Here is a 72,089-nt window from a genome sequence, read left to right as displayed (position 1 = left end):
AAGGAACATTTTCTCAGGACCATGTCAGGTGCTGTCATGTGTTGGGTAGCCAGCTCTCAAACCCAACACACCATTCATTATACACAAACTTTACACACAAACCCCTACTCTGCACTATCTGCCCTTTTCTGTCCAACTTTATCCCTACAAGGACCATTTTTAAGCTACCAAAGGTCCTATATATTGCATAAACTGCTACATCATAGCACCACACCAGCACCCACGTCTGTATCTCACTACACGTGGTGGATTGAGAGATCTATCCCCCCCTCCCTAACCTTAGTAAGTCTCTAGTCTATCATTGACATGGACATTCATGCTTTGACTAATCGCTCTATTTTTTTTTCCAATAGAAATCTCATTGTTACGGTGACTTGGAACCCATAAAGATAAAACCCTTGTTTCCCAAAGGTTTAATTCTCAAGGATTTATAGGTAATAATGCCCCAACCATAGCATCTATTCTAAAGTTCCACCCTAGTGCACTTTCAAGACCCACACACTAATAGGGTTCTTGGGTAATTTTTTTTTTTTAGCATCAAGGCATTTGTGGCTAGACACAACTAGTCTTTCAAGATAGCTAAAGACCATTAGCAAAAGAAAAAAAATCCCCACTCCCACAAAAATTCTTTAGATGGAACAAGATGAAATTGCTCTCAAATTTTGTATTATTTATGAGCAAATCACAAATCATAGAGGGCAGAGGTCAGTGAAGGGAGATGAAAGTGGGCTGTGGGAACACAAGCTCGGGTTATGGACAGTATGTACTGAGAACGCTCGTCTCTTTCTGACCCAGCATGTAAAGAGCTCTGTGATGTACCTCATTTAGCAGTGAGACCTGTCATGGTCTGCAGAGACTTCTGCCTCTGGAAGTAGGTGAAGTCCTTAAGGCTCAGTTATCTTTCAAAAGCAAATTGTAGGAGAAAACCTTGACTAAAGGTTAAAAGGAGTTCAATTAACTTTTGTTTTTGGTCTTGTTTTTTTGTTGTTGTTGTTATTGTTTTCTTTATTTGTTTGTTTTTTTGTTGTTTGTTTTTTGTTTTGTTTTTTTTTTTTTTGTGAAGAGGGAGCCATTTTCTGATATTAGGTCTTCCAAGGATTCATGAGTTCTAACGGTTAAGATCAGAGAACATCATCCTCTGTTCAGCTCACTTGAATTCTTGAATTTGACCACTGAATTTTTCTTTCAAACAGGGTTCGACTATTCATATATTCCCATATTCATATGGTCCCATATTCATATTCATTCTCTTTTTCTGACTGTCTCCCTCACTCACTCATTCCCCACTGTGGTGCTTCTTTTCCACTTTGCCTGGATACTTCAGAGTCTAAAATCCTAAAACCATAGAGAGCTCAAAGTAGGCTTTCTGCAGCTTCTTTGCTGATGCATACATGAAAATGGCTCTCTTGGTCATCCTCACGTATTTCTCTAACTTCTGTCTGTTTTGAGAAACCTCCCAACACCTTTTAGAATTGGGTTGGAAAAAGTACACAAGTCCATGGTGTGGCTGGGTCCAAGAAGGTGTACCTGGGCTTAAGCCCTCTCCCACCACCTCTCCATCCATTGCGTCCCACAACCCAGAGAACCTCAAGTGACTTCTCTAACCTTCTGAAGTCTTCCCATCTCTAAACTGGGCACAAAGTAACATTAAGCATTCTCTTTATCTACTTCAAATGCACTTGAGTTTTCCCCGACCAGAAGGTGTCTCTCTCTTGTCTTCCATCACACTTGATTAGATGTGTCCCTCATCTCGTCATCCTCGTTAAATTGGAGCTTATTTGAAGCATCTAATTCATCATATTCATGGTCATTCATCACAGTCACTGAGTGCCTGACAGCACCTAGCAGGATACCCTGCATGCTGGGACCTCTTAGGGGCAGGTCGCACAGCTGCCTTCTTCCTGGAACCTCTGCTCTACTGCACAGTGCTTGATAAAACCTCAGTGTGCTGTAAATATTGGTTGAATACAAAGTTGGAACGTCACTAACAGGTTAATATGTTTTATAAGAAGTGATGTGTTGATCACCACTGAACAGTAACTTTCAAGAACTCTGTCGCCAAGTTGAAAGCCTGGCTTTCAGTCTGTTTATGGTCAGAAGATGACCAGTAAGTCAATGACTGAATAAATCAATCGATCTGGTGGCCTAATGTAGTTCCCACTACTTTACAGAAAGCATCGTGCAATTCAGAATTGCTGTTCGCTGGGACTCAAGCAGCATCATGCTCATGGAAACAGTGACACAGATACCATGTAGAGGGTCCCTGAATTACTGACTCATAGACAGGACAAGTTTGCTCACTGGGGGGATATTTGGAGAAGCCTGGAGACATTGGAGGATTGCTACAAGCATCTAGTGGGTAGAGTCCAGGGACACTGCTAAACATCCTTGATAGGAATTGCAGTCTATCATACCTCAGACACTGAAAAAAAAAACCTGTTATCCACCATTAGCTATGAAAGATGTATTCTTTCATGGCAACATGCTAAAATGTGGTTCAGAGAGATGGAGACTTCTGTGTTGTGTTCGGTCCCATTGACATAATCACAGGTCAGGATAGAAGGAACACACTAGAGATCAAATCTGAACATTTTGTTCTATCTAATTTTGTTTTGCTTTAGTTTGATTTTTTTCACTGTTCAAGGTTTATTTGGTGTTTTTCTTGGCATGACACTTGAGTGGTTGGTTCCGTCATCCATATGCAGATCTTACATTTCACATAATATTGCAATGTACACTACAGACACATATAATACAGAAAATATCCTGTAGAACATTTATGCACAAGATATGCATGATGGACTTACACACTGGAGCCAGGTTATGACTAACTGGGAACTCATGGCCTAGGCATGTTTGGTGAGGGTGCGTAGCACAGCAATGCAGCAGGCTCACAGGGTAGTCAAAGCCTGCATGCAGTTGGCAGTGTGTCTTGGAGACAGTGGGACTGTCACACTAACCAGGTTACCACTACACAAGTACCACTTAGCAGGGTAGAGCTGTGGAACTGAGATTTTCCCCAGACCACCTCAACACAACTGGACTAACTACAGCTCAGATGAGAAGTGTGTGGTCTCCATAGAAACCCTGCTGCAGCCTGGACAGTGAAGGGCTAGGACACTGGGGAGACTTTAGAACTGCAGCTCCTTCTGGATTCCCCAGAGGGTATCTGCATTCTTCTTCAGGCGGGCCTCCTCCTCGGGAGTCAGTGTCACCTTTGCAACATCTGAGATTCCATTTTGTCCCAGGATACACAGGACACTGAGGAAGACGTCATCATTGATTCCATAGAGACCTTTAATCATGGTGGAAATGGGATGCACCTGCTTAAGGTTCTTCATTATGCTCTCGGCTAAGTCTGCCACGGAGAGGCCAATGGCCCAGGATGTGTAACCTTTCAGCTTGATCACTTCGTATGCACTGTCAACCAAGTGCTTGTGAACATCCTTCCACTGCTCCTTGTCTGCATCCGTGCCCAGCTGTGGGTTCAGAGACTTCAGGGAGATGCGGGCAACGTTCACACCACTCCACACGGGCACACTGGAGTCGCCGTGCTCTCCTAAGGACCCACCTGTGACAGCTCAGTGGGTGAACTCCCAGCCTTTCTGGTAACAGAACCGAGCTGAATCCAGATTGCAACCACTTCCAATAACTGTTTTTTGGGGAAGCTGCTGTTCTTCCAAGCCACATAGATCAAGATATCCACTGGATTTGAGACGATGAGCAGCTTGCACTGTGGACTGTATTTGACAATGTTCGGAATGATGAACTTGAAGATGTTCACGTTTCGCTGGACCAAATTGAGCCAGCTCTCTCCCTCTTGCTGACGGGCCCCCACAGTGATAATGACCAGCTTGGAATTCGCAGTCACACTATAGTCTTTGCTGGAGACAATTTTTGGTGTCTTAAGGAAAAGGCTGCCAGGCTGGAGATCCATCATCTCTCCCTTTAGCTTGTCTTCCATGACATCAACAAGGGCAAGCTCATCAGCCAAGTCCTTCATTAAGATATTGATGGCATAGAGCGCTTACCTAGCAAACGCAAGGCCCTGGGTTCGATCCCCAGCTCCAGAAAAGAAAAAGAAAAAAAAAGAATGATTTGGGGTTGGGGATTTAGCTCAGTGGTAGAGCGCTTGCCTAGCAAGCGCAAGGCCCTGGGTTCAGTCCCCAGCTCTGAAAAAAAAAGGAAAAAAAAGATAGCACCAACCCCAACAACAGGTTCTGGAGGACCTGTTCTTCCTTAAGAAGATTCACAATCAGCTGGTCCTTGAGGGCTGTCATCTTGGACTTTGAATCTTTTGGGACCACTTAGTGCACGATGGGGAGACAACGGGCAAGCAGCAGCAGTAGCGTGGCCCGAGATCAGCGATAGTGGCTCCAGCACGCCTAGTTTGATTTTTTTGAGACAGAGTGTGTCACTGACCTGAAACTCTATGTAGACCAAGCTGGCCTTGAACTCAGAGATTCGTCTGCCTGTACCTACCAAGTGTTAGAATTAACAGCATGCACCAGGGTGCCTGGCTTTGAACACTTAAGTCTGAAAAGGGACCAGGTCCTGGCAGGGAGGTGAATGGTTTAGGTCACATGGCTGGTGAATGTCAGGCCAGTATAAGAAGTCAAGCTCCCGATTCTCATGCCATTCACTCTTTCCCCGCCCCCTTCTCCAATGCCAGCCACCCTGTAGTCTCCCTGCTGGTTCAGGACAGCCCAAGGTTCTGCAGCCTGCTGCCCTTGGGTTCAGACTCTGTTGCCTAAATTCTATCATTCACATAGGACAGCAGTGAGACTCTTCCATATTCAAAAACCACCTCTATGACCTTTTGGCAATCAAACCTTTTATTGGTGCCATGGGGAAACTGATATCATTTTCCATAACTTCAAGGAAGCTAAAGCTGGCTGTTGCTAAGATTGCTTTTCAAGGGGAGACATAAATACCACCAACCCCTCCTTCGAAGGTCCCAACATCAAGCCAAGGCATGACTCCACCCAATTTCACTCTGAGGGACCTACGGATTTATTAGTCTTCCTGATAAGATATGGATAAGCGGGTACTCACAGGAGTGTGAGTAAAACCCTTTACCCAGCAGGGATGAGAGATTTCCCATAGCTGCTTAGATGGAGTCTCCTTGCCTAGTCTTTTTCCACCTATATTTTTCAACATTTATCTCCGAAGGCTGAAGACCACTTGCAGTTAAGACAGAAATGCATGCAGCTGGTTGGGAGAGGTGGATGGATACTCAGGGTAGGGTCCCATGTCCTTCCTTATCCCTTATATGAGAAGGAGGACACCAGACAGTCCCCAAACAGACCAGCCATGATGATCCTTCACAAGCAGACCTTTGGGGTCGGAGGATAGTCCTGTATGGCATTCACTGGCACAAAGCAAACCAAAATGCTGTCCAATGTTACTTTGACCATGCTGCCCCTTTAAGCTCTGACTCTCTCCTTGGGTTTTGTTTTAAAATGGAGGTGCAAATGTATAAAAGGCGTGTGAGATACACTGTTCTCTGATAGAAGCTTTCTGGGTTTGACCAATATACTATTTCCAATAGAGGGATACTCGGAGAAGAAACTTAAAGGAATTTCTTTTCTAGTCCAGTGTTTCCACTTTATTTATTGCTCAACCGACGCACCGCGTCAAGTCACCAGGCATTCTCCCAGTGGCACATGTATGTGTATTCATATGAGCAAGAGTGAGCAGAACAACTTCTGGTTGCATAGACACACACCTTGCTTTGGTCTCCCGAGCTAAAGGGACGTGGGCACCATGACCCTTCCTAAACCACATGCAATTAAGTGGGGGAAATTAACCAAAGAGTCATCCACGATGGCACAACTTTTCATGGGATACAACTCAGGTAAGAGAAGGGCAAAGCAGGAGAATTCTACAGCTCAGGAGACCCTTCTCTTATTAAAAAAAATGCTTTCCCCTTTAAGGGTAGATAGGATCATTATGCTATTCCACCTGTGACTATTATACTTTTCGGCCAGAGGGAGATTATCCTTTGAGCCTGAGGTACCCAATGGAGCATTTTAAAACCAGGCTACATTTCTCTGGTTGCTGGAAAGAAAGTCAGACGGATGCATAACTACCAACTAGCCCCGGATAGGAGTAAATATCAACGTTGTAAACTACCCTGGGAGCTACAGAGCAACACAGGCAGCCCTGGAAGCTGTAGCTCCTGGCCAGTAGCTACCAGGATAATGTGACGTCAGACCTTCAAATGCAAAGAAATGAATTTAGCCAATAGCCGGTAGTTTGGAAGAGGATTCTGAGTGAAGATTTGTGAGCCCCAGAAAACATGATGTAGCTTTGTGTTAAGCGGAAATGAACATAAGAGTATTCTATATAACAAGAGAGAAATTAATGAAGAGGAATAGAGGCGAATATGGCAAGTTCCTGGGTATCAGACAGCTCCCATTCTAGCCCTGAAGAAGTATAAGACTCACCTGTGGGAACTTTAGTTTCCATCAGAGCATATAAGCTTACATCTGCTAAAGTTATAAGAAAAATAGAAAAAAATATAGCTAAAGAGAGTTTTTTTTAAAAAAAAAAAATCAAGTAAATTTGTTTACGATTTCAAGCACCACCACCGGGCGTGCCAGGTTCTTACTTGGTCTTGTGCAGAAGTCCTAGGATGTGCAGGGTTTGAGTTCAGTCCACTCAACAGAGTAGGAAAGAGAAGGTACTATTAGCAGAGCCCACTTCAGACAGGTGCAGACACCAGCAGAGTTAGGACTTCACACACACACACACACCCTTTGATACTGTATCCAGTGTTAGGGCTGGGTAGGGTGGGAACACACAGAATCCCACTTACCGTATATCTATAGATGTATAATTTTACAATCAAGCCCAAAGCTTGTAAATAAAATCTTCTAGCCTCCTACACTGGTGAAAGGACTTTTCTTTCTTCCTTCCTTCCTTCCTTCCTTCCTTCCTTTCTTTCTTTCTTTCTTTCTTTCTTTCTTTCCTTCTTTCTTTTGTTAGTTTTAGTGTAGAATACAGTTTATTCAGGGCATGGGGAGGGGAGTTAAGAGGGTAGTAGGACACACAGAGAGAGAGAGAGAGAGAGAGAGAGAGAGAGAGAGAGAGAGAGAGAATAGAGGCCAGTCGAAAGAAGTGGGGAGGGGAATGGGGAGAGAAGGGACAAAGGAGAAGAGGGGAAAAGCGAGTGCAGGAGGGAGCAAGAGTGTGAATGGACTTCATATGGGCTTTGAAGGGATGCCACTGTTCCATAAAGGCTATTAAGGCCTCAGTCAAGACCCTACAGGTGTTAGCTTTTCCCTGTGTCCTATAGGAGTGTTCCCCAAGAACATTCCCAAGACAGCCAGTCTAGGACAGCCACCCTGTCACCTCTGATTCACCTGTGAAGTGTCCTGCAGGCGGCTCTTCTAATCTGCACCTTTAGCTCCTGATCCTCCCTCCTCAGCCTGCCACCTGCTGTTGCATACCTGCCAGCTTCCAAGCTAAATGTCCGGCCATGTTTTAGGAGAAAACTGTCACCATTACCTCCTCTTACCTGTCATCCTTAGGACCAAACTCAGGCCTGGAACATGCTAGGCAAACCTTCCAATCTCTGAGAAACATCCCCAGGCCCATCATCATCTACTTATTAAAACCCAGCAGTTGTATGTCTCTCTGGCAATTGTCCACATGAACAAACATTCCTATTGAGAGCACGAGCTCTGTTTGCAGGACTGCATTCAGCACATATACATGTATGCATGCATGAATGCATGCACATGTACATACATATATATGCATTTAATTATGTGCAATGAGGACATCCGTGTCATTTGCCGGCCAGGCTCATTGGGGACTTTCTTATCATGCATATTACTGTAGCCTATTATTTCTCAGCAGATTGGACACGTTTCAAGCTAATAAAAATGTTCTGGCAAATTGCTACTCTGAAAGTGATTGAAGGCAATGTCCCTCTCACAGCATATGTCTGACCTTTCCGGGGAGGAAATGTAGAAGAAGCTTATGGAAACCTCTCACTGTGCTAGTTCTCCTGACAGTTCTGAATTGCTTGGCCTGTGTTGAGTTGCTTTAAGCACCACTGAGACCAGCCTTGCTTCCCAAAGTCTTTCTCTCTCCACTTGGACTCATTACGTTAAATAATAATGAAAATAACCATAACTCAGTAAAAACCGTAACTCAGTAAAAAGCTGAGTTTTGGCTGTCATACCTAGCACACTGCCCTCAAGTGATTGCAATGTACTCACAGTGCACAACAGTCTTGCAATTCAATATTTCTAATTTGTAGGAAGTAGAAATCATTTTAGGAAACTAAGTAACTTACGCCAAATCAAAATGTTTCAGGAATGGAACCTGGATAAAAATGTAGGCTTGTCGTGCAAACTACCCCAAGACTATCTGTCATCAGCCATGGCTACAGGGGATAGTGGTAGCTTCCAAGAAGACCCTCTCCTGAGCTCCAGAAAGCTATCTGTCCCTGCAGAGCAGGCAGCAAGTTTGGAAGAATGCATAAGCGCACAAGGACGCTTTATTGGATGACTCATGAGAGCTTTTACAGATTCCAGCTCGCCCGGCAGTGGGATGAGAAGGGACCACCCTAAGGAAGCCTGTGCTTGCCACATTGCTTTCTGGTGCTAAGCTCCAGCCACCCACTATCCACGCCGGGCTAGTGATGTTCTCTTTTTGTCCACCTTCTCTTCCTTGAGTCACACCTCTACTTCCTAATTAATGCACTGTGCCCCTCTCCCCAATGAACTTGAATCACTGGCCACTCCTGGAATGATAAACAAATCTTCCTGGGAGCACTGGAGACCTGGGCTTTGGGGTGTGTGTGTGTGTGTGTGTGTGTGTGTGTGTGTGTGTGTGTGTGTGACAGTACTGAGCTAACTCAGGCTTTTCCTTTGGTGACATCAATGACTTTGGATAATCCTACCTGTTACATTGGTCCTAAATCTTGGTCAAAGCTCAACTAAACTTTTGCCAGTAAAATCCTCCTTGAGAAAAACCAAGAGTTTCAATGCCCTTTGGTCATAAATTTAAGACATCCAGAGATTTAAAGGAAACTCACACCAGTGCATTAGGTCTGATTGCTACTCCCACCCAACACACACCTAGACAATACACTAGTTGGTGCATGATCGTAGATCATAGAGGCAGTCTGTCCCCAACCGCCCTACTCTCTGACTTAAAAGCTTTGTTTCGTAAGACAAAATCCCTAATCTCTCAGTGACCTTTTAACCTCAGTAAAAAAAATTGCAGTGAGAACTTTTGTGTTGCGAGGTGATGGCAAGTAAAGTTTTATTTGTAGTGTTTGCACACTGGAGGTGTATTGTAAGTGTGTGGCAACGATTGTTTTTATCGCACCAAGTGTCATTGTTCTTACTGCTGTTGTCAATGTTAACTGTTGAGGAAGAGGTGGTGGGATAAGAGCTCAAAAACTATAAGGCATCACTTGTCTTGTGCTTTGATTTCTTCCTGCTTGACCCATTCTGCCATTTACAGGACCACCGTGGACTGAGTGACACTTTGTGGGAGAATCCAGATCTTCTGAAAAAGAGAGTGGAGGAATGTGCTGTCCTAGAACAACGCTTTCTCTTCAGAGGAAGATGCAAGACTGTGGCCCAACCAAGGCCCATCCTGCTGGGCTCTGTCTCCCCACCCAACTCCACAGAGGCTTTTCCAGCTTAGCACCCTGTCCACTCCACCTCCTACGCAGTACCTTCTAGCACCTCCCACTGAAGTCCTGTCTTTCCTGGCAATTCTACCCATGGAGGAGATTAGAGGTTTTATTTCTGTTCAAGGTCATTCATGCATTGAGCTTGACTTCTTTTCTATGGGATTCCTTGAGCCTTTGATATCTTGTTCTTTCCTGGATCATCACCCCTACTCAGAAATCCTTAGCTGTGTATCAAAAGATCTGTGCAGGGGTGTTTCCATTACTCACCAAAGATATAGAACCCTCTGTACCCCAGTTCTCATGTATGTAACCAATAACTCATTCTAAGGCATCAAGAAACGAAGCCTGTGAGAGAAGAGTCACCTCATGCTTTTACTTCTTGGCATTAAACTCTGAGATACATGTTAGAGCAGGGTTCAGCAACCTTTTGAAAAGAGGCAGATAATAAATACTTGAAGTCAGTCACAACTGTTCCCCTCTAGACAGCACATAAACAAATTAGCTTGGATGTATTCCAGTGTAATTTATGTACAAGCAAGGTGGGTGGTCCCTGTCCACTGTTCTAGAGTATCTCACAGGGTCCCCCATGATTGGTCCCAGTGGTCAAGATTCACTCATTAACATACATACTCTTGCTTTCCTTCTTCCTCGGCCTACCTGTAGCACTCTGTGACCATATTGTGTCCTGGTCTTAGCTCTGCTGTGAGAGAATTGAGACCAATAGGTTATAAAGATCAAGTGTAAATTATCATGAGGTCATGTGATGGAAAAATTAACTAGTCCAATGGTATCACGGGGAATGTTCCAAGCAGCGGAAATAGCACTTGTGTAAATCTGAGCAGAAATCACGGGTGCTTTGAGAAACTCAGAATTATATCTAAGGGGCTAGAGCATGGATGAAGGTAGCCATCGCAGAACAGAGCCACTCACCCACAGAGATGGGGTCAGATGCCACAAGGCCATATAGGCATGCTAAAATCTTAGCTCTAGATCTTGAAGCAGCAGGGAGTTGCTGACGCAGCCATATGGAATGACATGTGTATGTGGAAAGGCCCAAGGTGAGGGGTCACTTGGAGCTCTGTCTTCTGCCCCTAGCCTGTACTAGCGACCTGCTTCCCTTGCTCTATTCACGCCCACTTGACCAGAACCCCCAGCAAGAAATCAATAGCGTCACCCAAAACAGATCCGTCAGCAGTTAAGTGCCTTCTGCCAACAGGACACCAATAAAAATACACAGTGAAACAATAACAGAACAAACTAAGCCACAGCACTCGGGATTACTCCAGCTCACTGGATTACTCCTTAGATTTGAAGAAGGATTTGGGAATAATATCATTGGCTTCTACCAGTTCCTTGACAGTTATTACTACACGTCCCTTCTACCTTCCTCCTTTGTAGCACTGTTTTGAAGAACTCATGCTGTGAAATCTTCAAACGGGATGCTGAAAAAGTTGCTTCCTCTCTGTCACTCCTTACCCAGACAAGGAAGAGAGAACTGTCAGCCAGAGCGGTTACTGTGTCCACATGCTTTCCAGGACTTTCTTCGTTAATGGGTGGGTACACGGGAGCACAATATGCCTGCGGGGTGAGGAAACTGAACGTTTTCCTACCTCATAAGAATCAATGTGATTTGGGGGGAGGGGCTGAAGGGTGGAAAAAATGCACAGTGACAAAGGCAATCTTTTTGGGAGAGTCCTGCATGGTCACTAGGCTATTGGTAACAATTCATCCCAAGAGGTTTAACAGGGGAAGTTGGACACATCCCCATAAGAAGATCCAATCTGTGCCAGCAATGAATCCTGGAAGAAATAAGCCTTTCCTATGGCCGAAACCACCCAGTTAAAAGCTACTGGCTTCCTATGCATGCGCCAGCATCTTTCTGCCCTCTTGGCCTTCCCTGACAGGATGCCAGCATGAGCGTACTCTACGCATGTTGCTTGAGGTTTTTCAGGTTGTTTTGAGGAAGCAATATTGTCAATACAGGAGTGCCACAGCAATGCCATCTGTGAATTCCTACAGTCATACAAAGGTGAGACTTCCCTTTCTGAGGTTACATAGACCTTTATGGCTTGTTCTCCTACCACCCACCCCCATCCCCTACCCCCATCCTCCCATCTCCCACCCCCCACTCTCTGCTATTCTGTTTTGTTATTTTCTCATCTGCTTGGGTTGTGGTTTGGGTGTTGTGTTTGTAGTGTTTTTTTGTTTTGTTTTGTTTTTGTTTTATTTTAAAGGGTTTTGTTTTGCTTTATTTGAGATAGGCTGTCACCATGTAATTTGAGCTAACCTCACACGCACTGGTCCTCCTCCCTCAACTTTTATCCCACAGAGATCACAGGTGGGCAGCGCCAAGTCAGTCAGCTTTCAAGGTTCCCTTAGGACAATGGTGAAGTGCATTTCCAGGCCAAGTAGTCAGAGCAGCACAAATCCCACAAGGGCAGAAGGCACCTCTTTGCCTAAAGTTTCTCTTAGACTTTTTATTACAACCACCAGAAAATCCATCTCATACCTGCTTAAGCAAAAGGGAAATAATTGGACACACTCAGCTGAGACACCCAAGGCCAGGCAGCTAACCTGTGTGCCTTCTTCCTTTTTTAAAATGGAAAATGTGCTATTTCCAATTTTAAGCCACTAGGTTTTGAAAATGACGATTGTTTTATAAGAAAAAGAATTTACTAAAATGCATCACTTCCAATCAACGCTGTTGAAATGTTTTCCAGGGTCCCCAGTAGCAACTAAACTTCACTCCGATGTTACTCTTGTCCCTTGTCCATTTGGTCTGTTGCTGCTAACAGTGAGTTCAGTCTAGAGCTCATGAATAGTCATGCTTTCGTGCTGTTTAAGCTTTCTGACTGAACTTCTGAGCATTGGGGAAGAGGGAAATATTTTACAAGGAACTGTTTCTCTCCCCTCCTCTGCGTCACCCTTTAGCTCTTCATTGGAACAGATAGTGACCCCAAGTCCCCTCTGCTTTAATATTAGGGACCTAGTGTTCTCATTAAAATCCCCATCTTGTCTCCCTGGCTTTGACTACATCAGCACCATCACCAGGCCAACTACAGTGACCAAAAGAACTCTATCTGTGGCATGGCTTGAATGACAAGTGGCATCTGTGAGGGGACATAGTACTCTAAGAAAACACATGGGCTGAGGGTCTGGGAAAGATGAGGGTGTGCTCATTTTTGAAAGGATGAAGGGAAGAAAAGGTATCTTCTACATCATGAACGGAATAGACAGTTTTGCCAGTGGAGTGATTTCGTTAAATGTGCCCCCCCCAACTCACAAATTCCTGTCTTCTCTTTTAAAGATAAAACTTATGAATTCAATCTCTCCATGAGAAAGGAATCATTTATAGTATACTGTAAATGGCTGGTACAAAAATGTTCTGCCTTTCTCCATTTGAATTTCAAAATACCCCAAGTTGGTGGTCCAAAAACTATGTAAGTTTATTTTTGAGGTTCTAGGGGCTCCAAAGTCAAGGAGGGTTGCAAATTCAGTTTGGTGGAGTCTTGCTTCTCTACCAAGGGCCTCACTGTAACTTTGTATACCAAAAGAAGAAAGGAATCTCTCTGGGGTCTTTTTTAAGAGACCCCATCACCAAAAAAAAATCAACAACTTTGTTTCATAGTTCAAGAGCTAGAATTTGCACACACAGTTTTGGACTCAAACACAAAGATCAAAGACCAAAGTGGTTCCATTGCAGTATTTGTTCAATAGAGTGGAAAAGAGGCAGTGCAAAGAGAAATACAAAGAAGAAAAAGGAAAATATTCCTCTACCCATATTTTTCCTAAGACTAGCTAGCCTTGCTCCTGTGCACAGGAAAAGCCACCACATTTTAAGATAAGAGCAAAAGGGGCTTCTACAGGAAGCCCTGTGTGTCACGAGGAGTCGAAGGGAGAAATTGAAAATGTATTCATTTCCTCAGATGGATTACAGTTTAATTGAAACCCAAGTATATTGTTCATGACCTGTGCTGTATACACAAAATCTGTGTACTGTGGCATTATAATGATATCTTCAAGCAAGTCACCAGCTATCCTAAATAAACTCAGGGTAGGGGTCCCCAAGTTTCATTTATGGAGTTTTAACCTTTCAGGATTTTAGTCAGTATTGTGTTTGGGGCTTGAAAAACGTCAAGTGTGAAGGTTCTCTACTCCAGGTTGTCTTGCAGTCTTTAGTGTGTTCAGACCCACCACGGAACACAGAATGAAGCCCTTCCCAAATATGTTTAATGACAGAGCAGTGTGCATAAAGGAACAGGTACTCAGAAAAGCTGCTTCGCGCCAGACACCGCTCTTTTTTCCCCAGGCTTGCTTACATTCAACAAGTCATTATTGAGCACCAAATGTGTGCCTGGCCATCTTTTAAAGATACACAAGTTATCGCCAAGATTAGTCAAGTCTTAAACCTCTATTACTCATAAAAACTTATTGAGAGAGCAGCCAAAATTATATCGAAGGTTCTAGTCCAATCCAACAAATGCTCACATTTCAGAACAACATGAGCCAACATCAATTTGCGTATGTCCTTAGGTGGTGCCACCGAGGAAACTTGCAAAATCAAACAGCACGTGGGAAGAAGGCCACAGTTGGATGCTGGGGAGGCTTTAAGGAAAGCCTTTGTAGGGAAACACACACACACACACACACACACACACACACACACACACACACCTCTACTCCCGATTGACTCAAGTAACAATACCACCTAAATCTAACTTGGTGAATCAATTAATTTATTGGAGTTACTTAAAATAGCATTGAAGCATCGATCTTTGAAAGGCAGTGGATCCATAAAAGCCCACCCCAGCTCTAAAGGCAAGCTAGTTGGTGGCAGACATAAGGAAACTAGAAGTACCAAACAAACGTCTAGGGGCCAGAGAGAACCACTCTAGAAGACTCTTCAGGGGCTCCGTGGACCTTGCAAAGTCAAGCACACGAGGAGAAGCAGATGCCAGCAAGTTCCTCTTCGCACATCCCTGTCTGAGCATCTGGCGAGCCCTGTGTGGGCTGGAGGGCTTCAGATGCTCACAGGTCTTAGCCAAAGAACAATCGAGTCTCTGAGGTGTGTTTGCTGGCAACACAGATCATGCGTCCCACTTGAAGAGAGGCACCGGGACAGATGCCAAGCCACTGCAGGCCCCTCTGCTCCTCAACATGGCACTTACATGGGCTGTGGAAAATATAAACTGGATCATTCTCTCAAGACACAAGAGCAATCAGAACCATAAAAATTCTCATTCTGCTCAATTCAATCAGTTGTGACAAAGGGACTGGTCTGTGTCAGCTCTCTCCAAAGGCAATTTAAAAAAAAAATTATGCAAGGTAGATGGACAGATGGAAATATGGCACAGACATAGGCATGTTAACCACTCAATAAGCCATGCTAGTAGCATTGTACCAAAATAAAAAGACCACCACAGCCAGCACCGCAGAAGCACCTATGTACTAGAGTGTCTAGTCACCTTCCCAAGGAGAAACGCTACCCTCACTTCCAACAGTTTGGATTAGTTCAGTCACTTTATAGTCTACAAGAACAGATAAAGTATGTGAACTTTTGGGGTGCCTTCTTTTAATCACTGGGTTTCTGACAGCCATTCAGGTTGCTATGGGTGGGTTACAGAAGCTCATTTTCGGTGTGTAGCATCCTTTGGTGGGACTGTACCATTCTCACCTATACTGCTGTGGGTGGACATTTGAAGCCATTTTACCTGGGAGCTATTAGTGTAGGAGAATGCCAGGGCTGGGAGGTGGGAGGGAGTCGGTGGGTGGGGGAAGCACCCTCATGGAGGTGGGGGATGGGGGAATGAGATGGTGGGTTTTCTGAGAGGAAACTGGGAAAGGGGATACTATTTGAAATGTAAATAGAGAAATTATCCAATAAAAGAAAAGAAAAAATGTATTGCATGTAATTCTTAAAAAAAATCACTCTTCCTCCTTCCTTATCCTCCGGTGGTCTCACTCAGCTCTGCCAACAGCCAATAGGCTGTTTTTTCCCTGGAGCTGCTATCACAGATAACTCAATGGGCCCAGAAGTCCCACCTTTTTTCCTTTTGCCCAGCAGTTGACTCCCGCTCTTTTTTATTGACACAATTAAGAACCAATTAGGGAAATAACACTTGAAGTAAAGTTTTAAATGTGAAATCCATGAGTCGGGATGAATAGAGCAGAAGTTCAGCAACTGACTTTTGAGCTGGATCAAATGCAATGATTCGAAGAGATGAGATTTTTAAAAAAAAGTTTAACATCCTACCGCATAGGAGATGATTATTCCTAGAACTATAAACCTGGCCAAGAGCCAGTGGCTGGGCAGACCAAGGGCCCTAAAGAGGAAACATACTACCATTGCTTCGCTAAGTGGCCAGCCACATTGTCAAGCTGTCTTTAAATGCTTATGTTTCTACCCATAGGTTCGTGAGGCTCTCAGCCTTGGTCAAGGAAGCTTCCTTTGCCGGTAGGCAGCACTGACCAGTGTGATAAGGATAAGGACTGTGGAGAGTTCTGCTCTAAACACCCCCTTCAAGGATCAGAGAAGGTTTCAGAAGAGGAAGCTGAAAGAGCGTAAGGGCGGAACACAGGGAAGAACGCTGTGAAATGCTGCCTCCTGGATGGTGTGGCCACTCTACTCATCTCTGTCTGCAGTGTGGATCCCAGCACCAATCCCATACAAGGCTGAATCTGTCAATATTCCATCATGTGTGGGGAAGGGAGGAGCTCATGAGGCCTCAACCTTTCCTAAGGCACTATGGGCCTTCATGGTCGCTGGGGGCTTGTGGGGAGTGCTCTTTTCTTCAGTGTGGTAGCATCTCATAAGTTTCCTGTGCTTCAGTCAATAGGAAAGCTTTCACTGAGAGAGGAGAAAATGGGTGAGGGTGATGAGGGGTGGGAATGACAAAATGTATTTTAAAGATGTATGAAATTATCAAAGAATTAAAAACAACAACAAAACTGTGCCTGGGTGACTTCATAAACAGAATACAGTGTCTGGGTACCAGAGAGGAAAAAAGCAGAGATTAAGAATGGGGTAGAGATGTAACAAACAAATACTTATACTACTACTACTACTAATGATGACGATGATGATGATGATGATGGTATCTTTTATGAAAGAAAGGTATAAGAAATTCAGCTAACCTATTCAGGACACAAAGAAGCCACGAGACAATTCATATTCAGACTCCTGAACATTTAAAACGCAAACAATCTTGACACATCTAGAGTAAAATGACCCATTTCATAATGATATTTATTAACCAAATTTATACAAAAAGTGGTGACCAAAACACAACGGGACAGTACCTTCAGAGTGCTGAAATAAAACCACGGTCAATCCATAGCTTTCTGTCCAGCAAAGGGTATCCTTCCAAAACTGGCACAAAATAAATACGCTGTCATGTAAATGAGTGAGAATGTGCTGGAACAAATGTGCACTGTGGGAAAGAAACAATACGGGGAATTCTTCACACTGAAGGAACACGATCCGCACAGTAGCTCAGACCTACGAGGAGCACTGAACAGCGGGTGTGGGGTCAGTAACAAAAGGCAGTCCCCATCTCTTAATTTCATGGGGGCAGACAGAGAAGAGGGATGGGGCGAAGCCATATATAACAAAAGAAGATCAGATTCTAGCGTGTCACACATGACCGTATGACGGTGAAGAGGAAAGCCATTCCCTCATTCGCTGCTGAGTTCATGACGCGCATGCGCACATGCTTTCAAAATTAGGAGAATGCGCTTTCAGAACCTTAGCATGGCTTCCAGACAAGGAGAACTGCAGGTCAGAAGTCCCTGTGGTAGACATCAAGCACTACATAAGAGGCAAGACGTCAAATTCAGAACTATCTTGGCTGGACTCAAAATATTCGTCATTTCTGCTTATCTTTCTAAAATAAAGATCACAGGCGTTCATAGCACTCACGCTGTTTGATTGTCTCTGGTTTGGATATTCAGAGACAAGCTGGGCGGTAGTAACACAGTCCTTTAATCTCAGCATTCAGGTGGCAGAGACAGAGGCAGGCGGATCTTTGTGAGTTTGAGACCAGGCTGGTCTACATAGTGAGTTCCAAGATAGCCAGGGCTACACAGAGAAACTGTGACTTGGCAACAAAAACCTAAAGAAACAAGCAAATATTCAGATATAACCAATTTCCAGGACATTGATGATGTCAAGCACTGTAAGGCCTGCTGCTGGTTCTGTTAGTTTAGAGTCTCCAGAAAGCATGCGCTTCCAGTGCACATAGATGTTAATGTGTGCATGAAGTTTTCCAATACCGTAGAGTAGCAGAGTGTGCCCTGTCAGCTCTTGGGCTCTCCTCTGCTTAGTTTCCCATTCCTCCTGAACATGGCTACCAGTTTGTTTCCAGAAGCAACCTAGAGTGTCCCTATAATATAGATGGATTGCCATGATTTTACTTTGTCACTGGTCATACCTAGAAATAAACGTTTGAAAGCAGAATAAGGCAAAACAATATCAATGTGGTTCAGTTGGAAGGTACTGATTTTCAGGGGCTCTGAACCCATGCTGAAGGAGAAAGGTGTGTGGGGCAGGGTTTTCTCAAAGTTCAATTTAGTCCCACTAATTCTACTACTGAAATACTCTCCACTGGGCTCAAAACCCACATCCTCCTGTTCCTAGAAAAAAAAATATGGATGGAACTCCTTTGCCATTGACCATTTCTTCTGAAGAAGCTGCAAAGGGCCATGTATCGCCAGATTTTCTTGGACCCTCCAGCCATGGAATAAAGACACTGAGACTTCATTATTAATAAAAGCTTAGACATTATAGCAAGGCTACCTCCTAGCTAGCTCATACACATGAATAAACCCATTTATTCTAGTCCATGTCTGTCATGTGACCCATTACCCCTCTCTCATTCAGGCCTGTTCCCTCCAGTGTCACGTGGGTGAATCCCCTCACATCTGACTCTTCTCCAAGAGAAGAGACTTATCTCTGCCGGAAGTCTTGCCTTTCCTCTCCTGCTTAGCTATTGACCCATAGATCTTTACTAAACCAATTAGAGGTGAGGAAAGTGTATTTTTACAAAATACTGAGGCAGGTGATGACCCCTAAGAATAGCAATATCAAAGTCCAGACAGTACTCGGCTCTCTGCCTGGACAGAAATCAACATTAGAATAGTACCAAGACAACCTTCACACAGTCCACACAAAGATTACCCCAACAGCCATGATTATAATTTATTAGTAGGCTTTTATATTTACAATGTTTGGACTAAATACACAAATACATTTATTTAATAAATGAGTTATAAACTAGTGTTTGCTGTCATGTAAGTTCCTGCCTCTGTTCCAGTCTCCTTGAAGGGAGAGATATGGCAGCTCTTACCACCACAATGAACATTCATACTTGGATGCTATGGCATTCTTTTAAAAGATGACAACCTCCATGAAATGAAAAGGCACATTCTTGGCTACAACCTCAGATCTAATGCTTTTCTGAGCCAGAAATAAATACTGGAGGTGTGTTCAGAAGTCTGAAAGCTCTCCCAGACACGCTGCTGAGAACCTGGCTCCTTCTGAGGGAAGAGAAACATGGCACTCAGTGTGTTGGGGAAACCACCATGGTAAAATGATACTCATTTTATAAATGTTTATATTTTGTTTTAGGAATTTTGTGATTGTTTTGGGGGTGGGGGATACAAGGTCCTAACACATAGCCCAGGCCAGCCTTGAACTCACTGTACAGCTAGCTAGACTGGACTCATTCTCAGAAACCTTTTGGCTTGGACTTCCAAAATGTAGGATGACTAATGTATGCTTAACACTGCTTCAGAATTCTTATTGAAAAAGTTCAGACACACACACACACACACACACACACACACACACACACACACAGACATACACATGTACACCACAGAGACAGAGAGAGAGACAGAGACACAGAGAGAGACAGAGACCCACAGAGAGACAGAGGCATAGAGAGGGACAGAGACACAGAGACACACAGAGAGACAGAGACACAGAGACATAGAGAGAGACAGAGAGACAGAGACACACAGAGACACAGAGACACAGAGAGACACAGAGACACAGAGGGACAGAGACAGAGACACAGAGACACAGAGAGACAGAGGGACATAGAGACACAGAGAGACAGAGACACAGAGAGACACAGAGACACAGAGGGACAGAAACAGAGACTATGTTTTCCAATAGGACTGAGTCTGTGCCACTGGTCTCTTGAATTTTATAGCACAATTTTTGATTCTATTAGAAATCATTTTCCATCAGTGAAGTAAAGAAAATGTTTCAGGAAGTTAGAATTTAGGAAAACTTCAAAACTAGAATCGTAAAGTTATCAAAGTAATGATGTATTTCCTCCTAGTAAAAGAATACAGAGCTCGCTCGCTCCATTAATACTGAATGTTTTCCTTTCACTGACATGAATGGCTAATTGATTGCACTTTTGCTATCAGAAATAATAAGAAAACAAACAACATAAAAAGGGGCTTGTCAAAGCAGCTCGGTCCGTCAGGCAGCGTGCTTCCTCCTTTCATGGGGTCTCAGTCATCCATCAGATGTGTTAATATTTATGGAGTGTTTATGGAAGAAATCTGTTAGGATTAATAAATAATAAAGCTAATATCTTCCTTAAAAATAAATCAAGAGTCCCATCACAAACTCGCTTATAATTTACTGCAGCAGCACTAATAATAATAATAATAATAAAACTCCAAACAGGAAAACACTATGCGTCCCCGAATTCATTCTATTAGTCAGAATATTTACCTGCTTCTAAGTACCTTGTTGTGCTGTTGGTGTTATTGCTGCTGCTGTTCTGTTTGTCGCTGTTGAGTTTGTTCATTTCTGAACACTGAAATAAAAATGCTGTGGCAATTTTACCTTTCAGTAATCTTTCTCTTATCGATCCACGTAGGGCCAGAAGGATCAGACGTAGTTGGTAGTTCACTGATGTTTTATTTCCACCTGATTTGAACCTGAGGTGTTAAATTTGATAAATACAATAATATTAAGATTAAAGTCTCTCTATTCTAAACTGACTCCAAATTTATTATTGTGAGATGTTTTACCAAGTTCGTTTGTTAAGATTTCTAAAACCCTTGGAAATTTATTGAAAAAAGTTATTTCTAGTCCAAGGTAAGACATGGAATATTCACTGACTTTATTCAAGTGATGTGACTTTTTCTACTAGTTAGAATATTTTGGAAGAGGGACTGGAAATGTAATTTCAGGTTCTTTCATCATGAAAAAATAAATACAAATATATCAGATTTTCATTGGTTATATTTTCTGTGATGAAATAGTAAAGAAGGAAAGGAGAAAGAAAGAAAGAAAGAAAGAAAGAAAGAAAGAAAGAAAGAAAGAGAGAGAGAAAGAAAGAAAGAGAGGGGAAAGGAGGGAGGGAAGGAGTAAGGAAGGGAGGAGGGAGGAAGGAAGGAAGAGAGAGAGAAAGAAAGAGAGAGAGAGAGAGAAAGGAAGGAAGGAGGGAGGGAAGGGATGGAGGGAGGGAGGAAGAGAAAGAAAGAAAGAAAGAAGGAAAGAAAGAAAGAAAGAAGGAAGGAGCATTCTATTGAGAACTAGCAGACCACAGCTCCTCTGGACTTCAGGGTTTTTCCCCCTTCTCTGGTTTCAAATTATAATTTCATTTTCTCTAGATTACTGGTCTTGTCTCAGTGATGCCCAACTCCCTGGGAAGAAGGGAGTTAGCTTTCTATTCATGACTCAACATTTTCAAAGCTGTCTTAAGAGCTGTGATGTACCCACCGTGGAACTGGTGTGATTAAATGTATTTGAGCTTGGGAGTCACGGGGCAAAGAAAAGATCCTACTTGGAGCCAAAATAGTCACTTTGTGAGCATACATTAGCTGCAGAGTGTTGAGAAAGGACAGTCAGGTCATATTAGCCAACACTACTGTTGTTGCGGCTTTGCATCTTAGACTCTCATAAGCAACTAGTCTAATTATTTTCCAAAAGCTTTGGAGCAATTTTATTGTTTTGGGAAAAGTGTGAATTCTGAAGGTTTTTCCTATGGCCAAACTTCACCACCAGTCAACATTTGAGTTGTTTTGTTTTTTTATATATGCAGAATTTATTTTAAATCCATTTGTTAGTCTGTGTTTCGATGTGTATATTTGGAATGTTTTTATTTAAGGTAACTGCTGATAAAGCTGGGGTTATGTATCAGTCAGTTTCAGATGTATTACTGAGTATCATTTCGAGGCATTCATGTGAGACAAAGCATGAGCAGAGGCAGACTTCTGGCCAATGAGCAGAGGCAGACTTCTGACCAATGAGCAGAGGTGGACTTCTGACCAATGAGCAGAGGCGGACTTCTGACCAATGAGCAGAGGCGGACTTCTGACCAATCAGATAATACCTGAACACCATTGGCCTGAGTGTTAAATCTATGTCTACCACAGAAGAGCCTTCACTCCGCCATACCTTGCATTGTGGGATGCTTCGAGCAAGTTTTGGCTGGGGATGTAGCTCACTGAGAGAGCTCATGTCTAGGATGCTCAAGGCTCTAGACACAGCATGCTGTACTACCCAAAGCGACAACGTACCATTTCCACCACTCTGTCCATCACAGGGAACTTTGTAAATGCGTTTTCCACTGTACTCAGTCAACAGGATGATTCACAAATGAAAACTTAATTTAGCCTTCAGATGAAAGTTTACCTTTCCTAACTAGCCAAATTGCATGTTTTTAAATTTTTATTTTGTCCTTATGTGTATGTGTTCCCTACATGCGTTTGTATTCACCACATGACTCTGGGTAGCTGCAGAGGTCTGAGGGCATTGGGTCCACTTGAACTGCAGTTAAAAGCGATTATTACCTATCTGATGTGGGTGCTAGGAATCAAATGTGGGGCTTCTGAAAGAGCAGGAATGTGCTCTTAACTAATGAGCCATCTCTCTAGTGCCCAGAATAAATTTTTATGAACAAAAATATTTTGGAAATACTAATATTTCAATCTCTGCTTTTATCTTCAGTATATACAATGTCACCTTTTGGTCTTAAAATTATGAACTTGAACATTGATTTTCCAACCTATATGTTATTGTGGGTTTGTGTTTCCTATGTCAAAGATGCCATTAATATAAAGTTATTATTGTTGCTTTAAGCAGCCAGAAATTTTTCCCATACCACACTGTGCTGTTGATTTGACACACATTGTCGATTTGACACAATTGTAAGAAGAAAGGCCTAAAGGAAAAAGTGAGAATATCTCAAGAAAGATCCCAGATAATTTAGAGTTGCTTTTTCATGATAAATGGATCCCAGACATAATGCAGGTGTCCACCAGTTACTCTGGAGAGTAACTGTCTAGATCAGCTTCCTCTGTGGGCATGGATATGAGGGACTGTCTTGATTATTAACTGATGTTGGAGAACCCAACCAATGTGGGCAAGACAATTCTTGGGCTGAATAAAAAGTTAAGTATGAGTCAGTAGGGGATATAAAAAGCAGCATTTACTCATCCATGATTCCTATCTCCAAGTTCCTCTTCTGACTTAACTTGATAATGGATTGGGATTTGGAAGTGTGAGGCAAATATATCCTTTCCTCTATGGTTGCTTTCGGAAAGGATGATCTATCATAGCCACAGGAAAGAAAGAAACACACACACACACACACACACACACACACACACACACACACACACACCTCTTTAAGAGTCTTGTCCTTGCAACTGGAGATGTTTCCCTACAACCTGAGAGGTGGACACCTGCATTATGTCTGGGATCTATTTATCATGAAAAAGCAGCTCTAAATTATCTGGGATCTTTCTTGAGATATTCTCGCTTTTTTCTTTAGGCAAATTACTGAGCAAAGGTTTGCTAGATTATGTAAGTAATTATTTTACCACAAATTTTACCACAGTTGCACAGTTCTACATTCCAATCAGCCATGATGAGAGTTTCTATTACACTAACTGTTGTTAGTGTTTGACTATTTAACTTCAGCCACTCAGGTGAGTAAGCAGTGGTCTTGGTTTACATTTATTTTCCTAATAAGTAACAAAGTTGAACAATTTCTCATGTTTCCAACAGTCATTTCTGTGTATTTGATCTGATTTGTTTGTTTGTTCATTCGTTTGTTTGTTTTGAAGGGTGTGGGTCAAAATATTCTTGGCCATTTTAAAGGATTATCTTCTTACTATTGAATTCTAAGAGTTCTTTTATAAAGTCTGTTTCCAAGGCCGTTGATAGATGTACTGTTTGCTTCCTGTCTGTGGCTTATGCTTCTTTATTCATTCTGTCAGTTTCTGGAGAGAAATTTGTCACTCACCTTTGAAGGATTTTGCTAGGTGTCTAATGCTAAATTGCTTGATACTTCTTTCCTCTTGGTAAAAATAATTCTATTTCTTTTTAACTTCCGCAGCCTCTGTGGAGAACTGCAGCCATTCTTCATGCTGCTCTTTGAGGAATCAAGCTTTTCACTCTGCTTGCTGGTGAGATTTCTCCTTTGATCTTTCTTTGCTTTCAGTGGATAGACTACAATGTGCCTAAGTGTCCTTTCCCTTACCACCGCTCTCTTGTGGGGGACTGCAGGGCTTCTGTGGGTTGAGTTCAGACAATTCCAGGTCAGCAGTGACATCCTGATCACCATTTCTGTTGCATCATCCCTCTCCCTTCCTTCAGGCTTTCAATGATATTTAAATTAGACCATTCTTGCCCTGTCCCCACCCCACCCCCAGTGTAAGAGACGTTCCTGAGCTTTTCCTCGAGTTTACAAACCCCCTTTCAATCTCTATGCTGCTAGTCAGCTCACTTACTTAATTCCTACTTCCACACACTTCCTGTTATTTTATTCTAACAGTCCCATGGTCCTGTTTCAGCAGTATCCCAGTGGACAGTCTCTCTTTCCATCCATTTTCTTCCACCTCTCCAGTTTTGCCTTGACACATCTATTACTGCCATTTTAAGGTACTTACTTGGGTCAACTATGTGTCTGTGTCTACTGACTATTTTTGTTCCTGACTGTGGCTTTCATCAAACTACTCTCTGTGTATCAAACATGCGTCAGATGCAAGATACTCATACAAAAATAATCTAAGAGACTATAGTTAAAACTGAGGCCCACTCACCAATATCAGAGGTTGGTTGAAGGGATGACTGTCTGATCGAATATGAATTCAGGTTTGTCTGAGCTGGGACTAAGATAGCTTTAGCCAGCCTCTAGCTGGGAATGTCATGAATGTAGAGACCCTCACATGTCTTACATTAGCATTGGCCCCTTTGTGTCAGAATTACTATTTCTATGTGCTACAAGAGCATGAATGATTCATTTTCTATTCCCAGACTGGAGACCAGGTGCTGTCACAGCAAAAGTCCCTAGTAAGGAAAGTTGGTAGACAGAGAAAATGGACTCCCGAATCCAGTCCAGTTTTGCTAACTAGCTGTACTAGCATAATTATTCACATTAAATTGCCCAGTCCTTATCCACCATTATATCTGTATTTCCAAAGGCTCCAATTTATTTCCTATTCTGTTTGATTTCTTATCCGCATTCAATAACTTCAAATGAGTATCGGCTAAAACAAGACCTCAATACAAATAAATTCTCTGAAGTTGACACAAAGTTTTGCCCTAACTGTATCAGGCCAATGCTTGTCCTGGGTTTTCCTCAAGGTCTTCGGAATTTTCACAAAGTCACATTTTAAACATGTTTTTCAATCAGCTTTGGTTTTTCAAGATTAACATCAGGACCTCTAGTGTTGCAGGAACCAAGCATAATTTATTAGTAGACCCAACAGTAGATGGGCAGTTGCCGGCTACTGAATTGAACTCATTTTTTCTGGACCTGTTTCTTTAATGAGAAAAATGAAGGAAATAAAATGAGACATTTTTAAAACTAATAGAAATCTTTATTATAATAACTACTGACAAAAGCAATTAAAGAATCCTTTTAAATATTTTAATAGAAATAAATGGGAATGTTCAAATGACAGGCACCCGAAGAAAAGAGGAACATTTGTTAACTTTAACTGGCAAATTAATTTCACAAAGTTTTAAAATCACTATACAGAATCACAAGTTGATCAATGAATAGAGATGAATTAATGATTACATTAATAATCCTTGTGTTTTTCTAAAATATGTTATCATCATACGTAGACCCAGAATTTACTCTGAACCAAGTGTTTGTGTTTCTCATTTCAGAACATGAAGAAATGTTGAGAGTCGGGGAGAATGTTCTTTTTGCATAAAGATTTGTAAATAAGAAAATAGACTGGCAAAACTGCCAAGCAGACAATGAAAGCATCACTTTAAAGCCACAATTTTAGTCAGGGTAGTGGTCCGGCACACGCTAAGACCTTGTCTTAAAAACAAAACCGATAAAGAAGAAGAAGGAGAAGACGATTCTCCAAATCTTTGTGTCCAGAAGTCTTCTGAGCCCGCTATAATCTGCCTCTACTTAACACAGTCTTCAAAGATCAGATACCAGGAGGGCAAAACTGTCCCCAAAACCAGTGAAATTCTCATCAGGACACAGAGCATTGATCACTGGCTTCCAGAAACATCCAGCTATTCCCTACACAGCCGGAGGAAATTGTCAAAATAGGGGGAATTGAGGTTGGAAAGAGAGGTGTCTTGAAGAGGGTTTCATGTTCACTGACTCAATAACCCGGCAGGCAAGTGCACCGGAAGTAGTTTGTAGTTTCGTTCCTTGACCCTGCCGTTCTCAGCAGGGCTGGCGAGTCCTCCTCTGTGCAAATGATCCTCTCTTAGTTTAAGTTCTAAATAACAGCTTCGTTATCTGTTGAGTTTAACAAAAGAAGCATGCAAGGCAGCTCGGGAGGGCCCCAGCTGCCAGGGAGCCCGTCCCACAGGACCCAGCTACCAACTGTGCATTAACGCGATGATTGCAAAGGCTCGGAACTGGGGGCGCATACTCCTGCCTTAGTGCATGTTCCTGCGTTGCTTTAGTCGATGGAAAGTAAACACTCAGAGCAAATACGAAGATGAGAAACTTGGCGTACTTCAATCCTGGTTTTGGTGACCTCTCGGAGTTTGTATGTGTTGCTGGAATTAATGAAACAGTACAAATGGCTGGGTCTAATGTCTTTGTGTTCGGTCAGAGAAAAGTTCCGTGAAAGTATGAAATTTAATGGCTCTTTTAAGTTGCAACTTTATTCTTTTTAAGTTTTTTTATGCTTTGCTTTAAAGCTAAAGGAAAAATAATGGTTGCTTTTGATTCCATGTGAGTTGCTGGAAATACCTCTATTGTATTAAGAAAGTGGGAATATTTTTAAAACCCTGTTTCAAGCTTTAAGGACTCCAAATATACCACTAACTACAAAATCTCCACGTATAGCACGTGTATGTAGCTGCTTGCTATGAGTGTGTCACTGTGTGCTTTCTTGCATGTATTAAATCACCACATCCATGCATAAATTAGATACAATAAAAACTTTTGAAAAGGACCAGCAAGAAGGCTTGGTGGATAAAGACACTTGCGCTTGAACCCGATGATCTGAGTTTGTTTGATTCCCAGGATCTACACAGTGGAAGGAGAGAACCAACTCCTGAAGTTTGTCCTCTCTCCTTCAACTACACCACAGCACTCTCTCTCCCTCTCCCTCTCTCTCTCTCTCTCTCTCTCTCTCTCTCTCTCTCTCTCTCTCTCTCTTCTCCTCCCATGCACACACACACACATACACATACACACATGCACACACACACACTCTACTAGTGACACACATCGTCTCACTCACAGGATAACTTTGTGGCTGGAAGCTTTGCACTGCTGCCATCCTGGTTTTGCAGGTGAAGAAGACACTGATGCTTAAAGATTCCATGGAAGAAGATGAGCGGAGAACGCGGGTGGTCCCACTCCAGAAGCTGTGCCATTACCTGCAATGTCGTCCCGCCTCTCAGCAGCTCATCCAAAATGCGATCATCCCCAGCTGCTCCATCCTGAGCTTTGTCTCTTGTCCAGGGCTTTACACACATTGTCTCACAGAATCTGTCAATCATCACAAAAATCCTCTGGAGTATCAGTCACCACTCCTGTGGCACAGTTAGGAAATAGACTGAGAGACGTTCGGACACTCACCTGAGATCAAACAGCTATGAGGGCAGAAGACCTCCCACTACATGTGGCTTCAGATGGCTTTCCTCCCTGCTGCCATCACCTCCTCTGTGTGTTCTAGAAAACAATGAAAGATGTAGCCTTGTCAGGCACTAGGAGGTACTTGGGAAGCATGACACTCTCTGGAAAGCAGACTCAGTGTTGGTGTACTATCTACACGAGGCTTCCTTCCACACAACCATGGCAGGCACAGTAAGGGAAGACGGTACACCTCCTTGTGTGTGCGAGGAACTTGCAGGGACAGTGCTTGAAGCTAAGAGGCAATGTCAGAAGCAACTCAAACGTGTATATATATATATATATATATATATATATATATATATATATATATATATATATATGTTTACTCACAGTAGGGCAACGTGGCTCAGTCATCTAACGGACAGAGCAGCACTGAAGACTAAAACAGTGGCTTCAGATGGACCTAAAGCCAGGCAGTGCTGTCTGAACCGTCTCTCCGTCTGTTAGATACGGTCCTCCTGTAGTCACAGGACAACCTCGTGCGCTCTGGACTGGCACCCCACCATCTGCACAAGCCAGCAGAAAGAACACATGGGTTGGTTGGTTGATGAGCGAAGTCTCCACGGATGACCGGGAATGTTCCACCATGTGCTACGTATCCACCCTGAACATTGCATGAGTTGAGTCAGGGTAGATGTTGTACTGTTTTCAAAAGAAAAAGAAAAAAAAAAACAAGAGAAGCTTCAAAAGTTCAAAAATAATTCAAAAGCAGGCGTTCATCTCCATGGTCATCTTCACTAGGAACTGAAGTGATCATTTCTTAGCCCCCGGATCCTGCTGGGCACATCTGTGTGACTGACTTCTTACCCATAGCTTGATCTTTGGATCATATCAATCATGAGTGAACGATGCATGACCCATGAGTTTGTTAACCCCGTACTAGGAAAAAGCACACACAGGCAGATCTCTGGTGCTCACTGGCCAGGATGCTGAGCTCAGTTGGTGAACCCCAGGTCCCAGGGAGAGACCGTGCCTCATAAAAAGAATTGCATGTGTTAAATGGCCATGATTTTTACCTCTGGTCTCTACACGCATGTGCCCATGGACACATACAAAAAGGAAAACAAGGCAGGCACATGTCCCCACAGTGGTACCTCAAGGATTGTCTTGCAGGCCACACGGGTACCTGGTAACTCCAAAGCCTTTCCTTCCACACTGATTAGTCCAAGTCATCCATAGCCCACAGGCAGTACCACTGGGTTAGTCATAGCTATGATGTCATGCCCTCTCTTAAGGAAGCCCTCAGGAAGGCCACAATAAACAGCACGATTAGAGGGACGGCACCAAGTCTTTTCTGCTTTGTTTCAAATGATTTGAAAATTTCAATTCCTTGTCTTTTGGGTTTCAGGTTTCCTTATGTCTTAACACTATTTTTTATTATCTGAAAAATCCCATATATGTATACAGTCTATATTAATCATATCCTTCCAACTCCCCCTAGTGCCCCTCATGCCATCTTCTTCCTAGCCTCCTATCTTCCTTTAATTTTTTAGTTTTTGTTATTAAGAACCCTGGGGGTCTAATTAGTGCTAGCCACAGACACATGGGTGTGTGCTCACCCACTGGGGCAGGGGCGACCTGCCACTGGCCAGATGTGCAAAGGAGAGAGAGACATCAACTGCCAATAGCAGGGGTGGGGCCTCCGGAGCCTCTTCTCTATTCGTGCTAAAATTCTGATTGGTTTAATCATATACAGAGATGGTGTACACAGCCTGTGAAGGTAACCACGGCTGCTGTGAGTAAATGCATGCCGACAGCCATGCCATGTCCAGAAGTCAGCACTTCATAGCTCTTCCTCCCATCTCTTAAATTCTCTCCTCCTCCCCTTCAGTGAAGTTCCCTGAGCCTTTGGGTGCTTATATAAATGATCTGTCCACGCTCAGCACCCAGAGTTATTTATAGGGAGCACTTTGGCCAATAGTGAGTCTCTGCGTTCATCAGCCCCTCTGCAAAAAGAAGCTTCGCTAACCAAACCTATGGGTATAAACATCACTGTTTAGGGTACAGTGTGACAATGTGACCACTTAGCAAAACAACAGTAGATTTCCCATACACACCTTCTCCCCGGAGCCTACGAGCACTTTCCCCAGTCATGGGCTTCTGACTGGGTTTTGAGTACCAGGCTCAAAATCCTTCCTGTGGAACAGTCCTCACAACTGATCAAACAAGGGGGCAAGTTAGGCCCTAACCATCATGTTGCTATTGCGACAATGAGGCTATCTGCTAGCAGGTCAGTGTTGATGCATTCAAGGCTCAGGACTGAGTAAGACCATTGATGTGTCCTCCCTCACAGCACCCCTCAGAGCACCTACTGGTGTTATGTAAGCCGTCAAGCAGGGAGACAGTTTCCTGGTCAGTTTCCTGTTCTATATCCAAAGTGAGTGTTGTCTTTAACCATGGAGTCCTAATTATGATGGGTGACCAAGAGAAATGGTAATAGCCTGTGTTGTTTCAGAGACTCCAGGGTCTCCCTGGCCAATCTCAGTTCTTAATTATTAATCATTTCACACTTCAGCTTCCAAGCCTGTCACCACTCACAGAGATTTCCAAATAAATAAAGTCTCAAAATTACTTAGCCTTATGAAGACATCCATTGGATCATGAATTTGGGTTTCATTCTTAAGTGACTGCTTCCGGGGGTGTACACTGAGGTGAGCAGGTTATATAATGAGCAAGACTGGCGTAAGGCAATAGGAAGAAGTTATGGGGACTGACTGAGGGAACAGGGTGATATATGAAGAGTTAACCATCGCTCAGGGCTAGTGAATATTGCTGTGAATGGATGTAGGATCTATGGTCCCAAATTGTCTGATATTTTAAATTTTGTATACCAATTTCATAGATTTGCTTATTTGGGGGGTAAGACACTATGCACACAGAGCCATAAACATCTGCAGGCCATCTTTGCCACTTTTAAACCTTGGTCTTTCTGCCTAGCCCCTCACCAAGGCCAGTTACTCCAGGGAGTACACAAGTGCTGGGACTTCTTCACAGAGTATAAAGTTTCCCGGAGGCTGGAGCTCAGGGCAGCCAATGAGCAGGAAAGGGAACTATAACAAGGCTTGCTCACAGAGTCTGGGAGCTCCGCATTGCTGGCAGAGCTACACAGGCCACCACAGCAGTTGCTCCTAAGGATGTCAACTGAACTCAGAAAGACTTTAACTGAAGAGTTAACCAAAGTTTATGACTCTGGAGAAGGTGTTTTTCCAAGGCCCTCCTGGAAAATGTAACAAGCCTGGGAACTCTGATTCAAGACCCTTTTCCATTCATGTGACCCGACAGCCTCTCAGCCTCCTTCCCCTTCCTATAAGCTCTCGAATCTACACCAGAGAAAGTAGGGCCAGTCTGTGAAGGGCGAGTTCCAAGAGCATGTACAGGGTGCCTGAAACCAGGCAACGCTGTGCTCTATCTACCCCTGTATATGTACACTTCGAGGAAGTGCCATAGACTCAGCCCTCAGGAGGTCAAGAAAAGAGAGGGCTTGCAGCCTGGGCTCTCACACTGACATTCTATCTCTTAAAATAAAGAAGAGGGGAGATTAACCATAACAACTAGCGATAAAGAAAATCAATTATGATGACAAAATGCAATAAAAGCCACTTAAACAAATCGTTTATTTCTGGAATTTTCTATAATATTTTCAGAACAGTGGCAACCTCATAAACCACAGGAAGAAAAAAAACACAGGAAAAATTAAAGGGACAACTGTAGGCACCAATAAGATTGACATAGTTTTTGCAGATCTCTCAAGAGATCCTGTTACCGAGTGTCCCAGTCACAGGACAGAAAACTGGCAGTGTAACTCATACACACATTTGAGAAGGTAAGTGTATTCATCCAACTGCAGACAAAGCCGTAAGACATGGCACTAGGCAGGTTCTACCTCTGGAAGGGCCTAGGCGCTGGTTTCTTTCAGTGGCAAGGGTTTTAAATGTACATTGACCAAGTATTATTTGAGAAGCGCTTAAGTGGAAATGGAACGTGTAATCGATATTCAATTGATTAGCTTGAGTCAACACCTAACAGAACGAGAGACTGATAGGAACTCAAGTCTGAAGCGCAGGGGAGGCTGCTCTGTGCCCACCTGTGGCACTGGGGCAGAGGAATGGGTACAACTCTTCGGGGTGGTGGGGATGGCAAAATTAGTGTCACTGAGACCCCGTGACCCCTTGAATTTCAAGCAGCATCCTGGCCCTGCTTCTGCTTCAAGAAGGAACGAAGAGACCAGTGGAGAGAAGCTGGCGGCAAGGGGAAGGTGGTTCGAGTTCTGATTCTTTACAGAGTAGGGAAGGGCGCAAAGAAGGCCATGGGTGAGGACAGTGTGCTGGGGGTGGGAGGTGTGAGTATGTCTCAAAGGAAACTGGAAGAAGCTACTTCTTAGACTGTGACAACAGATGTCTCTCCCTTTTCTCAAACCCCTCCCACTTCTTCCCTCCCTTCCCCTCTCTCCTTCCTCCCTCCTCTCTCTCTCTCTCTCTCTCTCTCTCTCTCTCTCTCTCTCTCTCTCCCCCTCCCTCCCTCCCTCCCTCCCCCCTCAGTCTCTCTCTTGCCTTCCCCTTGCTGCCTTTCCGCCTTCCCTCCCCTTTTCCCTCTCTCTTCCTCCTTCTCTCCCTCCCCTCCCCCCTCCCTCCCTCTTTCCTTCCACCCTCCCTCTCTCCCTCTGACCTCCTCTCTTGTTGCTATGGTGTGCTCTGCACTTCATTTCCTCTGACTTGAGTGACAGCTCAAGTGTCACTAGATGTCTTCTTACCGATGAGTCGTTTGTCTCTGAGAAAATGAACGGCAACAATGGAACAGTTGAACTGGAAGGTTTTCGATGCTATTGATCCGATTCCCTTTTATAAATGTGGAAAGTGGTGCCCAGAGAAAAAAATGCAGCCTGCCCAAGTCCAAGGGTAATTATTTGCAGAGTTTCTAAATTTAGCCTTGCCCATGGGTGGCACCCGTTCTTGTTAAGCAGCCATGAACCTGCCTATGCTTGCCTTTGTACTTAGAGTACCCAGAACTGTCTTCTCCATGTTGGTCTAGCTAGCTAGCTCCTCAACTACAATAGGTAGACGGCACAAGTGGGGTCTAAGAAAGGTTATCTGGAGAACTTTGAGGTCATAGGAGTCCAAAGTAAATTATGAAAAGACAGGTAACAAAATCAACTCTGCGCCTTACGTAAGAACTGTCAAGAAGATCCGCCCTTGCACATTTTCTTCCGCTAATGCTGGTAAAACTCAGCCAAGTATGGATATGCAGTGGACTGGGATTAATGAAGAAGCCAAGATTACTTATAATTGACCTATTCATTGTCCCTATGCAGATGGTTCTGCTAAATATGTGAAAACAGTTTGTTCTCTTAAATAGGCTATATATTCCCTGCCCTCCATCCTGTTTACACTATTAATTTGCTTAGCAAACCTCTTTACCATATCTAGTACGAAGGTAAACTACAGCCCAGCCAGAGGGTCTGAATTATTCATATACTCTAAATTAGCACGGTCCAGATTAATGAGGTTTTAGTCGTCGTTTTATCTTCAACCACCTTCCCCTGAGGCACAGGGTCGTTGTTTCCCTCTGTCTCTGTCCCTATTATCATAAGCTATGTCCCCCAGGTGATATCCGGTTAAAGGGCACCTGGTTACAGTCTCTCCAGGACTACTCCGAGGGCACAAGGAGAAGAAAGAGAAGCAGTTCCAAAGCCTAGATCTCCCAACACCCGTCTCCATCCTCAGTTCAAATTCCATTCAGCAAGTTCTGGGAAGTTGACGGCTCAATTTCCTTCCTTTACATATGTGGTATTTGGTTTTGTTTTTTTTTTTTTCTTTAATCTTGGGTACCATGATGCTCTTACCAGGAGATACAGAAAGGGATAATAGTTGGGCAATGGGGGGTTCCAGGAAATGAACCTTCTGCGCTCTCTCTCCCCTCCTCACCCTTCTTTCTGTATTTGTGTGTGTTCACACTCTCCCTCCTCTCCTCCTTCCCCCAATCTCGTTCACTCTGTAAATGTCATCATTATGATGTGAAAATAACCATTTTGAGATTGTTACAATGTGCGAAAACAGAAAGCAAAGGGATTCTGTGTGTTTATCTAAGGTAAGTGCGTTAGCAGCAACTCTATGAGATCACAGACACCTCGGAGGGCTCGCCGAACACCCGTTGTCGTGTATGTTCATTTCTGCTTTTACTGCTTCATCCCCCCACCATGCCATCTGATCAGCTCTCGATGTCCCCTGTGCCTTCGCCTTAACAATCGAGCCTGCTAGGCCATTCTACACACTTGTGATTCTCCGCATGGAAAAAAAAATGCTTCCTGACATCTGCTCTGAATTTGTTTCTCTTTAATTTCCATTTATGCTCCCTTATCCTAACATCTGTGTCATTCTGAAAACAGTAACTCAGGCTGACGTTATCTGTGCCATTTAAAATTTTATATTCCCCAGCTAGAAGTTCCTCTTAACCGTGTCGTGGCCATGGAATGCTGGTGGGCTGTACTGGTGCTGCTCAGCCCATTGAGGGGGAGGCTCAGCTGCGACTTCAGATCTCTCTGCACACGTGTCAGAGCCGGAAATTTCCCCAATATACTTTCTGAAGAGGAGCAGAGATCAAAGCTGAACTAGCAGTCTTTCGACTGGAAAGCTCTCTGCTCACACACTTCCCTTGGCCCTTATGGACAAAGGGAGGGACAGTTAGCGGCTTGAGGCCTACACACTTACTTTTCTAAGTCATTTTCCAGCAAGACTTGGCAGGCCAGATGCTAAGAACCATGACCAGGAACCTTCTAACTAAAGAAAACGGGCAAAAGAAGGTGGCTTAGAAGAAGGAAAAGAAGGAAAGAAAGTTGCTGAATTCCTTCAAAGTCAAATGAAGACTGGCTCTAACATTCAAAACCATGGTCATCCCCTCTGAAATTCACATGCATGATCATTTGTTTTATTTGAAGGTTGAAAACATCTCTGCTACCTACACCCTAAAGCCTTGAGGTAAATCTCTCTACGGTGGACTTCACTGTCATTGACCTAGACTCTAATTATTGCTACAAAAGTCCTTCTGCAATGCCCCCATTTCTGTCTTGTGATTCCTTGCCATTTCTGCAACCCTAATTTTCATCTCTTCCTCTATACTTAAAATATGCCTACATTTAATATTTTCAACAAACATAATAGTTGCTCAGTCAAGATGGTGTGTCTGTGTGTATCTGTGTGTGTGTCTCTGTGTGTGTTTGTGTGTGTGTGTTTGTGTGTGTCTATGTGTGTGTCTGTGTGTGTGTCTGTGTGTATCTGTGTGTGTCTATGTGTGTGTGTGTCTGTGTGTGTGTGTTTGTGTGTGTTTGTGTGTGTTTGTGTGTGTTTGTGTGTATGTCTGTGTGTGTCTGTGTGTGTGTGTTTGTGTGTATGTGTCTGTGTGTATGTTTGTGTATGTGTGTGTCTATGTGTATGTCTGTGTGTGTCTGTGTGTGTGTGTTTGTGTGTATGTGTCTGTGTGTATGTTTGTGTATGTGTGTGTCTGTGTGTGTGTCTGTGTGTGTGTTTGTGTGTATGTGTCTGTGTGTATGTTTGTGTGTGTGTCTATGTGTGTGTGTCTGTGTGTGTGTTTGTGTGTATGTGTCTGTGTGTATGTTTGTGTGTGTGTCTATGTGTGTGTGTCTGTGTGTGTGTTTGTGTGTATGTGTCTGTGTGTTTGTGTGTGTGTTTGTGTGTGTATGTGTGTATTTGTGTGTGCATGCACATACACATACATGTGTGTATCTGTTACACACCCACTGCTTGCAAGGCAAGTCATACAGGGCACATACTCAGATTATGAAGAGGGAAAACAACATGGCTTGTCATCATAGGGCTTAAAGTGAGCATGACAAGAAAGGAATCAAATTATCTTCTAATTACACAGTGTGGTCATTGCTATGACGGGAGATACCATGTGCTATGACAATGGCTGTAGGGAAGGGCTCTTTAGATTGGGGAATCCAAAAGCAACACTAAATATAATCTCTAATAGAGAGGGAGCAAAGGTAAACCTGGACACCATGAGGGTTGTCCAGGTATAACCCACATGTTACTGGAGGAGAGATGGAGATGGCTGGGAAGTAAGGAGGCAAACACACACACACACACACACACACACACACACACACACACACACACGTGAGGGATTAATGGGACTTTTGAGTCCTGATTGTTGCTTGTCTTTCACTGTGGAATCATTTCTAAAACATTGCTCTTAAAGCTCCAAAAAGAGAATGCTTACAAAGACTGCTGAGACCAGGAGAAGCTTTTAAAAGAGAGAAAGATGTCACCCAGAGTTGCCAGGAACCAGGTCATTTCTCTTCCAGTTGAAGACCTAGCTATCTCTACCTTAACAAAAGCCTTAGCTGAGTGTTTGTGGTCCTTTGTGAATCCAGAATGGAATTCTAAAATGTAAATTTAGCATCATCCCCTCGTTGCTTAAACTCATCAGACATGCCCAGTTTAACAACATACTCCCAATGCCTAAGAAAATCAGCACACAAGGTGAGTGCCACAGGGCTCAAGGCAGTGGGTCTCAACTTTCCTAGTGCTGCAACCCTTTAATATGGTTCCTCAGCAACCATAAAATTATTTTTCTACATTACTGTAATTTTACTACTGTTATGAATCATAATGTAAATATCTTTGTCTTCCAATGATCTTTAGGTGACTCCTGTGATAGGATCCTTTGATCCCCAAAGGAGTCCCTACCCATAGGATGAGAGCAGTTGGCTGAACAGTCTCAGAAGCCATCCATGCCTACTGACCTAACCATGGCACTCAAGTCTCCGTCACCACCTTTCCTCAATAACAGTGTGCCCCATTTGTACCAACTTCCTTCAGTTCCATTGATAGGCTCTTTGAAGACATTTTCACTTGATTCTTCAGCTTCCCACTTGACTACGTCCAGCCTCAGAGGCAGGATATAAACCTAATTCCCTGGAAAGCTGCTCTGAGTCTCCTGGTCTAGGTTGGGAATATTTACCATGTGCTTTACCTAGTAGAGTCCCTGGATCATGGCCCTGACCATGCTATAACTACTTAATTGCATCGCGTAGATTCTAAGTTATGAGAAAGCGGAGCCCACATGAATCTTTGCCCCAACTGGTTCCCAAGAACTACTAGGGGCTCTTCTGAAAAGTGTTGAGTAAGTGACAGTGACCTTGTCATTGCTGAGGTAAATGTGTGGGCAGCGGTCTACTTCCCCCAAGAAGATGACACTGTATCTCAACCCTACCAGGAGATGGTCTCCACTTCGAGGCAAACATACCTCTCCACCAGAAAACACCCCATAATAGAAGTCCTAGAAGATGGAGCCGAAAGTTCTGCTTGCTATCTCCAGGAAGAAGTTAGGGAGGCAGAGTGCGGGGTGCTCCAGTATGTCTCCCCATGATGCTAGCCTTAATATCAGAATGTTCAAGAACCACACAGCTGTCTCTCTTCCCCTCCCCCTAAGTTATGAGCATGCAGCCTCAGGATTCCATTTTCCCCCTCCTGGAATTATTTATGGGGCCCTGGGCTTGAATAAAGAATCTATTCTTTTGGAGGAAACCATGATGTGTTCAAAAAATTTATTTTTTTTTTACGTTTGGTGTCCGGACCCTGTTTGGTAGCCGTGCCCCAGTGTGTGAGTAACAGGGACGTTGCCTTGTGCCTGCATCATGCTAAAGCTTATTCAGATGTTATAACATTTTTGCGGCTGTATCTTGGCAACATGATTTATTCTGCAAACGCTCAGTGTTACCATCTCACAAAGCTGTACCATCTGGGTTGAATTAATAGGCTACCCAGAGAAATAAATGAGAACGGTCTCCCATAATTAACATGTAGGTAAAGTATATTTAACAGATTATTATAATTAATATGTCAGTTACTGATTTCATGCTAAATAGAATTGTGAACACAAGATATTAAGATTAGTTACCCTCTCTCTGTGTGTCTCAAAAAAAAAAAAAAAGAAAAGAAAAGAAAAAAAGAGAGAAGAGAAGAAAAAAAAGCCGGAATGGAGAAAGAAATGAGGGCGGAAAGTTCAGTATCAATAAAATTGACCTTAACATTAAGAACATCAGATACCAAAACCGCTAAGCAAACAGTGACAATGTCGGGCGTCATAAGCTGGGGGCAGCAAATTACTGGTTTCATAAATTCAGAGCAGATACCAGAGATGTCCGGAATATCCCAGATGCGACCGGCAAAAGCACCAGAACGTGCTTAATTTATACGCAGCTGACTTCGTCTAGCTAAAGCAAGGAGTGGGGGAGGGGAGGAGTAAGACAAAGAAAAAACAGATTTTCGCCTAACGCCAGCCTGAGTTCCCCGCTGCTCAGCGCCCTGTGCAAAAATGCCAGCGCGCTCCAGAAAGGCTGTAGAGGGCTTAGAGGCCCAGGAATCCAGGGGTGTGGGCATCGAAGCTGGACCTTCAAGGGGCTGGGGAGGGTTTTGTCTGGCCATTCGGCGTGGGTAGCAATAGACTAGTGACTGAGAACCAAGCAACGGGGATTGGGAGACGGCTGAAGGCTCCCTGTCCTTGGATTCATATTTCCTCACATTGTCCCTGTCAAGTCTCTGGGAAAGGAGGCTTCTGCGGCGAGGCATGTGGATGGACTGTTAAGGTGCCCAGCCTTAGAAGCGTCAGCAGGAGCTATTATGGGCCATGGAACAGTGAATGAACAATCCAGTTTTAAATGTTTGCTTATGCGATTCAAGAAGGATAAATTCCTTTTTGTTTCTCTGGATTTTCTTAGTCACCAGCAAGCAGTGCTTTTCTGGATTATCTTCTGCCCTGCCCTGTTCACTACCCTGAATGAGAAACCTTTGCAAATTTCCTCACTGACTTTGAACTACTAAAAAAGGATTAAAAAAAATTACAATTCTGGGTGTAAGGGCATGGCCCCATGCATAGCGGGAGATAGATAGCCTCTACAAGGTGAGGTCACCTTCTAGGGAAGGTTCGACGGGGTGCCCACTGGGGGTTCTGTCTTTGTCCAGCAGAGAGCACTCAGGAGCTACTTGCCCAGTGTCTGCTTCCAAAGCCCCCTAATCTGATTGCTGAACAAATATATCCCAGGATCCTCCAAGCTGAGCCTTCCCCAGAGGGTCCCCAGGCCAGAGCATAGCCCATTTCCAAAACAATCAGGCCATCTGAGAAGTGACAGAGAGTCAAACAGAATATGTCTCCCAAGAATGGATGGTGTTTAGCCTTTGGGGACAGGATGACAAGAAGCATCTCTATTGCCTTTTTTTCTCAACCGTACAAAGGGGGATGGGGGCCATATTGCCTTAGCCAGAGAGATGGGGAGGGTTATTGGAAAGACGATGGGGTGGGGGGCTGGGAGATAAAGAGAAAGGTGGTGGGAGAAAGGGAAGCTGGGCTTTGTGGGAGTGGTCTCGGAAAGGCTCGGGGAAGCCATGCTTACAAACAGCTCTTGGAATCCCCACATGAAGGAAGAAGCTGTTTCCTTTGGGAGATCCAGGTTCTCTCCCCTACTCACATCTACTGCCTTTATTCTGTCTCTCTGCAATCTAAACTTGCCCGCTCCGTCTAACTATTCATAGAGGGCTGATCACGCATCCGCTATCCTAATTCTTCCTCAGTTAAGGCTGCCTTAAAGAGCCTTACTGAGTCCTGATCTACACTGCCAGCTCCACAAGATTGAATCTAATAGGCAGACCAGGAACCAGAGGTTTAATTCTGAGCCAATCACCTGTGCCTAGAGAAATGGGGTTTCTGGGCCTATTCAGCAAGGGAGGAAACTACAGCTCTACAAGGAAAACCAGAAAGGAAAGAGTAATTAGCAGGATGTGGTTGACATTTCTACCATGATAATACTGTTGGTGTCACCAGGGCTGTATGGAATGTTATTTGCTTCTCCCCCCCCCCCCCCAAGAGCTGGGGACCGAACCCAGGGCCTTGCGCTTCCTAGGCAAGCGCTCTACCACTGAGCTAAATCCTCAACCGTTCTTTGCTTCTTTAGAAGAAGGCAGTCTTGCCCAATGTAAGATGATCTTTCTAGTCTCTAATCCCCCCCCACACACACACACAGCTTTCATTAGAGTATTCCCAAGGCGTAAAACCAAAAGCAACATGGGCATGTCGACTGTGACGGCGTCAGTAGTGAACAGGGGTGTATTGACTGAACCTCTAACCCCAGTCACAGAGCTTGGCTCTTTGCAACTGTTCTGTAAATTGCTCTTAAAGGAATGAACCTATTAAGAAGGTATCATGACAGGTTTGAAGCCTTCTGCCTCATCTCAGGCCACCATTATGATGGATTCCCTGAAAGTCTTACCAGACACTGATTTCTGCCTTTGGCCTGAGGCACCACTGGGAGTGTACCAGTCACTGCCTGCTTGGGCAGCCGCTCCCTGGCCCCAGCTGATGTTCCACTGCAGGTGCACAGCGTGTGCTCAGAGGAGAGAGGCACACAGCCCATGAAGCTGGCTCCAAATCTGCCAACATAAGCCCCTGGGTGCTCAAGGGAAGACGGGCTCAGATGAGCTCCTGACTGTAAAAAAGAAAATTTCAGTGGGAGCGTGACAACCAGAGCAACCAAGAAGGCACGCTATGTCCCTGCACACGGAAAAGAGAAAGAGCCAAGCTCAGCAGGCTCTAGCACAATTCACTAGAATTCCTCGAACAATACCATAAGCGTCTCCTATGCCTTTACCATAGTCTAGAGAGGCAAGCCTACTTCTGCAATCCAAATATCCACTCACATAAGCATCTCTCTCTCTCTCTCTCTCTCTCTCTCTCTCTCTCTTTCTCTCTCTCTGTGTGTGTGTGTGTGTGTGTGTGTTTTGCAAGAGGATTTTAAATAATTTTAACATGTAAAAGCCATGGAAGTAAATGACAAAGAAATGCGCCCAGATCTGTGGAGTAAAAGTGGCTATCAAAAACACCACAGTAGATTGCATTAAGTACAACAGACATTAGCACCAACATACATGGTTCTGGATTGTCTATTTGCTTCTTAATAACTTCTGCCAGCTGTCTTAGTCGCTGATCTATTGGCATGAAGAAACGTCGTGACCAAGGCAAATTTTTTTGAAAGAAATAATTTAAATAGGGGGCTTGCTTACAGTTTCGGGGGTTTAGTTCAGGGGGAGCATGGCAGCATGCAAGAAAGTACTAGAGAAATAGCTAAGGGCTACATTTCCAACAGTAGGCAGGGATTGGGGAGAGACTGGGCTTGGCATGCACTTTTGGAACCTTAAAGTCCATCTCCAGTGATACACTTCTTCCCACAAGGCCACACTACCTAATCCTTCCAATCCTTTCAAACAGTTCCACACCCTGGTGACCAAGCACTCATATATATGAGCCTCTGGGGCCATTCCTATTCAAACAATCACATCAAGAATGGTGGCAAACATCTCTGATCCAAGTTTTACCCACTCACCGCTTTCTATTGGTGCATTAAGTTCTTACAGGCATTCTTTTTCTCTTTTTAATTCTCCACAATTTGGGCGGGGGGAAGGAAAATGGAAAAATGAATATATTAACCATGCTCCACGCAGAGAGAACAAGAATCTGGGATACTAAAGAACTCACTGAGTTTGGAATTGAGTCCAATCTAATCTCATATTCTCTCCAGGAAGAAACAGGCTTAGAGTGAGTCCCAGTGTACTGAGACAGGGTATGAGATGCCAAACATGGGCTGCTGACTGTTGTCACCCATTAGTGGGGTTGCTTTTTGCAGAGGGACAGGATGGATTTAGAACATGGCCTCTTCTGTCTCCTACGATGAAGTGTAAACGCCAAAAGACCTTGACCAAGCTAGATAACTTTTCAATTTTTTTGAACTATTTATTTGCAATTAAGATAATGATAACATCTACCCCAGAGGATCATTGTAAAAAAAATAATAATAATGCAATATCTATTAAGTACAGACCCTGACGTATGTGAAGTCCTTAGAAAATTTAACCAGCAAATATATGTCATTCACAAGGGGCCTTCTGAAATATAAAAGAGTAATTACCTTTGAAACCTTTAGTTTTGACCTGGGACATCCAGGGGGTTGTGGCTGAGTGTCTGCGATTCTGTGGCCCTCTCAGACTAACATGGACAACTTTTTGTGAAAGGGAATGTAGATTTTTTTCTAAGAGAAAAGGGTACAATCTACCCAGGTCCTTGCCTCCAAGGGTAAGGCCACCCAGTTGGAGACTACGTCTTCTGAGAGACAGAGTTCTAAATCTTCTTCCACCAAGACAGCATGGGTCCCAGCTGCCTAAAGCTCTTGGTGCTTCCTCTTAGCCTCCACACAAAACTTCTCTGGTCTGTCCTTAATAGCTAAGCTTTCCTTTAGATCCTACTCAGTTCTGGGCTGCCTTACCAGTCAGTCAATCTCAGTAAATTAGAGCGAGTCTAGCCTAAGCACCGATTGATAAACTCATCAACACATTTTGTCACCGAACTGAGCAGTTTGTCTGAATGGAGCATCTGGATGGTGTGAGAGAGGCAGGGCAACCTCGATTTTAAACGACAGACTGAGAACTCGCTCTAGATGAGGAAGACGGAAACGTGTCCATGGAAACAAGCCCAGGAGTGTTCCACCAGGTGCTTCCGCAAAGTCTCCGTATCTTGTTTCTGCTTTGTTGTGATTGGCCTCAATCTCAAACAGTCGGGTGGTCAACCGTGAAGCGCAGTAAGAATTCCTCTTTCCTAATAGATGCAGCAGTGTCCAAAATAGAGTCGTTATCCATCCTGGCCTGGCTCACCTGAAACGAAGTATCATAGCAAGGAAAGAAACAGACTCCGATTGGCTGGACCTGCTCTCACCTCGCGTAGGGTTACTCACATAGAGCTATGGAGACCGGCGCACTCTGGTAAGAAGCTTGGGAGCTCTTACTGAGAAGAGGAAGAATGGATTAGACTACATGACTGTTTGCTCACCTGTGACCACCCATTTTAAAGACATATTCTCTAAACAAGAGCAAGGATCCAATACACACAGGCAGACCCGGTCCTATCTCAGAAAGACATGGTGCCTCAAGTTCGGGTGAAAACCTTCCAGATAAAGTTACGGACCTCCGCAGCCTCTCCAGCAAACAAGCCACATCGAGAGCTTCTCCTGCTCCACATCCTCTCTGTCTCTAAGCAGTGTGGTTCTCAGGGCTCCTGTTAGCCTGTCAGAAGGCAAGGATTAGCATGAATTTTGATTTCTGTTGCAACCACCACGTTGTTTCAGAAATAAAGTTGGCATGGCAAGCATCTTGGTTGATTTAATCCCTGACATGGGAAGCTCATTTATAGCATCACAGCCTTCTGAATGTTTAAAAACTTAAGTGTTATAAGCCTGCTGTGCTTTTCCTGCGAAGGGCAGACCAGCGCTCAATGAATAATACCAACTGGCCCAGCAGCACCAGTGAGATCCGGCATCAAACACAGCTTCACTCTGCTCCCAGTGTGTGGACCTCCCTCTGCTGGGGCTGTAGCCATCTTGCAGGAATAGCCCCGTACCCAGGGATGCCTCTGTGTGTGTGTGTGTGTGTGTGTGTGTGTGTGTGTGTGTGTGTGTGTGTGTGTGTGTGTGTCTGTGTGTCTGTGTCTCTCTCTGTCTCTCTCTCCCCCTCCCTCCTCCCCCTCTCCCTCTCTCCCTCTCTGTCTCATCTCTATATCTATCTATCTTCCCCTCTTTCTCCCTCTCTCCCTCTCCCTCTCCTGGATGCAGAAATTCCAGATCAGCTGATTCATGCTGCCTCTTTTCCCAAAATAATCTTTCCCAAAGCAGCTCTCCTCCAGATGCACATCTAGGATGTGTTTGATCTTTAAACAACCTAGGGTACTCTTGTTTTCCCGAGACATGTGGGTTTTACACAGTGTACCCCCTCATCCTACCTCCCTACACACAAAACCCCACTCATGCTCAGGAAAACTACATGTCCATATGGGGTACTCTTGATATATAAGTCTATCTTCCCATTACAAGAGAAGTTTATTGTGCTCAAGTTCAGACTGGAGTTGATGAGGTGTACATAAAACAATCAGGCATTAGCTTCTTAGGGAGCAAGATAGCACATGACACCTTCGAGGTAAAGTTTTACATGAATTTATAGGAAAGTGTCAACAACACAATCCATATTCTTTATAAGCAGTGTGCTTTTCTGGGCCAAAAAAATATGTTTCTCTTCCTTCCTTCCTCCCTTCCTCCCTTCCTCCCTTCCTTCCTTCCTTCCTTTCTTTCTTTCTCTCACTCTCGGAGGTTAGGATTTTGACATTTAGACAGAAAACAGAATGCTTATAGTAAAGAAGCTGATACCAACTCTTTCTAGAATCTAGCTACAAAGAAACCCATATCCGGGATTTTCAAAAAGGAATGGGACACAGAACAGCTAAGACCTCTCTCTTACTTCTCATCACCAGTGGAATTAGGAGGTCCCTACCTAAAGAGGTTCTTAAAGATAAGCCAGGGACCTCCAGGAACAGCATGAATGTCTGAGGGCTCAGTCGTACTGGAAGGAGAGAGTTCTCCTTGGATGTAGACCCTACACCCATGCATACACTCCTAGCATTAAATGGACGGGGCTGTTTACAAAACAGCACATGAAGTTGAGAGCTAAGTTGAGATGGAAAGCTGGAGAGAAGGGAGTGTGGTGTGGATCTGATCAAGAGACATTATATTCATATATTATATGAGATTCTCAAACAATACTTGTTGAGAAGAAGGAGAAAGAGAAGGAGGAGGAGGAAGAGAACTCTTGTGTCGTCAAAGAACTCAAGCATCAGTTCTCCCATGTCTTCTCAATCTCCAGCCTCATGGCATGATCCCCCTGTGCCAAGGCTCCTACTGTATCCTGTTGTATCTTCAGTACACATCAGCTTTTTCCTCAAACATTGTTTTCAAAGTGACAAAGATTCCCTTCTTGATCAAATCTTGGCCAGTGGACTGACAGTCAGACTTTAGCAAACGTTTCTAAGTCAGTTCAGACACAACCCACTGCCCTAGCATGAGAGCACCTTCCAGATATCTGCTGAGATTCCTCGGTACCCACAATTCCTAGGAGCTGTGTGATGTGATCACCTTGGTCTACTAATCCACACAGCTGGGTTTCCCCTTGTAATATTTTACACAGCAATCATCCCACAGCCTACCAGAGTAGCCCCCCTTGAATAAGTCCTTCCATTTCCTTTAACATGCAAAACATTTGTATATTCCAGGGGTCCTGGGGTGCTATCCCAGCAATAGAGACCCTGACTAGTACAGCCACCTTCCTGAGCTCCTGAGCAGTACTTGGCAACCTCAGGAAATGTGCTGCTCTATTCTGTGACTCAATTTCTCTATCTGTAAGATGGAGAGAAAAATAACATTCTATTATGCGGATCTGAAGATTAATCTGGCTAATATTTCTATTCCAGATTACTTCTAGGAGATTTTTTTAAATAGAATTTATCTATCTATCTGCCTATCTATCTATCTATCTGTCTGTCTGTCTGTCTATCAATCTATCTATCATCTGTTTGTTTTTGTAGTGAAAGGGAGAGGCATGTGTGTGCGGTGGTGCACCTGTGAGAGTCAGTTCTCCCCACCCCCCTTCCATCACGTGAGTCTAAGCTGTCAGCTGACAGCAGGTCAAGTCCGACCCATCTCACCAGCCCCAGACAATCAAGTCTTTCCTCAGAGATTTTAGTTTTTAATGACTATTTGTTGTCTGTTTTGCAGGGGAAGGAGACACTGGACTGCATAGCTTTCTCTTTTCAATATGTAAATCCCGGCTTAGTACCTATGCCCACCGAGTCATCAGGTCTGCCTCTTGAGAATTGTAGAAGTATAAATGCATTGTCAAATGAGAAAATGTTGTCAACAAGTGGCTAGGTGACTCACTCAAGGTCACAAGGCTGGCGTACAGTTCTGGACCATCTGGGCACTGAGCTTGAGCACACTTTCACTTGTACGGCCTCTCAAGACATCTGCAAGTGACACACCGGTCACTTAGCCGACAGTGACTCCATCAAGGCTCCTACGGAATGATACCTCGATAGTGTGAAAGGCATACCACGAGGTACGTAGGTGACTCCAGATGGCACAGAAGACAGCAACTCGAATGTATTGATGTATTCAGGACACCTGGAAATTCATTTTTCCAGCCCCGTTTCCTCAACCTGAGCCTGGAAAGCCAAATCCAGCTGGCACCAGTCTTCGTAAGTAAAGTTTCACGGAAACACAGTCACGTGAGTGTGTTAACCTGCTGTCTACAGCTGGCTTTGAGCTGCAGAGCCAGAGGAGGAAGAGTCCAGAGTCCTCTGGCTGGCAGACTAGCATATTTAACACTAGCCCTTTACAGAACAGGTTTGTAAAATGTGGTCCTCAAGCGTGTCTTTTTAAACAAGTCTCCTAAATAATTCAGTGGGTGGAAGGATGCCATGGAAGACGCGGTAACCTAGGGAACAGAGTAAACAGCCCCAGTAGTTATCCCTCTAAATCTGGGCGGAACAATACTTTACAGTGGTTCACAACCTTCCTAATGCTGTAGCCTTTTAATACAGTTCCCCAACCCCAAAATGATTTTGCAGCTACTTCAGAACTGTAATGTTGCTACTGTTATAACTCATAATATAATTATTGATACGTGGGTGGGTTGAGACCCACAGGTTGAGAACCATTGCTCCAGGTGACCAAAAGGTCCTTCATCTGCATGCCTGTTTCTTGCAGTGAGATCATCCTCACTATACCAATGGAAACTCTGAGCCTCAGAGAAGTGAGGGCCGAAAGGCCACACAGCTCGAAAACAGAAAGGAAGGTAAGACCCCCAAGTTCCTGCTCTCAAAACCTTCATTCTGCTCCCCGACCCAATTCTGAAGCCAGCTTCACCCCATCCCTCAACAAGTAAGGGGAAAGAATTCAAGTCCTAATTCCACTCAGAGTGACTTTGGAGGAACTAAGCACACACACACACACACACACACACACACAGAGAGAGCATTCTGTGACAAGCAGAGAGAAGGACTAAAGCTACGGGACAGATAGGAATATATATATGTATACATATACATGTATACATATATACCTATATATAATATATATTATACTTATTATGTATTTTATATTTTATTTTTAAAATATTTTATATTGTATATGTTTATTTATATTCTGCATATTCATTTTATTTATATATAAATATATTTATCTTATGCATTATATATAGACAGATTTATGTATTTTTATATATTATTGAATTATATAGCACTTACATATATAAATGTGTGTATATAAATATTTCCCCCTCCCCAAGTGTGCACTTCAAAGTCACTCTGACCACTTGTCAAAATATAAAAGGTAGGCTCCCTCTCCCAGCCCTGTCTCCACTCCCAAATGCACCAGTGTAAGCATACTTTTTGCCTTGGCCCTGCAACTGATGAGAGAGAAATCTATCAGTTTCATTAGCTCTTTGAAAAATGAGGTGCGGCTGTGTCAGTAAGGTGAGGAGGTCACTAAGAGTCATTTATCATTTTCGATGAGGCATAATGAACCCCTCGAAGCTGGACTCTAATTTAATTGTCGTCGACTTAATTGAGAAGGAGGAAGCCAGTTTCGAGACACTGACTGAAGGTGTTTTCATTGAACACAGACAGATCTTATTTGCCCTCTGCAGGTGACAGAAAAGCTGCTTCTGGTTGCTCTGGCTCAACACAATCTTTATTTTGTACCCAGTGGAGTCTGGAGCTTCCAAGCCGACTTCTCCCTTCAGTCACTGACACTGCCCCTCTTGCCTGCCATTACCCAGAGAAGAGCCTCGGTTCCCCAAGTGCAAATTCATCATTGGCTGACAATCCCTAGCTCCTGGGTTCAAGCCACAGTGCCCAGGAACGCATGGATGGTGGTTAGTGCTCTCCTGGCTTCCACAGTTTGCCTCTCTACAATTCTTTTTCTATCCAGAAGCTCGGTGAGGAAAATCAAAATCATATGACATCACTGGAATTCCTTTTACACAGTGCGTGAATCAGCAGCTAGTCAAAACTAGCAGTTTAAGGTTAAAATAAATAAGTAAATAAATAAGTAGGTAGGTAGATGGATGGATGGATAGATAGATAGATAGATAGATAGATAGATAGATAGATAGATAGATAGATAGATACATAGATACATAGATACATAGATACATAGATAAACACAGTATCTCTTGCAGCCTTTAAGGACTCATAACTTGAGAGCTTCTGAGGTGGGAGGTTCTGACAACTTTTTTCCAGAGAGTAGAGTCAAGGGGCCCATGGAGCAGCAGTCTTGAAGACTTTGCTTTCAATGAGGCTCAGGCTTGCTGGTGGAAGGAAGGCCTCAGTTTTTGCCAGACTTGACTGCCCTAGTGCTACCTGCAAGTCCTCATGGTGTGGCAGCTGGCTACCTCAGAGGCAGCATATCACCAGTCCCAACATCTTTTGCAACCCTAGAGTCACACTTCTTGGTAGCATTTTATTTCTGGCTTCATTCTATATGAAGAGTGTGGCTTAAGAGAAGCTAGTTTCACTTGGAGGCCACTGAGGCCACTGGCTATCAGAAGATAGCTTTACTTAAAAGCCCATTGACTTCTCACTGAAGAGGAAATGAAATCTCAGCATGTTACTAAGGTTTTCCAAGCCCTGAATGATCTCACTTTTGCTTACAACCCACTGCCATTGAGTTCCGGGATCTGCGGCCTCTCTTTCCTGCACCTCCAACTTATCCCTGCCTCTTCCCCTTTTCAGTTGCAGATCCCTCTGACTGGAATGTTTTTCCTCCAGATTTCTACATGACTGATTCTCTGTCACTTCGATCAAGAGGCAAATACGGTCTCCAGAGAAGCTTACAAAACAGCCCTCGGCTGTCTCTATAAAGAGTTCCAGAAGGGAAGTGAATAGATATTAGAACGTGGTAAAACATGAGGCCTGCCTGTCTGGCAAATTTGGCCTAGAGCTTACTCTGCCCTGATCGTCGAACACAGAGCTCAGACGTTCGGTGCCCCTTCCACACACCAACCTATAGCCGTCCGGGCAAGGGTGCAGACTGCCCATTGCACAAAGCTGAGGCAGGTGCCAGAGAAACCTTCACAGCTGCAGGTCATGGGAAGTCTCACGGGACATCTCTGGGAAGCTGAGCCAGGTGCAGCTCAGTCACTCCGGTGTCTTAGCTATTCTAGAGACAGAGGCACAGGATCACGAGTTCAAAGATCCTGTGAGCTGCACGTGAGTTCAAAGCTGGCCTGAGCAAGGACCTTGCCTCAACAAAGGAACCAAGAAGAGAATAGGAGGGGCCTGGGTCCACCGCTCATGGTGACTGCTTGCCTACCGTGAGCCAGGCCTGGGCGTGATACCCAACACCACTGAAGGGAAAAAATATGTTAAATGAAAGTGGAAAGGGTTAGCACCACCTCAAAAATCAGGAAAGTGAGTTTGCACGGGGACTGCACTCTGTATTGGGCATATGTGCCAGAGTTCAAATCCTACCCAAGTATTATAGCTGTGCCTGAATTCTACATTCTGTGGCCGGTGAGCCATCTGTGGTTATCCCTTGCATTTTTCTATATAATTTTGTATTAATTTAAGAGTTCCTTTTAGCTTGACCAATGGCAGTATTGATATGTGTCATGTGCACTGTGATCACATAGGAACCATGACAACATAACATTGCTCTATCTGTATAATATGTTTATACACATAACACATGCATATGACATATGTATATATGCGATTATAGGTTGGCCCGAGAGGCTAAACTAGACAATCATTTCTCTAATATCTGGCTGAGTGAGAATGTTGCTGAGGTGAGAAGAGAACTTAAAGTTAGAAGGGAACTGAGGCTTGAGTGGAGCCCTGGGGAGTAGGCAGGCTCACAAAGATAAAGGGAAGGGGGAGGTACCCAAAGGAGCTGCTGTCATGCAAAAGAAAGGCAGGAAAACTGGTCTTGAACCTGGGCCCTGCATTCACAGTTGGAATGAAACTGAGGCTGCATACAAGAATGTGCATTAATACAAAAAAATAAACTCTAATGCAGGAAATAAAATCTGGAAGTACCTAGCTAATAGACATCAGTGCATGTTTGTTGATTGAAGAAAGGAGATCGGCTTATACCAAGGTATCCACTGGGATTCCATGTTCTCTTGCCTACTACCAGGTAGCCTTGATACTGAAAATCCCTTCCTGTGGGAATGCCTCCCCTTCTCCTACTGATGTCCACAATACAATCATTCCATGAGAGTTGACTCTGGGAAACTATTAAATCTGCTGCGCTTCCTTACAGAGCAATAAGTGGAAGGCTGTGAGCAGGATCTCAATTAACGTCAAGGCCGCTCTACTGAAAGATCTACACCCAGCACAAATGATGACTCCCCCATAGCTGTGTGGATGGAGCCCCCTAACCTTCCCCACCTATGTTCTGTAGCCTTCACCTGCCACAGTTGGGTATTATTGTGGTGACCCAAGTTGTCGTCCATTTCTGTGTTCTGCTCCTTGCTCCTATTCTGGTCATATTACAGATTCCGCCTTCCTGGTTAGAACTGTTACAGGAGAAGCTTGCCCCAAACTAATGTGGTAATGACAGAGTCCAATTTACTGGCTCTTCCCATCGTATTTGACAGCAACCGAGTTCTGAAGACTCGAAACTCTTTCTTGGAAATTCTGAACCTGAATCCATAGAGACCGACAAATCCACTTCCTTTCTTTCAGAGCCCCACATCGTAACCTAGTGAATATCAATAGCCAAGCTACAGATTCATCCTAGATGCCCATTAACTGATGAACAGACAAAGAAAGCACTGTATGTGTATACTATGTGCGCGTGTGAGTGTGTGTGTGTGTGTGTGTGTGTGTGTGTGTGTGAGAGAGAGAGAGAGAGAGAGAGAGAGAGAACGTTTATCCATAAAAAAGAATGAAATATGTCATTTCCAAGAAAGTTGATGGAGTTGAAAATCACCGTGGTAAGAGAAATAAGCTGGACTCAGAAGACAAATATGCAGAGTATGGATTTTTTAACGGACCATGAGGAGAAAAGGGAAACTATTTGGGTGGGGGACCAACAGAGAGGGACAGAGAAGGATGGTGAGTGTAGATATAACCACAGGACAAGGAATACATGTATGAATGTTGGATGACGACAACGGTCATTTTGTACAATTAGCATATACTAAAAAAGAAACCAAAGCAAATAAGGGTGTGGTGCTTCATGTTTAACTAGAGACCAGGTCAGAGGGCAGCCATCATACAAACCAGTTTCTAGCTTTATCCATGCCAAGCTTGTGCACTTGCCCAAAATGGCTAAGCTTCTATTACGTATGAGTAATATGCACAACAGAAAGAAGAAAATGAACAGGGCCCACTCCATGGGATGAACAGATAGTCTAAGAGGGAGGTTCTCAATCTATGGGTCACACCCTGACCCTTTCATAGAGGAGCACCTCAGACCATCTGAAAACACAGATATTTACAGTACTATTTATAACAGTAGCAAAATTACAATTATGAAGTAGCGACTGAAAGAATTTTATGATTAGGGAGTCACCACACCATGGGGAATTGCACTAAAGGGTCGCAGCGTTAGGAAGAACCACTGGGTTAAGGGTCTGTGGGGTCTTCATTGCATGAGGCGTGTGAATGCCAGGGAATGGGGAGTCACTGAGGCTTTGGGCGAGGACGTGGTAGGAGGAGCAGCCTCTTGGGACATGCGAGTCGGGGTGGAGGTGAGCATCCTGGTGTAGGGTGGAGGGTGGAAGCTGGAGGCAGGGAGGTTTCTTGTAGGCTTTTACTGGAGAGGGGCTGAGCTAAAGCTACCCAGAGTCATGGGCTGCCTCCACCTTTGGAATTCCACTTGACAACGGCCTCATTAGAAAAAAAGCTCTATCGGCAGTCACATCAATAATGAGATGTATAATTAACTTTGTTTCCTGCCCCCCAGGGGATGGCAGTGGGGAAGGGTGAGACTATAAACTCTCGTTCTCATAGTGGAAGCTTTCAGGGATCTGTCTTCCTCCAGTGGGTGCCACGCCGACAGTGTGGCTAAATGAGGCTTAATTTGACAATCCCAACAATCCATTGTTAACGACTACACGCCATGGTTATAATTTGCATTTGATAGATCCAGTTTTTTTGTTTGTTTGTTTCTGCTGTTGGCTTTCCCCCTAACTCTTCTCCTCTGGGTTCCTGCACCCCTGTGTTCTTTGAAAAGCAGGTTTTCTTTTCAACACCACAAAAACCATCTCTGCTATTGGGACACAACAGTTAAATAATGTGAAACTGCGCCGATGCCTGTGAAATAAAAGTGAGTTTTACAGAAGCGAGTTCCTTCCCTGAACATAATAACAGTAAATTTCCAGGGTCCTGTAGTGTAATATCCATTAGATTTATTATGTTGCAAGTCCTGGTCCCACTGGCTCAGCCTGAGGGTAAGTATATTACATTTCATCACGTTTCATTTTCTCCTACAGATGAGAAATGGGAATGCAATTGCAGTTACGTAGCATGCATGTGTTAAATCTGATCTCTAATAAAATCAAACACATCACAACCCGGAGCACTTGAGCACAGTGCTGGCAAAATGAAATGCCATCTGTCATCATGTAGAGAGTGCCTTATTAGAACACAAAATCAAGCCGCTCAGTGTGAACATTGTTACTTAATAAATGGGTAAATGAAAACTGATAATTATGATCTTATTTATTTTAAATGATTACTTAAAGCCACCAAAAGCACAACATAATTTGTCAATTAGACACTCTGGACCCCGTAACGGTACATAGAGCAAATACCTCTGAGTAAAAAGATTAAACAGACTTAGAAACAAAGGGGGAGGGATGAGGAGGAACTTTCCAGAACAACCTACCAGAAGGACACACGGAGAAGAGGAAGGGCTTGAGAAGCCATGATCCAGGGTAGATGGGCAGCTTCAACACTGGTCACCGAAGCACTCAGTTGGAAAAACACCAACGGATGTTGGTGCATGCCGCAAATGCAGGCGACACACTGATGGCTTTGACAAGAGCACTGATGGCTTGAACAAGAGTTAGTGGCATTGCCAAGGTCCCCAAGAGGCAAATCTGGAACTGTGAGCTTGTTTCCGGCTGCTGGAGCAAGAGATATCTGTTTGATTTGATCTTTTATTTGACTAGAACACGGTTAGCTTAGCGTAAATGAAATCACTTCTGGAGATAGAAATTAAGGAGGTAGAAAGCACACAGTCTGGGAGGGGATAAGGCAAGACTCAGAGAGAAGCTGCAGGCAATGACCACAGCAACCAACCATCCTATGGACGAAGCTCTGCTCTCTGGTTCCAGGACAGAGCACACCTATAATCACAGCACCTTAGAGACTGAGGCAGGAGGATTTTAAGTTCATGGGGAACTACATAGGGGGAACCATGGAAAGGAAAGACAGATAGAAAGGGATACGAAGAAGAGGGGTGGAGATGGAGAGAAGGAGATGAAAGGAAGGAGGAGGAGGGGAGGGAAGTCACCAAGCACCTCACTACATGGAGACAGCCCCGTAGAGTTTCTTCTAATGCTTTCAGGAATATATCTTATTTATCTACCTTGACAAGATCGCAGCCATTCCTGGGAACTTGTCAGACTTCCCCAGAGTCTGCAAGCCCAAGATGTGGAGTTACTTTCTGCCCTCCAGATAAGCAGTCTGATGTGAGCGTCTACACAGTCTGGTGTGAGTGTCTACACAAGTGTTCACCGTTCTGGAGTCTTCCTCTGGCTTGACACCTAGTTTTTTCAAACTCTTGAGATTCCAAAAATTCCCATTGTCCCCATGAAACTTGTAAAGGGGCTCACAGGTTGCCCCAGGTTCTTAGGTTTTCCTGAAGATTTTCATAGCATATGTTATATGGCCAGGAATTAAATTAAATTTGGAAAAATATGTAGCACCTTGCCATTCTGCCATGCCCTTCCCCCAACATTTTAAAGGATGATTTTGTTACCAGTGGTCAGGGTCAGGGTCAGGGTCAGGGTCAGGCATTTCCAGATTCTTGACCAAGGAAAACCCATGAAGATTGCAAAGTGGTAAGGAAACTTTACTTAAAGCAAAGCAACAGCACAGATGAGAAGATATCACAGAAGAGCAACAGACCACAGCATTGTAAGGGCCCAGGCTCCAGGCTGCACTGTTTCTGTGAACTCTGGAGGACGGAGTCACTGGTTACTAAGGAGTAAAGTAGTGGTTCTCTATTTTGATTGATAAACTCGGTCATATAATCATTTGTCCTTTTGCGTGTGTCCTTTCCCATGATGCATTTGATTTTAATCATCTGCCTTCCCAATTATGCATAGCGTGGTAAATAGTGGATTTCCCCCCAAAGTCCACCTGAAGGACATAGTTTGCCTTACTACTCACACACTCCAAATTGATTCAGGCCAGATCAATCTTTCTATTCCTCATGCCCAGATACATTGGGAATATTTCTTAATAGGAAGTGTCTAAATTTGATTGGCATTAAGGGAGGAGAAACTCATTCCATCATCCATAGAGGGAAGCAGATTGGGGAGGGGGGTGTCACACGTTGCTAACAGGTTGCTAGGTACATTGTTCAGAGAGGAATGATGTGCGTACCATGTACAGGAGAAGGCTCTAAGCTGCAGAGTGCAGTATTAGAAAAGAGGGTGGTGCATAGTCCAAATCAAGTTGGATCCCATGTTCCTGGCTGTTCACTGTGCCTGTCGGCCTTAGTTCCACACAGAACGTGTCCTAACTTCCTTCCCATATAATTACCTTTAATTTCATTACTTGAGTGCTTACTACATTTAAATCAATGAGGTTGATATTTTCATGTAATTTAAAATACATCCGCAGAAGGAAAACTTGTAGCAAGGATGGGAATTTGTATGATGAAGGTTAACTGGCATACAAGCCTTGGTGACAGCTTGAAGCAGAGCCAGTAGAAGAAGGGGTCAGGCTGGGGGAGATGGCTTCTGGGCTTTGAAGGACTTCAAGGGGTAAAGAGGCTGAAGCACAGAAGGTGGGCATAGAAGGCTTCAAGGGGTGACAGCTTGAAGCAGAGCCAGTAGAGGAAGGGGTCAGGCTGGGGGAGATGGCTTCTCTCTCTGTTGGAGTCAAGGGCACATCTATGCAGTCAGCTTGTAGGAAGCTCCACTCAGCTATCATGTCCGGAGTTGTTGAGGTCTCTGCCTTGCTGAGTCCATCATTGACCATGTGATTGAGGTCTGTCTTCGGCTCTTTCATAGTCCCTGGGGACCTAACTTTGAGTCAGATACTTGGTCTGTCTGGTGACCTGCCCCATCCGGAAGTTATCTTGAGGTCCATAAGAGGCTTTAGAAGCCTCAGCAAGACAAAGCCAGATGAGTCCTTCCTGATATTCCAGGGCCGTCTGAAGATCCCTTCTGCCCACCTTCTGTGCTTCAGCCTCTTTACCCCTTGAAGTCCTTCAAATCCCAGGAGCCATCTCCCCCAGCAGGCAGACATGATCTGCCTGTGAGTTGTGAGAGACGCTCTCTTTTATGTTAAATTTCTTCTTCACTTAACCCCAGTCCGGCTGAGCTTCTGTCCTAGCACAGCGGTAAATTGCCATAATTCCTATAGTTTCCTAGTGTCTGTTAGGCCAAGACTAAATCCTGCCTGCTGGAGACCCATGTCCTGTCTCCATGGGACATTCTCATGAAGTTCTCCACCGACAGCATGTCAGATGCCTGACACTAATTTAAACACAGCCATTTATTTTTGTCTTGAGTTTGCCTCTGCAAGATGCTAAAATCAGATTCGTTCTATTAATCCAGCAAATAACCTGTTAATTAAAACTTTTAAAAACAGCAATCCTTTACTGCACCAGGATTTTGGAACGCCGTCTTCTTGAACCCAGCAGTTCAAGTCACTTGCCAGAGACCATATGGTCAGGGACAGGGAGAGCCTAACCAAGGCTCACTTGAGTGGAATCATATCTTTAGTCTGTTGTTGGTGTCTGTCTGGGTGAGTAGATGTTTGTCTATATGACCAGGGAAGAGACCCCAACAAACCAGCATGAAGATAAAGAACTTCAACTGGAATGTTTGAGATAAAAAGCCCGTTTAAGCTAAGACACATTCACACAGCACCCAGGCTGAAAGACAGAGCACATCTAAGCTCGGGGACTGTTGCTCTCTTGCTGTATGTTCTACCTTAATCACCAACACTGAAGACAACCGCCTCTGGGTGACCTTCCACCGGGGCATGAGCCAACACCCCCAGTTCCTGTGTGAGAATAGGTACCAAATCCATGGCTCTAGAGAAAGAGGCATAACCTATTCTTCACACTGAAGCCAAATAAAGGTAGAACAATAACCAGGGCATGAGCATTGGTGCAGCAAGGAGGAAGAGGAGAGAGGGCAGCTCACGTGCTGGAGGTCCAGCAGGATCAGCTGCCGTCTGTACACCAGCCCCAGACTCTAGCAGCTGCTCCTTCCTCCTCAGGTCTGCTCTCCTCCAGGCTAGCTTTCTCCACACTGCACTATGCTGGGATATGACTTTATGCCCGCCAAGGCTTCATGTGTCGAAAGTTAATCCCCTGTGAAATGTTGAGAGACTGAGGATTTTATTTGAATACAGTATTTATAGGTGAAGCCTTTGGAAAGTGACCGGGATAATGTCACTCGGGTGGATTAGATAATGTTGTTAGGGTGGAATGAGTGAATCCATTGATTGAAATATGATGGCTTTATAAAGATAGAAAAGACACATACATGCATGCATGCGTGCATGCATGCACACACAAACTTTCCCGAGTGCTCTGAGCCCCAACTGAACTATGCCAGCAAGAAAGCTAGGAGCTATCTTGACACGGTCTCTGACTTACTCAGCCTGTGGTTTAGTGTTCTCACAAACAGAAACTGATGCATATGAACACTGTGGCAGACCCAGCTTAGCCTCAGAGCTCTGGATCTGACAGAGGTTCTCTTGTGTCCACAGTTCCATGCAAGCACACGGCTCCGGTACCGCTGGCCCAATGTGGATCGAATGTTCATCAAAGCTCACTGTGATTGGTGGTAGCCTGGTTAGCTATTTATCCAGCTCTTCCGGAGCAAGATATGGGTTTATTCTCATTCCATGAACAAAGATGGGAGAGACAGTTCCTTCCCGAGGAAACCAAAGTCATCAACCAATGTAGGGTAGGTGTCAATGTTAGCAAAGTAACAGATGCCTATTACCATGGTCTTACCTGGTCCTGGCCTCCATAGGAACTTCCCCTAGAGCAGGGGCCCACTTAAAAGACTACTGTGACCTCAGTGGTCCTGTCCTGTCTTTAGGCACAGGACATTAAGGAGCTATTCTTGCCAGTTATCCAGATCTAACCCCAGCATCCTGTTTCTTGACCCCTGGGCATTTTGGTCAAGACCCACTGCCTTCTGTATCTCCTTTGCCCTACCTTGCCTTTCCTTTGAGAATTTTGTCCCAGATATTGGTTTGTATCCCTTGTCCCACATCCACTCATGTACAGGCAAGCCTCAGTGGTATCTCTTCTTATTTCTTTCTGTCCCTTTCTTTTCCTTTCTTTTATTTTGTTTTTCAAGAAAGTTGATCTCTCTATAATTCCCAGGTCCCTGTGTCTGGCATTTTTCTAGGTGGGTTAAACCCAGGAGAGACAACAGCAGGAGACTGAGGGCCAAGGGGTAGGAAGCAACTCCCACACAAGATGTAGTTTGGCTTCTGCTTCTTTGTCTTCTTCTTCCCCGTGACCCTTCCGTGAGTGACAGTAGCCACATCCCGCTGCTGTTAAAAGTTCAAGATGACTTCACTGCCTGACCTGTGGGACCAACTCTTCAGTTTAAATCACTTCTGCTTAAAGATTCAGAGTGGCTTCAGTGTTTCTGAGCAGCACCACCTTTAAGTACAATGCTGAGCAAGAGTTGTGACCCAGCAAGTCACAATGTCTTCCCTCCCTGACCACTGGGATTGGCTCAGAGATTTGTACACAGGCTGATTACAACCATTGAAAAACACTACTGTGAAATACACTAGGATATCTGGGGACAGGAGTAGGGCAAGTATCTGTGAGATTCAAACCTTGTTCTACTGCTACTATTCCCACCTGACAGCCATCCTGCCACCTTAGGAACAGGGCGCCACAGTACATTATACATGCACACAAACACACACACACACACACACACACACACACACACATCGCTTACCTATTTACCTCTACCAGGCACACCCATCCTTTTGCATGATAACATGGTGCTATGATCTACAAAGCTTAAAGCCTGTACTAAAAAACCTATGCAATGAAGTCACACAGAGAAATCTAAAAGAAAGAGAATCTAATGATTCATGTTTATAGCACTGTACAAGGGAGCATTACAGCTAACCTTGGGTGTGTGTGACCCCAGGCTGTGGCTTGGACATGCTTACATTCTTTTAAGTATGGAAAGCCCAATTAAGTTTGAATCTGGGTACTCAAATAATGTGATCTAGGCAGCAACCTCCCCTCCCCTCCCCATCCCCTCTCCCTCTTCTCCTCCCTCTCCCTCTACTCTTGTCTGTCTTAGGCTTGGTTTAAGTCTATGCCCAACTTTGAACCACTGGGTCTCAGGACATAGAATATTTCTTTGTTCTGCCCTGACTATGAGCCTGCCCTCTAGGAGATGGAAGAGGAGGGTCAATCCTACGCAACCCAGATAGAAGGAGGGGAGAAGTGGTTCTCAAGTGACCGAAGTCACCCAAAGAAAATGGCATTTGATACCAACTCACTCTCACACTCTCACGTCTGAGACGAAAGATTTGAAGGCTGGAGAGTGGACATGGGTTGCCCTGGGCCACACAGCTCACACCACTTATCTAAATGTCCAGTGCCTTGATAGCCAGAGATCTTTAGAGACCATATTAGCTTCCTGGACAGTTCACCTGAACTTCAAACATCTCCCAGAATGTCCTGGAACCTTTTAGGCACGCAGTCCCCTTGGAGCCTCTTCATCACTGGGGTCCCTAGACTGAAGAGAGCATAGCTGTTCCATTTAGTCAGACGTTAGGCCATATCTTGGTCACCTCAATGCTATTTGACCAACAGAGGGATCTCCCTGCATGCCCTTGTTCACAAAGATGGCGTTGCCATCTACACTACCATAAGGAAACCACGGTTAGCTTCTTCTAAGATGTCAGCAGTTCATAAGGAACAGTATCTGTTTCCCTTCAGATGTTTGCTTCTTCCTGACTGAGTTTCTATTTCATTTTGCAGCTCTGGCCTATAATCTCATGCGCCTTGTAAACTCCTCCCAAAACTGAAGCCAACGCCCATTTAGGATTGTATTTTTCCTCTAAAATATAAGTGGATGCTGCTTGTGATCTCTTCCTCCTACCTACTGACCTGGAAGTCACAGAGCTGTGCTCTTAACTGGCTGTGGCTGCTCCTTTCTGTACTATGCTGGATGAATGAACCGCGCTCTTTTCTCTGCTTGTTAAAAAATGAAGGTGGGAAGACACTGAGTCTTCCACAGACCACTAAATTTTCTAAATTTAACCCAGATTATTAACATTTCCTTACAGTAAAGACATATAAAGAGAGCAGCTACAGTCAGCTTCATAGTGACAAAGGTCATTTTACTATAAAAAGAAGCAAACTATAAACAAGACACCCCTCCCATGTATCTTTGCTTTGAAAGTTTAATTTTTGCTTACTAGAAAAACTCGCCGACTTGGCCTTTTCTGCCCTTTTTGTTGTTGGAGCAATGAGGGTGAAGTCCAGAGCCTTGCATTCACTGAACGAATGCTCTGCTGTGAATGTCCTTCCCTACAGGTTGACTATGTGCTCGAGTGATGTTAGAAACCTTATCAGGGGTTAGCACACGACACAAAGCTGTCTTCAGGACACCCCACCCAACCCAAACTGAGTTCTGCAGCAGCTGCTGCTCTTCCTGAACCTCAGTGTATTCATCTGACAAATGGGCACAGGGAAATGCTCTCCCTGCTGACCCCTCATGCTTGCTATGAATGTGAAGTGACAAATGCAGGTATCTGCCCCAGTGCCCGTTTCTGGAACTCCCTTCGCTCCCTCCAGAGTCAAGGCAGCAATTAGGGATCTCTGGATGTTTTCTCTAACTCTCTGGACTTGACTGGCTTAATTTAGACCCTGAACATTAGTTTAACAAAGTGCTTACATGTTTATTATATTGGATTAGCAAATTATAAGCTATCATGTGAGGCTATCGCGAACACACGAGCAAATGGTTTTCACACGGGGAACCGGCATGTTCTCACCATATGGGCTTCATTTATTACGGCTTTGGACCTGGAGCTTGGGGAGAGCTAACCTCTCTACAGAGAGACTCCTGAGGCTTGGTTGCTAGGAAGCTACAAAAGCTAGTGTTTTTAATGAGATTTAAAGTATCATAAATTATATATTATTTTCTGCACTTAGGACATTCATAGCTCTTTGGTTTGTTTCGTGCTTCATTTCACATAGGTGACATATAATCCTTTATATACAAAATGCCCGGCATAGAAATTCCCTCAGAAGTCAGAGAAGAATTACATTTCTAAATTTTGTTTTTCCTCCTTTAAAAATAAAAGCAGGTCTTTTGTCTTGCTTTGTCTCCTCCCATATGTCCAAAGCAGACAGTGAAAACATATTTATTTTCTTAAAAAAAAAAATAGTGCCCTTCCCTAACAACAATGACTCCGGTGAGTACTATGTGTTGAGTCTGTGCTACCGTTAATAAAAATTCTCATAATTCCATTTCTAATGAGTCAATGCACTTCTGCAGCTTAATTCCACAGATAATTACAGAGGCAGTATTTAAAGAGACTGCTTAGTCACTACCTTCGCTCACCTCCCCTCAGCTTTCAGCATTAAGGACGGAGGCGACCATTCCACCAAAGAAATTCAAAATCTGTTTGGTTTAACCGCCCCATCTTTAAGGAGGCCAGTCATTATGCAAATGAGATGTTCGCAATTGGCTGGAGGAGGCGCTGGCTATTTGCATAAGAAAACACAGCTCTCCTCCGTTCCTAGGGCCAGGGCAAGCTTCTGCTGCAAGTGGCTACCAATAAGACAAAAGAAGAAGGTGATTTTCCATTAAGGAATTATTTTTTGAAAAAGAACTTTAAAATCATTAGAAAACGATGGGCTTTGGACATAGCTGCCTTTGTGGCATCGCTGAATGACACTTCTTGAACGGCACTTTTCACTTGGCACATTAATTATGTTTTAGGGACACTGGGGCACCTTCTGGAACTTCTGGACTCTTCCATTTAATATGTCCCACATTTTGCTTGTAAACAAATTCAGGGTTCTGTTGAGATGCGATCGATCAAATCTAAAACGCTTTGTGAACATTTAAAAGTGGAGGTGTGGGGCATCTGAAGGCAACATCCTGTGTAAGCTGCATGCAGCCCTGAGGGCACCAAGACACCTTACATAACACCAGACCTCCTATCCAAAGGCTTCCTGTTGCTTTGCTCTTGCCTAAGAGCTGTCCCTTGCAGGTTTCCAGTCGAGCCTGCTGGCTGTTTAGATATATGTATTGCCCCCCTTCCCTCCTTTTCCCGCCCTCCCCTCCCCCCACCGCGTTCCCTGCCCCTTGCTGACCAGTCAGAAATCTGGGTCATGGAGTCTGTGTCCCACATTCCTTCCGTTGACCTCGAAAACAAATGTCTTTTCTGACTGCATACTGCTTCAATGGTACACAGGTACCAGACATGTCAACTTAGGAATCATGTCGTGCAGTACCACAGCAGAAGGACAGCAGAGGGGCTAGAACAAGTGGCAAAGCAGGAGATAAAGGAGTTTGTTGGCCAATTCAAAGGAGCACTTGAGCTAGAAGGAAGAAGCATGCAGAAACAGATTTGTACGTGTGTGTGTGTGTGTGTGTGTGTGTGTGTGTGTGTGTGTGTGCACATATATATACATATGTATATATGCATAATAGATCCCTTGCTTGGTTTTGCTACACTTATCATACACTGAAAATTTGGGGCAATTTATTTTTGTTGCTCTTTTTTTTTTAATTCCATGCTTTAGGATTCCTGCAGGTGCGGCTGTCTACGGGAGCCTGCATACCCTGGACACCACCCCTCTGGACTTCAGTGTCCTGACGGCAAAGGAAAAGGCTGATTGTGAATCTTTTCCACAGCTCCTGCGTTGAGTCATCTATGAATATCTGATATCTGATTCATCCTGAGGATAAAATAAGAACAAGGAATCATAAGGACTCAGAAAGCCAAAAAAAAAAAAAAAACTTTCATCCCGATGCTCGCCAGAGCTAAAGCATCCAGAGTCCTGGAGATCTTCCAAAATGTCCTTGCGTGAGGATTATTTGAAAGAAACATCCTGCTGGGGGAAATGGCGGGAGGTGGGGGGAATGGAGTGGGGAGACCGCTCACTTACTTCAATCCCTTAAAGATTGAGAGGTTCCAATGGGAAGGGCTAAGATTAAAACTTCCACATCTCGGGTCTCTTTAGAGAGAGTCTAGAGCATATGCCACCAAAGAGACGCTATCTTTAATTTTAAATCATTCTCCACTTGACCCTTAAATGGGGCGACCATTCCTTACACATTGCCTGTAATCATCCAGGTTTACTCCGCTGTCTAATAACCATAACACCTCTTTTGTGCTTGGACACCTCACAAACTCAACAATAACCTTTACCGTCACCGATTGACCCTTGAACCTGGTACCTCCCCTCTCTCAGTCTCCTACCATTCTTCCGGAGTTTGCCCTTCCAGCTCAAGAGATGAACTCTTCAAGAAATCACCATGCAGAGAAAGACTAGGCCTGCAGAACAAGAGCCCGCTGTGACTACAAGGCATAGCAGCCTCTGTCTTGCTGAAGGCAGGCCACCACATGCAAAACAGCGTGCTCCCCACCAGACAGCCTTCATTCATTCATTCATTTATTTGACAACTATTACGTGCCAGCTTGCATGCTACTATCCAGGCGTCCTCTGTGTTTCTAAGCAGTTCACAGACTAGTGGTGGGATGGGAGGTAGGGCTTGGGGAGTGGGTGTGCATGTGTGAAAGCTTTACGTATCGCCAGCTCATTCTGTCATTTTAATCTCCTCCTGACAGTGTATTATATAGTAAGTATTCAAAAAGGTTTTTTGACTTCAGGCCTCTATGAAGTAATGTATCTGTCAATTTCCTTCTTCCTGGAGAATTCAGCTTCATGCTTCTCCAAATACTGAGCTATGTAATTGCACGAAGGTTGGTCTGGCCAGAACTTTAAGTTATGAAAAGTTCAGGTCTAGAGACAGAGATGCTGGGTTTTAATCTAGCTCTTCCATTTGCAGAAGTGGACTTTGTTCCTCTGTGCTTCCGTTTCCTGTTGAAAGATGGAGATAATAACGGAAGCCACCACATGGGGTCAAGGTATCCAAGCAACCTGTCTCACTTTCCTTCTTGTTTCTGCAATAGGACACTCTGGTAAATGCACCCTAGGGTGTGCTGTGATGGTTAGTTTCAATCGACACAACCCAGAATCATCTTAGAAGACGGTTTCAAGAAGGGATTGTCTACATTGTGGTGACCTGTGGGCATGTCTGTGGGAATTGTCTTAAGTTAATTAATATGAAAAACAAACAAATAGCCCACTGTGGTTGGCACCATTCCCTAGACAGGGAGTCCTGAATTATATAAGGGTAGAAAAATGGGAGGTGTCTAAAAGTACCCGTTACTCTTATAGAGGACCTAGGTTTCATTCCCGGCACCCACACAGAAGCTCACAACTGTCTGTAAATCCAGTCCTAGGAGATCCTATGCCATCTTTTGGCCCCCTTAGACACTGCATGTGTATACTATATATATATGGTATACACATATACATACAGGCAAGACACTCAGACAACAAAAATAATAAGAAATAAACAAAGGGAGCTCCACACTCCCAAGCAAGTGGATATGAGTATATTGTCCAATTGCCCTTGACTGTGGGTGTGATATGAGAACCTGTCTCAAGTTTCTGGACTCCTGTTCTTGCAACTTCCTTGCAGTAATGGACTACAGCCCGGAATTGTACATTAAAATAGCCCTTTGACCCTTATGTTGTCTTTTTGTCAAGGGTTTTTATCATAGTAACAGAAACAAAGCTAGGACAAGAAAGGATTTATTTCAGACCATAGTTTAAGGTTACACGTTTCAGTAGAAGTCAGTGTCAAGAGCTAGAGGCGCTAGTCACATTCACAGGAATGAATGCGTACTAGTGATCGGCTCACTTTCTACACCATATTCAGTGCAAAAATCACTCTGCCTAGAGAATGCTGCCCCCCCCCCCACAGTGGGCAGGTCTTCCCACCTCCATTAATGACAAACAAAATAATCCCCCACAGTTATGCCTAAAGGGCCACCTCTCAGGGTGATCTTAGACTCTGTCATATTGACAATTAACCGTAGTCATCACATTGCGTGACCAGTAAACACTAACAATACGGTGCTACTCAGTGGTGAACGACAGCTATCTGGGGAAGTGAATAGAAGGTCCCAGTTTATAGTCTGTTGCTTTCAATGGTATAAATACTTCTACCACCATCAAAGCCAGGCCAGCCAGGGTAGACATAAAGAGTTAGGATTTGATTGGTTCTTCTGTCGATTACCATTGACTCCATGGGGCAGGCACTGTGTGTGAAAGCATTTCTTTGACTTCGCACATGTGAGTTCACACTATTAACCAGACCCTTTCCTGTCTGAGTCCCTGCTGAGTTAAAGCAAATGAAAGAATAGAGAAGATCAGCACTGCAAATCACTCTGCCGACAAGCCAACTGCACTCATCCAGTTGAGCCAAGAGATGAGGCAGGTGCCTGGCACTGTCCGCCATGTGCCATGTCATCGACTTTCTGTAGAATGTTACAGTTATAGCAACCATTGCACTAAAGGATTTATTGCACCACAGGAACTCTGCTAGGTGCTTTTGATAGAGATTCCCCTGTATCCTCCAAACAACTTTGTAAGACTGGTGTTGTAGTCCCCAGTTTACAGTGAATGAAACTGGGTTTCCAGAAGTCAATAACATGGTCTTATTCTGCCATAACTAAACTTAATAGCCAGGACTCCACCGTGGTCATATCCCAAAGGAGCTCACTTAACTACATGGCAGACTTGAAGCTTCACTGTAATTCTCCTAGTGACTATGGTGCCTTCCAGAACACTCCTCAGGCAGACAGGCTCAAACACTCTGCAACTTAATCAACCTTTCTCAAGCAAGTTAGCCAACCTCTCTGGGCCTTTATTTGTACAATGGAGATAAGAGTGGAAACTGCACTAAAGCGATGTCAAAATGAGCCATTATGGATAACATTTAGAAAAGGGTCTGGAAGAAGCAAGTTTTGTATAAGCATTATCAAGTGAGAATAAGGTTCGTTCAGATGAGTCAAGGACTTCCTTAGGTTTTATGATAGAACTAGCATATATATGCCAAGCTGCTTAATTTTCTCCCTGGAACGGCCATGAAGGTGAAACCACAAAACATGAGAACTGGATGCAGACAATCCCAGGAGCAGGTGCACACTGTGTGTTGATACCAATTAAATAGCCTCAGAAGGAGAAGAATCCTAAGAGGAAGGCACAGTTACACCTCCCATGCTGGTTCTTTGAAGGTGGCTATTAATGCCGCTTAGGGGCGGAATGACAGAAGGAAAAGTGAGTTTCTGCATGGCTACAAATTCATCACTCAAGCTGCTTTCCCTCCACTACACAAAACTCTGATGATACTTAACTATCCAACTCCCCATAAGGTCCCCGTGTTACTTTATTTCCTTCTGCTCCAACAGACTGGGAAATTTATGAACAGTAGACTAATACTAGGTCTGGAAGCCAGGAAGTCCACCATAGAGGTGCTTTATGTACATAGGACCTTTTGAATGCACCATGTGATGGAGAGCGAGGAGGGCTGAAGTCACCAAGCTTTAGATCCACTCTTGTGATAACAAGTCTATTCTAGCGGTCACACCAATCCAATCATGAGGATCAAGCCACATGAGCTAATCGTCTCAGTGCACTGGGGATTATGTTCCCAACACCTGATTTGCAAGGGCATGCTCAATCTGTAGTATCCCTAGGGTGCGGATTTCTTTCACAGCTCCACATATAACAAGGAAGGCACAAGTCTTTCACAAATCCAGTAAAGATATATATCCAGGTGGCTTTCCAAAAGTACTTGGATGTTCTTCATTCTATTTTCCCCAGAAGTATTTACCTATAGATGGTAACACCAGTGTGTCGCCGGGAATCCAAACACACCCCAAAGAACCATCTTGCATAAAATTAACAGCACTTCCCAAGCCATTACCCACACCTGTGTCATTTATTGTCAACTACTAGACTGGTTGTCTCATGTTTTCTGGTAATCTCTAACTCATTCGAGATTGCCTCTTCGAGGGAGAAGGTTATAACAGGATCTAACTACCAATTGGCCAGCAGATCGTGATAGATGATAGCACTGAGATACGATCACTGAAGCCACAATCATGCTAACCAGTGCAGTGCGTGAGATTTGCTTCTAGCCTAATCTGAACAAATCAACCTCTGAAAGCTGTCTCGGGACTACAGAACATTGAATTACCATTTGGTGGTGCTAAGGAATTAAAGTTGACTTTTAGGTATATTAAGGATGCTGCCAGTGTGCATTTAATAAAAAAAAATATTTTCTCTTACAAATACTTCAGGATCTTTGAAGAAATAATAAGATGCCTGCTATTTGCATTGAAGCATTCCAGGGTGGACCCAAGGACTGACGAAATCAAATTTCATCTGGGTGTCTGTGTGTGCTTGGGTGTGTGTGTGTGTGTGTGTGTGTGTGTGTGTGTGTGTGTGGTGTATACATGTGATAACAGAGGAGGAATAACTGACAAAGAGAATCTTATACAAACTTATATGTATGTTTGAAGAATTCTATAATGAAGGTCTTTTCTACTTTCTGAATCAGAAATATAGGTGTCCTTCTAAGTTATCCACTTCTTTCCCACTACTGCCCTCCTGTACTGTGAGTCATCACTAGAATTCATCCATCCTCCATCATCTTCTCCCTGCCCAGCCAACAGCATCCCAGCCAGCTCCTCATATCCTCTCTAATAGCCTCCTGCCCATCCCTGATCTCAAAGCTCCATCATTCTCTCGAAATCCAAGTAATCACCTTGGACTTCAACTCTAGCCATGCCAATCCCCTGCACACTTCTCTGCAATGGTCCCTCATTACCCACCAGTGTTCTATCATTAGCCAGAGGTCCTTCACAAGCCATCCGTCCACATGCCATTTCACCAGGCCTCAAGCACAGTAGACTGTGGGGATGTCGGCCTGTTTGTCATTCCTTTGGCACCAGCAGATGGGATTCCTATGATGAGAGCTCTTTGCTAATGTGGGAGCAAAATGGCAAGATTACATACTCACAACAGAAACAATCCATGGTGATAAATGGTAGTTGAGTTCACCTGTCATCCCCTGAGTTTGTTCTCTTCCTCCTCTTCTATCATTCCCCATAAGCAGTTGCTTTTATTAGTACTGTCTTCTATACCAGCTCCATTCCCTCTGCTGAAAGTCTGCACATTGCACACTCTTTGGGATCCAGACTGCCCATTGCTTCTTTGGGAATTTATCCTAAAGGCCTTGACTTTATTTTCTACCATTATTTTACCTGGCCTGGGCCAAAGTTGTGCTGTAATAAATGGCTATTGGAAGGACAAATCAACGAATGGGTTAATAAATGGATTTCTGCCTTCTTTAAATTGGCTTTCTTGGGCTTTGAGTTATGAGAGGTAAGAGATTATATCTGAGCATTATTATGTCTCCTGAATCACTTAAGATGATGAAGTACATTTTGTTAACCAAAGCCATTGAGAATGGATATTCACTTAGAGCAAAATGTCTTTTGTTCCCTGTTCTCAAGGCATTTATGTTATGTGCAAGAAGTTGTAATCTGTTGAGCCAAACAAAGTCATACTGAGTTCATTTCTAAAAAAATTTTAGGATGACTCATTCCCCCTAGATGCTGATTTGTAATATGACCATCAAGAGTTAACTTTGAGTAACTTCCTGGGAGGGGGGGATAGATCCTTCTGTCCATAGCGAATCTCAACAAATATCCTAAAGGGTATCTTTTCAGAAAACTTGCTTTCCCTCACACCCTGCCAAACTGTGTCCCTTAGCTTAAAGCTAGGTACTAAATATCACTTGTCACAAAGGCCAGGCACCACATGAGAATGAAGAAGCTCTCTGCTTCTTCCTCCTCATCCACTAAACCACAAACAGTGCACATACAGGATATGAATCAGCAGAAAGAGAAACGCTGTAAAAAACCAGGCACAGGGGCTTCAGCTTCCAGCTCTATCGCCGGCTGTCTTTATCTCTCGATCTCGCCAGTAAAGAGAGCAATGCCTTAGTAATTGAGAAAACAGCATATCAATCAATGCTTGTTAAAACAAACGGACAAAAAAAAAAAATGGAAGCCTCTAAGGACCAAAATCAGTAGCAGCTAAGGCAGCTCTGGATATGTGAGAAAGGAATTAAGAGTCGACAAGACGCCATTGGGGAGAAGGGAGCCTCTTTTTTGGGGAGAAGGGAGCCTCTTTTAGCACAATGGCTTACATTGTTTGCTAAAACACAAAGCGTGCAATGAAATCCAGGTGAATGTGTGATTTTACACATCTGCATGAATAGACACCCTACGCTATCGCGTGAGAACAGAAAGTCGGCAAGGGTTTTCTTTTCAGCCAGCGTCTCTGCAGCTTAGTTGATGACTAATCTTTCAGATTAAATCCGATCACTGGATTATTGATATTAATTCTTTCTCTGGGTTGACAGCTGTAGGATGGAAACATCATGGGAAACTCTGAAATCAACTGAGCCCAATTAAGGAGACAAGGCCAAAGCAGAAGCAATGGAGTGATCATGTCTCGCAGCCTTCGTTCTAAATCAGAATACTTTTGAAACCGGAAGAAATGAGCGTAAAATAGTACATTAAGAGCAAGACTGTTTTGTATGATTGCTTAAGTTCTGTGCCATTGTTTAAAACTTAACCTATCAACAAAAAGGAGACACTTCCCTAAGCTCTTAAGGAAAATGAAATGTTCAAGGACGGAGGGGGCTTTACCGTCTTCAGTATTTTAAGCCCTACCTTTAGGTAAAGCTTTTAGTTAAACAAGGGCAAGTCTAAGCTGGCAATTTGCGAGCATGCTCATTTCTGCATCCGTTCATTAGCGCGCTGATTAGAATCTTAATGTGGAGATGGGGGGGCGCGCCTCAAAGTGGACTCACTTATGAAAATGCTTACAAGTTTAGCAAGTCGTTGTTCAAATAGAAACATTTCAGGATTATAGAACACACAGAAGGAGGTTTTAAGGGATGGCCAAGCACACCGCTCTGATGACAAAGTCACTCACACAGAAATGACAAAAGCTAAAGTCAGAAGTAAAAGTTGTCAAGTATTAATGACCTGGCGGATGCCAGCAGGTGTGGTCAGCATGCAAGGACAGAAGACAGGGTTGAGGAAAACTGGGGTGCACAGAGAGAAAACAGAGCCAGATACATCTGGGAGAAGTAAAAATGACCATGAGGCTGATCGATGTCAAACTTGATAAGAGATACATAAGGATTATGTTACCTTCATATTTATTTTAAATTGCCCATGATAAAAAAAGATAGGAGGGTAAAACAAGCATAAACCAAGTTAATAACTCTGAAATGAATGTTTTGACTGTAGAAATGAAAGGAATAACACTCTCCAGAGGACAAAACGGGGACACAAAAAGAAATTTTGAGAGAAAATCAGGACTGACAACAACTGCAAGCGAATTTTTGTAGATGATGTTTTTTTCAATTGCAAGAAGAAATATTGTTGAAGAACATCATAAAAAGAGTGGTGTGGTAGTGCACATTCATAATCACAGCACTGGAGAGACCGCAGGAAATGAAGTCATGAGTTTGAGGACAGCCCCCAAATAGAGTAAGTTTAAAGCCATCCTGGAAGACATGGTGAGACTCTCTCAAAAACTCCAATGGTCGGCATGTGGCTCAGAGACAGAGTGCTTGCCTAGCATACATAGGCCCTGAGTTCTACCATCAGCGCTGAAACCAAACCAGACCAAAACCTGTATGTCAGAAGGAGGAGTAATGGAAATAGATGTGTGGTTGTAAAAGATTCAACAAACATTCCCAAGCTTAAAAACCATACCCAGCATTAATTTAAACAAACAAAAAGCTCTTATGAGCAGGTGCGTAATAGAGAAGGAAGGAACCATGAATGCCTGTAGGTAGAGGGGGCTTCTGATGTGTAAAGATCCTCTCAGGAAGCTATGAAAAGTCTTTCCTCCTTAGTACAGTGTGCATCTAACCCAGGCCAGTCTTATATTTTATTTTCTGCAATCAGCGCTTGGAATATGTCCCTTGTTTTGATTCCAAGAGGTGCCGCTCCGTCAGGGTAAGGGGCTAAACAACACGCAGTTGAAGGTTCTACCTCTGGGACTACAATTACATCTTAAAAACCTTAATGTTTTGGTTTTGGTTTTGTCTCCTTGTGACAGGGCTTTAGAGCCAATAAGCAACCCAGACTGATCTCAAGCTCCTAATCTCCTGCCTCAGCTTCCTAGGCTCTAAGACTGCAGGTGTGGGCTGGCGTTGTTTTATGTTAGAGCTTTGGGTCTTGTTTGTTTGTTTGTTTGTTTGTTTGTTTGTTTGTTTTTGTGGTGCTAAGACCCAACCCAGGGCTTGTACACAAGCATTCTATTACTGGGCTACATCTTTAGCCCAGATCTTTTCAACATTGGTGTGTTTTTTATTTTCTGAAAATTTAGGATTATGTCCTTGGTGATTAGTGTCTAGTAGATTTTTAATAGATATTTATCAGTTGGCTGATGGGCCAAATGCATGCATATATGATTGGACCGAGGCATTTCCCTTGTACAACACCATCTCCATTGGCTATCAGGGCCACAAATTGTGCCGGGCTGAGATCATTGCCATGTCATCTAGGGATGAGCACATTAGGAGAGCTGGAGGCTTCAAAATCACATTCCAGAGCTCCCTGTCTCTCCCTCTCCCAGTCTAACTCTCTGTCCCATTCTGTCTCTGTAAACGCAATGACCTAGTTACATTAGTTACTTCGCCTACTAAGTTCTGGGTGCGCAGGATAGTTCAGAGCCTGCATTGCATCACCCGGAAACATAGAAAACAAACAGTGGCGAAGCGATCTATCCTTGCTAAAATGCCCTTGATTCCCCCCCCCATTAATAGCATATTAACATATCTAACACAGAGAATATCTTCTAAATTATCCACTGGTGCAAGGGATAATGTAATGTGTGCGATGAATGAAACACTCGGCTTCTCAAAGCTCCCCAAATACTTCTTTCAGAAATGATACACTATTTTCTTAGCTTGAATAGTCTTTTCATACGAACCTCAGTGACTACCAAAACAGTTTAATGTTATTAGAATGTCATCAACTTCCATTATGTTTAATAAGAGATGGTGACAAGAGATAATTTTAAATACACTTTCACCAGAATTAAAATCACAAGTTGTAAAATGAATCCTAGAAGAGCTGGCTATAATGGGATGTAATTCCGGCTTCCTTCAGCTTCTGCTCTGGGATGGAACTCCAGCAAGCAGAGGAAATCTCAAGTACCAGTCTTCATTCTCAAAAGTAAAAACCTGTGGCTCGTCTCATCAACTTACTTGACACTTTTAATGGTTTATTTTTCTAAGTCTATTGACATGGCCAAATATCTCACTGTCTATCCATCCTTTGCATAGTCACCGAGTAATTACCCCTAGACAGTGTAATAGGCATAGCATAAACCAAGACAGACAGAAGGTTACATGTTCCCTCCTTCCCATTCCGTTGTCATAACTAACTCACTAGAAGACACCCTAGAAAAATACCAAGTCAAACATGGTTGATGTTTATTCACTTACATCTTGTTAAAAAGAAAGAGAAGGAGGAGGAGAAGAGGAGGAGAAGGAGAAGAAGAAGAGGAAGAGGAAGAGGGAGAAGAAGAAGAGGAAGAGGAAGAGGAAGAAGAGGAAGAAGAGGAAGAAGAAGAAGCAGAAGCAGAAGCAGCAGAAGCAGAAGCAGAAGAAGCAGAAGCAGAAGCAGATATGGGGTTCCTTTTAAAAACACCTGTTATACAATGAGATAAAAACAGAATCAACTTGAGGAAAGAAAGCAAATAGGTAAGCATCCCCTGAAAGAGGTCTGCCTACTGCAAAGAAGCAGCGATCACCCTAGGATACAATGCAAAAACCCTGCATGTGCCCATGTACATGAACACACATGTGCGTGCACACACAGGTTGTCCAGAAGAAGCCAAGGTTTTCTGAAAACCAAAGGGAAGTTCTATGGAAGAGAATGCTGTATCGTTTCCTTGACAACACCATGCTTGCATCTACTGGGTGATGAGTTCCATGTCCTTCTGCTGAGCCCAGAGTCCAAACAGTATAGGCTAAGCATCTGTTCCTAAT

At 43.8% G+C, this 72,089-nt stretch overlaps 2 long non-coding RNA genes and 1 pseudogene across 6 annotated transcripts; 1 reads left to right on the top strand and 2 right to left on the bottom strand.

Annotated features, from left to right (window-relative positions):
* Positions 1-2,598: 2,598 nt before the first annotated feature.
* Positions 2,599-4,115, bottom strand: Ldha-ps22 (lactate dehydrogenase A, pseudogene 22; annotated as a pseudogene).
* A 21,379-nt stretch (positions 4,116-25,494) lies between these two features.
* On the bottom strand, positions 25,495-42,286 carry LOC108348901 (uncharacterized). Its single transcript, XR_005496859.2, has 4 exons — positions 41,741-42,286; positions 32,431-32,532; positions 27,709-27,801; positions 25,495-27,618 (listed from the first exon to the last, which is right to left on the bottom strand). It is a non-coding gene; the product is annotated as an uncharacterized LOC108348901 (long non-coding RNA).
* Positions 42,282-49,746, top strand: LOC108348902 (uncharacterized). 5 transcript variants are annotated; one of them, XR_005496855.2, is made up of 5 exons: positions 42,282-43,165; positions 45,422-45,900; positions 46,412-46,499; positions 47,352-47,579; positions 48,475-49,746. It is a non-coding gene; the product is annotated as an uncharacterized LOC108348902 (long non-coding RNA). The 5 variants fall into 5 exon arrangements; XR_005496858.2 differs by having other exon boundaries at positions 42,283-43,165; positions 45,422-45,761; XR_005496857.2 differs by lacking the exon at positions 47,352-47,579 and having other exon boundaries at positions 42,283-43,165; positions 45,422-45,761.
* The last annotated feature ends 22,343 nt before the right edge of the window (positions 49,747-72,089 follow it).

Source organism: Rattus norvegicus, chromosome 19 (assembly GCF_036323735.1).
Source record: "Rattus norvegicus strain BN/NHsdMcwi chromosome 19, GRCr8, whole genome shotgun sequence".
Classification (NCBI taxonomy): domain Eukaryota; kingdom Metazoa; phylum Chordata; class Mammalia; order Rodentia; family Muridae; genus Rattus; species Rattus norvegicus.
This window is presented reverse-complemented; position numbering and strand designations above follow the sequence as displayed.